Consider the following 62,500-nt stretch of genomic DNA (forward strand, 5'->3'; position numbering starts at 1 on the left):
TGGCCATCCTACAGCAACATTATCTCTTCTTCCAACCAGCAGCACCCTCTGTTTGAGCAGCCATAGAGGAGCACGGTGGAGTCTCAGTGATATATTGCTGTTCATTTGCGAGGATGGGGTGAGGATTGGAGCGAGGGACTGAGGAAGGTAGAGAGTCGGTACATGTGACCCAGCAGTCATAACAGTCCAGCAGTATCTCTGTTAGTTTTGTAGTTGGCAGGAGGGGGTGGGGCTCCACCTCAAGGCGTTTTACTCCATATCTCCTCTGAAAGGTGTGTCCAGATGTCTTATCCAGATGCTCTGCTACAGGGCTGATGGAGGTGAGTGGGGCGTCAGTAGGTTAGGCAGGTTGGCACACCTCCAGGCCTAAGCCTGCTTTCCAGGAAGTCTTCTTGTCTTTAATCTGACAGATTGGGAGGAGGCTGAGGTAAAATACTTGGAAAGCGCCGTGGGGGGGGGGGGGGGGGGGGGGGGGGGGGGTCATGTCTCTGTAGCACTGCGATGTGTGTGTGTTTGCGCCGGCATGTGTGTGTTCTCACTGTGAGGGTTCATTTGGCCTCACTGTTAAGCCGAGAGATTAGCCAGATGAGCTCCGAGCTGGACTCTGGCTGGCGGGGATAGAGGGAGAGAAAGAGAGATGGATGAGGACCTGCCCACAGTGGAGTTCAGCGCCAGGGCAGGGGAGGTAGCCCCGACACAGGAACATGGGGGCAGAGAGGTTAGGGGAGCTGGCCAGGTCACAGTGAGAGGAGAGACACAGAGAGGATTGGGGAGCTGGCTAGGTCACAGTGAGAGGAGAGACACAGAGAGGTTAGGGGAGCTGGCCAGGTCACAGTGAGAGGAGAGACACAGAGAGGTTAGGGGAGCTGGCCAGGTCACAGTGAGAGGAGAGACACAGAGAGGATAGGAGGGCATGTTGTGGGTAGGGGGAAAGAGAGCCCAGATGGGCAGAGAGGAGTAAGAAGAGGAGTAGGAAGAGGAGTAAGAAGAGGAGTAAGAAGAGGAGTAGGAAGAGGAGTAAGAAGAGGAGTAAGAAGAGGAGTAAGAAGAGGAGTGGGAAGAGGAGTGGGAAGAGGAGTGGGAAGAGGAGTAGGAAGAGGATTGGGAAGAGGAGTGGGAAGAGGAGTAGGAAGAGGAGTGTGAAGAGGAGTGGGAAGAGGAGTGGGAAGAGGAGTAAGAAGAGGAGTAGGATGAGTTTAGGCCAATGGCAGACTTCCACACACTAGTTGGTAAATCCCAACATTACAAACTGCGACATGAGGCTATACTTCCCTGCATGCCAACTCTGAGAGGGACAGGGTCTTGCCAGGCACTACTTGCATCAGTTTACTGTGAGACAGGGAAGGTACTATGCTTACATACACAATTCTGTTGGAGTATCTGGGTATTCAGATGAACTCTGTGGACCCCAGGAAGAGTAGCTGCTGCTTCTGCAAAAGCTAATGGGGATCCCAATAAACAAACAAATCAAGTGCACTTGGACTCCAATATGTTCTGAATACTGTCTAGACTGTTTGCATGCTTACTGCTGTATAATGATATTCCATTGATGGTTGCATGAGGCACATTTTCCCAAAAGGTAGCAAGCACTAACAACTAATGCAGAGCATTACATCATTTTTTGTCTTCAATCACTTCCTTTCATGTTTAATTTGTTCCTAAGAGGTCCAAAACGGCCTCTTAACAATTGCAAATATTCACCAGAAAGCTGTCATGCAAACAACAGTAATCTGAATGTAATGTTTACATGCCAAATACTGACTTAATAAATCCCAAACAAACTGTTTAGGAAAGGAGTATTGTACACTCATTTACTTGAAATGAGCTCATTCAGATTACTGGACTCTTGTCCAATACGGGTGTTTACTTTTTAAATTCAGACTCATTGAATTCCGACTAATTCCAGATTATTAGTGTGCATTTAAACACAGCAGGTGTGACTATGAGGATTGACTGTGACACAAGTGATTAAACCAGACAGATCTATTTCACAAACATCATCTCAACAAGGGAGAACCACCGCAGCCAAACCACTGCATATTGTCTTTTCAAGTAAAACATTTGCTCAGAGGAAAAACAAATCATCAGTAAGCATCAGGGGCCTGAAGTGCAGATTGGGGTTTATGTGTCTGAATAAACAGTAATATCTTAAAATATAATTTAGTCTTTGTGATGTTAGTGGTTAATGTTCCCTGCTGGACCCTGCAGGGCTGTTCAAGTAGCAGTAGAGACAGGCGGTCAGAGAGAGGCAGCAGAGACAGGCGGTCAGAGAGAGGCAGCAGAGACATGCGGTCAGAGAGAGGCAGCAGAGACAGGCGGTCAGAGAGAGGCAGCAGAGACAGGCGGTCAGAGAGAGGCAGCAGAGACATGCGGTCAGAGAGAGGCAGCAGAGACAGGCGGTCAGAGAGAGGCAGCAGAGACAGGTGGTCAGAGAGAGGCAGCAGAGACAGGCGGTCAGAGAGAGGCAGCAGAGAGGCAGTCTAAGAGAGGCAGCAGAGAGACAGTCTAAGAGAGGCAGCAACTGCAGCAGAGAGAGGCAGTCTGAGAGAGGCATCAGAGAGGCAGCAACTGCAGCAGAGAGAGGCAGCCTGAGAGAGGCAGTCTGAGAGAGGCAGCAACTGCAGCAGAGAGAGGCAGTCTGAGAGAGGCATCAGAGAGGCAGCAACTGCAGCAGAGAGAGGCAGCCTGAGAGAGGCAGTCTGAGAGAGGCATCAATGGCAGCAGAGAGAGGCAGTCTGAGAGAGGCAGCAGAGAGGCAGTCTAAGAGAGGCAGCAACTGCAGCAGAGAGAGGCAGCCTGAGAGAGGCAGTCTGAGAGAACCAGCAATGGCAGCAGCCTAACAGAGATGTTGTGGTTATGGCCTCATAAAGACAGGAGCTACCCGCCTCTTTAACAGTAAATTAAAGACACAGACACTTTGATGTTCAGATCTCACTTACAGTACTTCCTATATATAGCCTTGTGAGTGAGCCTTTCTCTCTTTTATTCTGTCTCTCTCTTCTATTCTACCTACAGTCAAATTGCTCCATCTCTACCTGACGTGATGCTCCCGTACCACCCACAGGAGGAGGACTTTATAGTGAGTGGTTCCTGATCCAAGTCACACACTGGCCTCCCAGGCCTCAGTGCTACAGAAACCCCACTAAGCTCTCCAGACCAATCAGAGCACAGCAGTGCCAAAGGCCATGGGGTTCAATCACTTCTGTTACAATGAAGTTTTTCCTTTTTACAAATACATTAGTAATACCATATCTTATGCATTCAGTGTTCAAAGTATGACACCTGCCATTAGAAAATACATAGTCAGGAAATCATCACCTAGTCTATATAGGTGCTATGAGTTCATTTCCAAACAGCCCATATTGTCAGTACAGAATCAGTTGTCCCTAAATTAGATATATACAGTATTTTGTCTAGTGTTGTTGTTTGTGAAATGGACATGAGTTCAGCCAGCCAGTGGCTATTCATCTTGATGAGATAGCAGTTAACTGAGCTGCTGGGCCAGGGAGCCATAACACAACTATCCACTATACCCCTCGCTGTGCTCCTCGCTCGCATCCTAATAATCCTAACTTGATTTCCAGGAATACATTTCGCCCTCTCTCGGTGAAGCCTTAATTAGTTTTATTTGAATGTATTCCAGATAATGATCAGAAGTTAGTGAACACACAGCGTTTGTCAGGAAAGAGAAATCTCCCACACACAGCCGAAGTTATCAAAGCTTGAAATCAGGAATCCTGACTGCAACAAAATGTAATCTTTTTCATACAGAGGGGACAATAGAAGGAGCTGAATTCTCTACATCTCCTTCTCTCTCCTCCACTTTAATTAAAAGAGCTCTCTGAATCTCTCATTTCTCTCCCTCTCCCACTTTTGTACTCTCTCTCTCTCTCTCTCTCTCCCTCCCTCTTTCTTTCTTTCTTTCTTTCTTTCTCATTCTATATTTTCTATGTCATAGAGGTTACATAATTCAGGGAAAGAGAGAGATGATGTTTGATAGAATGTCATACCTTTAGAATAAACATTGGGTGGGATAGCCTATCGGGATGACATAGGGGTGGGGAGAGAGAGGGGTGGGATAGCCTATCGGGATGACATAGGGGTGGGGAGAGAGAGGGATGGGATAGCCTATCGGGATGACATAGGGGTGGGGAGAGAGAGGGGTGGGATAGCCTATCGGGATGACATAGGGGTGGGGAGAGAGAGGGGTGGGATAGCTTATCGGGATGACTTAGGGGTGGGGAGAGAGAGGGGTGGGATAGCCTATCGGGATGACATAGGGGTGGGGAGAGAGAGGGGTGGGATAACCTATCGGGATGACATAGGGGTGGGGAGAGAGAGGGGTGGGATAGCCTATCGGGATGACATAGGGGTGGGGAGAGAGAGGGGTGGGATAGCCTATCGGGATGACATAGGGGTGGGGAGAGAGAGGGGTGGGATAGCCTATCAGGATGACATAGGGGTGGGGAGAGAGAGGGGTGGGATAACCTATCGGGATGACATAGGGGTGGGGAGAGAGAGGGGTGGGATAGCCTATCGGGATGACATAGGGGTGGGAGAGAGAGGGGTGGGATAGCCTATCGGGATGACATAGGGGTGGGGAGAGAGAGAGGTGGGATGTGGGAGCATTGGGAAAGATTGGGACAAGGGTCCATACAGAAACAAATGGAAGATGCCCTTTTGAAAGTAGAGTGCTACCTCGCCTGAATGACAGTGTGCAGTAGTTCACGAAAACATTCATAGATGTTTGTAGGTGTTTTCTGTATTTAGCAAAGTAGGTAGCGAAATTAGAGGTTTGAGTTGAGGTAAACGTGTGTGATGATGTTGGGCGTGCTAGTTACTACTGTTCCTGTCGATGAATGCTTCATTACAGCACTCTAAATATCAATGCCTCACTGTGCATACTGTATGTTTTGCATATATACGTTTTTACAGGGTACAGTAGTCTGGCTACAGCGAGGGGTTGTCTGGTGAGGCGTTGCAGCAAATGACATAAAACGTTGAATCCAGCTCAATCTGGTGGCCCCTCACCCTACAGAGTCACTCCTCCCTCGTCCCTCCTCTCCCCCTCCTGTGTGTCCCCCTCTAGCCCGAGGGCAGGTAGGGCATCTCGTTGTGGTAGTTGTAGTCCGGGCAGACCTTCTGGACCAGGCGGTAGTCTGTACTGTAGAAGGAGATGTAGATACAGATGACCTTGAAGGGCTTGGAACAGATCCAGGAGACATGGCTCTGTGTCTGCTCCTGGAAGCAGGTCTTGGACGGGTCGTAGTTGCACAGCGACGTGCGCTTGCTGCGGTCCACCTTCTCATAGTCCACGCGGCAGTTGAAGATCTTAGAGTCCTTGGGGTAGACCACGCTCTGGCGCTCCAGGTCAAACTCCACCGCCTTGACCGGCGGCACCAGGCTGACTGAGATGTTGCCCTGGCCCGTGGAGTTGTGGCGGAAGTAGACGCTGAACGTTCCGTTGCCATGGTCTACGATCTTGCCGGTAATCAGCAGGTTGAGGCGCACCGTCTTGATATTAGAGTAAAAGTCTCCCCAGCCAAACATCTTCTTGAACTTGCCCGTCTTGACGATGGGCCGGCGTTTGACGCGGGAGGAAGAGGAGGTGTCTGGCTTCATCAGGTCACTACCCAGCATCTCCCAGAACTCCTGCTTGGAGAAGGGTATGGGTGAGCGGTAGGGCAGCTCCAGGGAGGTGGCATTGGCTGCCCGACTTTTACTCTGGAGCATCCAGCGACTCAGGGGGGAAAGGGGAGTCTGACTTCCCAGGAGACCCACCGTCTTAGAGGACGACCCGTCTGCTGAGGAGCTCTTGGGGCTTGGAGAGTCATCTTCTTGACCCAGGGCCAGCTGGAGATAAAGAGGGATAGGGAGAGAGGGTGTGAGAGAGAGAAAAAGGGTGAAAGGGAAGTGAGAAAGAGAGAGAGAGAGGGGAGAGGGTGTGAGAGAGAGAAAAAGGGTGAAAATAAAGTGAGAAAGAGAGAGAGAGAGAGGGGGAGAGGGTGTGTGAGAGAGAAAAAGGGTGAAAGGAAAGTGAGAAAGAGAGAGAGAGAGGGGGAGAAGGTGTGTGAGAGAGAAAAAGCGTGAAAGGGAAGTGAGAAAGAGAGAGAGAGAGAAAAGAGATGAAAAAAGGGGAAAGAGGAGTTATTATCAAGGGAGTAAAGAAACAAGGACAGAAAAGGAATGAAAGATGTAATCGATACTTAATTTAGCTCCTGGTGCTATAGATATCAACTGTGACATTCTATCAATGTTGTACTCTTATAAATGAATGTTTGAGTATGCAGGTATATATGTTGCTGCTGTTACATTCTGGTGTCTATTCAGGTTGAGAACAGATATACCTTAACGTCTGGTTTTCAGAGAAGCTATATTGCTCCCCAAGCAGCAGATGAAATAGAAATCGACTCCTATACCTTCAGCTACTTGAGAGGCCTGGGGGGATGAAGGTACAGATTTAAGCCCCATAGTGCAGGCCTGAGTGGAGAAACAATTATTGCTTTGGTGCCTTCGGTGTGGGGTTGGAGGAGGGGCAGGCGAATAAACCTTGATGTGCAATTAAGGTTTTTTATGTTTTAATTAAAAAATCTGTTTTGGCACACACACAAAACTGTCAGATGTTAACAGTGAGTGAGGAGAAAGGAGAGAGAGAGATAAGACAGTCGTGCTCAGCTCAGCCGTGGCTTTGTGGAGTGTCTGAGTGTGTGTGAGAGCAGGCTGTAATGAGTAATTATTAGATGGTAATGATCTATTAACAGGTAGGCACTGTCGGCTGTGGGAGCCCGGAGTGCTCTTCTGTCCTTTTGATCTAACCGTGGAGAGGATAGGAGTCTGTTTGTGTCGCCGTTCCTCTGTTTGTGTTAGTGTCATTATGCAATGGATGGTTGCCGGAATGTGTGTGGACAGTACCCTATTAGCGAGGCATAAGTGTGTGTGTGGGGGGGGGGGGTATTTGTGTGCATGCTCTCTCTCTCTCTCTCTCTTTCTCTCTGTCTCTCTGTCTCTCTCTCTCTCTCTCTCTCTCTCTCTCTCTCTCTCTCTCTCCCTGCCAGATAGAGCAGGGTTTTTCTCAGTGATCCCACTGTTATACAGTGATTCATAATGCATGCTGCTCTGTCTGTGCTCTGATCCATCCACTGTTTAGAGTGTCAGGGCTTCCTTATACCGGCTTAGTCAGGATTATTAAGTTTTACTCATTCTTACTCCATTTTATACAGATTTCTACAGGCTCACTCAGATTTGTTCTCTTGCATTTCAGACAGTTTTGTAATATTGATTTTCTGTCGCTCTAAAACATGTATTTCCTTTCATAAACAACTTGCATTGCAGCATCTGTAGAGGATCCCTACTGATGTTGTTGTGTTATGGTCTAGCTAGGGACTCTGGAGGAGATGAGGAGTCCCCAGACCTCAGCCTTTCTGTCTGGTCCCTCTACGGCTGTTTGAGTTACCTGGGCTGGGCCACAGTCAACACTACACACCCCTGGTCTGGGTACCTGGGCTGGGTACAGTCAACACTACACACCCCTGGTCTGGGTACCTGGGCTGGGCCACAGTCAACACTACACACCCCTGGTCTGGGTACCTGGGCTGGGTACAGTCAACACTACACACCCCTGGTCTGGGTACCTGGGCTGGGTCACAGTGAACACTGTCTCCCATGTTTCCCACAGAGAGCTGACCCTCATTCAGACACAAACACATCAGCCTGACAAGGAACCCTATTGGCTAAAATGTGATATTATTTAACATTTCTGATAGCCTCCCTGAGAATCTCTCCTTGGCTTCTTTAATAATGAATAAAAAACATGGAGCAGAAGATATTGATTTGAATCTATTCAGAAGCCTTCTCTTGCCTGAAAGTGTGTGCCAGGCGCTATGACTGTGATTGCAAATACACTATTCCCCCTTGTCCCTGAATGATGTGCCACTTGGGTTTGACTCCTCTTCCGTCATGGGCCGGTGTATGGTGGGCAAAGAGCAGCACGCTGCCTTGATGCCAGTCTCCCCAGTGGTGGCCATCACAGTGCCCTCCAGGGTTGTGTGGAATGTGCCACTATAGGAATCTTTATGACACTCTTGTGTTTACATTGAGCTCATTTCCCAGACACACAGTGATTCAGTGACTCAGACAGGCAGTGCCGGCAAGGAGAAGAGCTGAACAACAAACACGTTGTCCCCTCTATAATACAATCTCACTGAGCCATAACTTGCATGAGATGTGTTCGTTTAAGGAGCTGAATATGTAAACAGAGCATTCGGGGTGAGACAGGACGTGTGTGTTAGAGGTTAGGAAACAGATAGTGCTGCTGTAGAACAAACGATTGAAGTGCACAGCGTCAGTGTGGGAGACACGTTAGAACGGGCTTCATGGATGATTACTGGGGTAATAAAACAATGAGGATGAGATCCCCCTCGCTTTAGAGCAGATGGTTAACGGCTTGAAGGAGCGCTTGTGTAGAGTGAGTCACCGTGCTGAAGGTTATACACTGGCCTGCTTATGTTGACGGATGTCTGAAGTGAAAGATGGAAACACATGCTATGAGGCTGAATAGTGCTGTATAAGACTGACATAGCATGGCACAGCAGTTGGAAGAAGATGAATAGACCTGTTTAACAGCAGCTGAGTTGTAATCCGAGGAACAATGTTGGTGTTAGGTTTCAAAGTACTTATGAAGCTTTATAAAGAGTGCTTATCAGCCGATCTGAGCTACACAAAGCTGAAATGAGGGCGAAGGTGCAATCAGGTCAGAGTCTAGGGTTGTTTGCGGGGGGTGATTTTGTTGCCTGTCTGTCATGTGTGAGTCAGTGAAATGGTTGGAGGGAATGTGGGGGGTCTGCAGGCTCCATCACTGTGGTAATTGTGACGCATTAAGCGTTAGTGAGTACAGGCCTGGGGCCTCTCTCGCGGCAGGGGGTAGAGGAACGGGAGAGGATGAGAGGGAGGAAATGATCAACAAGAGCCCACCAGCTCCACAGGAAATGTTCAGACTATTAAAGTGACAGTTACACCATTTTACCCTCCCGTTCCCCTGGCGTCACGGCACACAGTTGCTAAAAGCCAGAACAGAGATTATGGAGAAAGTTAGCTCAAATCTCTGTTCTGTCACAGTGCTCAGGTGGTGATGAGAGGCCATGGTGTCAACTAGAGAAATACTGCTACTGAAAATAGAGAGTTTTACCTATTCAGATGTGTCTTCTCATCAATATCCACATGTATAGAGACGGTGTATATGGTATTCGATCATATAGAGACACACAGCAGGTGTTCTTGCAGCACATCCTTCTCCTGGGCAGCAGATGGCTTCAATAAGCTCTCAATTTTCCTCTGGCTGTTGAGTTGAAATCTTCATCTCTAATATGACATACATTTTTAATTACAGGCTCAAGCGCCTGCTCATATTTCCAGAGTGTTCACTGACGCTTTGTGGGGTTTTTCCCTCCCACCAAACTCCAGAACTAATGCGTTCACTGTAGGAATATTCTCCTTCTGTTACATGATTAAAATCGGAGAGCGGCTGTGCCCTTATAACTAATTATTCCACTGGCTAGCGTGGACGGGAGGGCCGGGGGAGGGAAAGGTAATTTCACAAGAAACAAGGCGTTTGACTCTTAATTAATAATTTACGTCAGCTTCAAGGGGATCACCGGAGCTTAGCTCTGCGCTGGGTGGATGAACTCACTAAATTCAGCTCTGCGCTGGGTTGATGAACTCACTACATTCAGCTCTATGCTGGGTGGATGAACTCACTACATTCAGCTCTATGCTGGGTGGATGAACTCACTACATTCAGCTCTATGCTGGGTGGATGAACTCACTAAATTCAGCTCTATGCTGGGTGGATGAACTCACTACATTCAGCTCTATGCTGGGTGGATGAACTCACTACATTCAGCTCTATGCTGGGTGGATGAACTCACTACATTCAGCCACTTTCTCTCTGTTTTGAGCTCTTTACTCATTTTGGACAAGTTCAGTTCTACCATCCCACTGGACCTGCAGCTTCATTTAGTATGCTGAGGGAGAGACCTTGCTCTGAATTGGCTATCAAATTTGTACATTATAAGATATCGACAAGGCGGCTGAGTGGAGTGCGGTGCTGGAGCAGGATAGCAGGAGGAGAGCGAGAGCAGGGGTTGATGGGATAGAACTGATTAAAGCAGAGTTCTACTACTGTATATGCCCACCTGTCTGAGAGGACCTGAGTGGGGACTGGACTCTCTCTCCCTCTACCTCCCTCTCTCTATCTCTCCCTCTAACTCTCTCTAACACACTCTCTCTGTGGTGATGCACTGTGGAATACTGGGCTTAACTTTCATTTGAGGTCATATCAGTGGACATAGTTAGTATTAACTGTCTTTTCTGTCTGGTTATAGTACAAACATCAACAGTGTGTGGACATCTCCATCGACATTGTCACGGCTCCAACCGACATCATTCATCTCCTTTAAGCTACAGTACAAACTCAGTCTGTTCTAGAACAGTAAACAGAAAACCCATCCAGAGCAGAGCACTACCCTTGGAGACATATAGTACTCTAGTCCTTCAGATCACTTCAACATCTCGGGACTATACCCTGGAGGTCCCTAAGTCAGCTGGTTGTTGGAGTGGGTAGATACTTGTGTGTCTTTTCTCCCTCCCTACTGTAACCAAACAGCCAGTCACAGACTGGTGAGGTCAGCAGAATCCCCATCACCCCCTGATGATGTCACCAGGAGCCCCCGTCACAGACTGGTGAGGTCAGCAGAATCCCCATCACCCCCTGATGATGTCACCAGGAGCCCCCGTCACAGACTGGTGAGGTCGGCAGAAGCCCCATCACCCCCTGATGATGTCACCAGGAGCCCCCGTCACATCCTCGTGAGGTCAGTTTGGGACCCATAGCCCACTGCATCATCAGGAGGACATCACTAGTGGTCTCTTTGTAGTAGCAGACGGTGACAGATGTCCCCTCTTCTAATAAACCTGCTTCTATTTCCAGTAAAAAGGAGTTCCGCCACCGTCCTCTCTCTAAAGCTGTTTGTTCTTGAGATAACTTTTTATTTACATAAATAAAAGTATATTCAGCACAAATAGGAAGCTCTCAAGTGGCTAGCATTCTCAGAGGAATAAAATAGTGTGACGCTGCCTTCCTAATAATCAAAGGTGAAATGACTTCTAATTCTATTGAATTAGAGCCAATTTATGACTTAAAGCCAATTTATGCTTGATCTGAAAATGAGGTCGGAGGCTTCGTATGGAGGGTGTGACGCAATTGCAGAGTCTCCAGAGGCATGCAGACACCAAATCAAGCTCTGTACGGCATTGCCGCGTGCTCTCAATTTTTTTAACAATGCAGAGGGCTCTGTATAACTCCGCATTGACATGATTGGTTGACAGCAGAGCAGTTGTGAAGGAAGTTGTCAAGGAAGTGAGTTTGTGTTTATACAGGACCTCCCGCCCCAACCTACTGTCAACCAATCAACCAAGAACAATTCATCCAATGCCCTTTTTTCTATGTGCCCCAGTGTTTCAGAGGAGAATGCCACAACTGGTTGGGCAGGAGAAAGGCGCATCTCTAGGGTCATCCATGCCACACAATGGAGCCGGAGGGGATGGCTGCTGTTTCACGGGCTCCTAAACAATTGTGCTCTTTTGTGTGTTTTTTCACGTTGCTTGTAACTTATTTTTGTACGTAATATTTCTGCTACCATCTCTTATGACTGAAAAGAACTTCTGGATATCAGAACAGCGATTATGCAAAGGATATACTGCTGCTCCCGGACCAGGCCCAAATCCCTGTCATTCGCATGAAGAGGAGATGGAGATACAGGGGCCGCAGATCCGGGTGCTTTGTGAGAATTAGTTGGCGAGTGGATAACCCAGCTCTACCATCCGTCCTATTGGCCAAGGTGCAATCACTGGAGAATAAACTGGATGAGCTCTGTTCGAGACTATCCTACCAAAGGGACATTAAAAACTGTAATATCTTATGTTTCACCGAGTTGGCTAAACGACAACATGGATAATATAGAGTTGGCTGGGTTTTCCATGCATCGGCAAGACAGTTACCTCCGGTAAGACGAGGGGTGGTGGTCTGTGTCAATTTGTCAAAAACAGCTGGTGCGTGGTCTCTAATATTGAGGAAGTCTCTAGGTTTTGCTCACCTGAGGTAGAGTACATAATGATAAGCTGTAGACCACACAATCTACTACGAGAGTTTTCATCTATATTTTTCGTAACTGTCCATTTACCATCAAAAACCAATGCTGGCACTAAGACTGCACTCAACGAGCTGTATAAGGCCATAAGCAAACAAGAAGATGCTCATCCAGAAGCGGTGCTCCTAGTGGCCGGGGACTTTAATGCAGGAAATCTTAAATCCGTTTTACCTCATTTCTAGCAGCATGTCACATGTGCAACCAGTGGAAAAACAACTCTAGACCACCTTCACTCCACGCACAGAGACCCGTACAAAGCTCTCCCTCGCCATCCATTTGGCAAATCTGACCATAATTCTATCCTACTGACTCCTGCGTACTAGCAAAAACTAAAGGAGAAAGTACCAATGAATCGCTCAATACGGAAGTGGTCAGATGATGCGGAAGCTTAGCTACAGGACTGCTAGCACAAACTGGAATATGTTGGCTCCCGAGTGGTGCAGCGGTCTAAGGCACTGCATATCAGTGCTAGAGGCATCACTACAGATATTGGTTCGATTCCAGATTGTATCACATCCGGCCGTGATTGGGAGTCCCATAGGGCGGCACACAATTGGCCCAGTTATGTTTGGGTAGGCCGTCATTGTAAATACGAATTTGTTTTTAACTGACTTGCTTAGTTAAAAAAAATACAAATTCTGGGATTCATCCGATGGCATTGAGGAGTATATACCACCTCACTCACCGGCTTCATCAATAAGTGCATTGATCATGTCGTCCCCACAATGACCGTACGTACATATCCCAACCAGAAGCCATGGATTACAGGCAATATTCACACCAAGCAGAAAGGCTAGAGCTGCCGCTTTCAAGCAGCAGGACACTTATAAGAAATTCCGCTACGCCCTCCGACGAACCATAAAACAGGCAAAGCGTCAACACAGGCCTAAGATTGAATCCTACGACACCGGCTCTGTGAACGTTGGATGTGGCAGGGCTTGCATACTATTACTGACTACAATGGGAAACCCAGCCGCGAGCGGCCCAGTGACACAAGCCTATCAGACAGGCTATATGCAATTTATGCTCGCTTTAAGGCAAATAACACTGAATCATGCATGAGAGCACCAGCTGTTTCAGACGACTGTGTGATTACACTCTCCATAGCCGATGTGAGTAAGACCTTTAAACAAATCAACATTCACAAGACCGCGGGCCAGACTGATTACCAGGACATGTACTCAGAGCATGTGTCTTCACAGACATTTTCAACCTCTTTCTGACCGAGTCTGTAATACCTATGTGTTTCAAACAGACCACTATAGTCCCTGTGCCCAAGAACACTAAGGTAACCTGCCTAAATGACTACCGCCCCATAGCACTCACGTATGTAGGCATGACGTGCTTGAAAGGCTGGTCATGACTCACATCAACACCATCATCCCGGATACCCTAGACCCAATACAATTCGCATTCCGCCCCAACAGATCCACAGATGGCGCAATCTCAATTGCACTCCACACTGCCCTTTTCCACCTGGACAAAAGGAACACCTACGTGAGAATGCTGTTAATTGACTACAGCTCAGCATTCAACACCATAGCACCCACAAAGCTCATCACTAATTTAAGGACGCTGGGACTAAACAGCTCCCGCCACAACTAGATCCTGGACTTCCTGATGGGCCACCCCCAGGTGGTAAGGATAGGCAACAACGCATGTGCTACGCTGATCCTCAACACGTGGGCCCCTTAGGGGTGCATTCTTAGTCCCCTCCTGTACTCCCTGTTCACCCACGGCTGCGTGGCCAAGCACGACTCCATCATTAAGTTAGCTGACAACACAACGGTGGTAGGCCTGATCACCGACAACGATGAGACAGCCTATAGGAGGAGGGCAGAGACCTGGCTGGGTGGTGCCAGGACAACAACCTCTCCCTTAACATGAGCAACACAAAGAAGCTGATCGTGGACTACAGGAAAAGGAGGGCTGAACACTCCCCCATTTACATCAATGGGGCTGTAGTAGAGCGGATCGAGAGCTTCAAGTTCATCACCAACAAACGATTATTTTCCAAACACAGTGAAGAGGGCACGACAATGCCTATTCCCCCTCAGCAGACTGAAAAGATTTGGCATGGGTCCTCAGATCCTCAAAAAGTTCTACAGCTGCGCAATCGAGAGCAGGTTGCATCAGCCTGATATGGTAACTGCTCGGCATCTGACCATAAGGCGCTACAGAGGGTAGTGCCTATGGCCCAGTACATCACAGGGGCCAAGCTTCCTGCCATCCACGACCTATATACTAGGCAGTGTCAGAGGAAGGCCCAAAAGATTGTCAAAGACTCCAGTCAGCCTAGTCATAGACTGTTCTCTCTGCTACAGCACTGCAAGCGGTACCAGAACGCCAAGTCTTGATCCAAAAGGCTCCTTAACCGCTTCTACCCCCAAACCATAAGACTGTTTAATAATTAATCAAGCGGCTACCCAGACTATTTGCATTGACCTCACCCTCCTCCCTTTCTTTATATTGCTGCTACTCGCTGCTCATTATCTATGCATAGTTACGTTAGCCCTACCTGCATGTACATATTACTTCAACTACCTCGACTAAACTGTACCCCTGCACATTGACTTGGTACCGGTACCCCCTGTATATAGCCTTTGTTATTTTATTGTGTTCCTTTTTTAACTTTTGTTTATTTGGTAAATATTTTCTTAGCTCTTATTTTCTTCAAACTGCATTGTTGGTTAAGGGCTTGTAAGTAAGAATTTCATGGCAAGATCTACATCTGTATAATTTGATTTGACAATTGCGCTTCTTCAGAAAAGTGTTTTCTGTCTGTGGACAGGCAGCTTTGTGCCTGTCTGGTGATGTGTCACAGAGCACAATCTCCCTCTACCCATCATGCCTCTCTCTACTGCTGTATGTCAGTCAATCAGGCAGCAGGGGATGCTGAGGGCCTGGGGGGCTGAGGGCGGCCTGAGGGACAGCACTGGGGTACTCGCTGGGTGGGCAGGAGAATGGTGCACCTCTAGGGTCGTCCATGCCATGCCTGCGCATAACTCAAGCTGTTTTATAACCCGAGCAGGAAGTGACAGCCTGTCCATAATAACACCACTGGACCTTTTCTCTGCCTCTTCTCTAAAGCTCCTCTCATTCACTGTAGTGTGTCTGTCTAGCTCTAGTCTGTTGGAGGAATTATTGAAGTACAATAAGAATCCATTGTCCACAGGGAGGTGTTTTAATGTCTGTAACCTCTTGTTACACCGTGACCCTTCCTGCTCTTGTCTTGGACCTGGTCCATCTTGTGAAAGACTTTTGATCTCAATGAAACCTGGATAGATAAAGGTTAAACAAAACAATCAACAGAGAAAATGAGAGACAGAGATATGGCTATAGCTTATCTGTGTTTGTGAGGCCATAGTATAACTGTACTGTTTGTGACTGATTGATACTGTTTGAGGCTGTGATTGAACCTGGAGACAGCAAGACAGAGAGGCAGGACTATAATGCACAGCTTTGCATCGGCAGTCATCTAATGTGTTTGTGTTGATACAGCATTGCTGTATTGTACAATATTTGTGTGGCCATGTGCAGTATGTGTCTCTCTGTCTCAGTTTGGAATGGTTTGGATGTATTGTTGTTTTACAGGGGGAGCATGGCCGGTGTTGTCCTGCTTAGTGAGGGATGAATCTGGGTGGACAAGGTCACTGACTGTGAAGGGAGGGCTGGGTATCTAAGACAGATGACTCAAAGACTTCTGACAAGACAAGAGGGGAAAAGAGGTGCATGTGGTTAAAATGACCTTCAGCCAATCTCTTAACCTTAAATAACACAACACGCTGTGGAAAGATGCTCTGTTTAATATCTTTCTTCAATATGAAGAGTTGAAAATACGAACACCTAAAATTGCACTGGCAACTAGATGTCAGATATGTAATGATCCTATAGACTTCATAGTGGACAGGGGTAGAAAGGCTGGAGTGAAAACAGATCAGTGAGAACAGACCCTGATGCTCAACATATACATAAAGCTCATACAACACACAGCTGTATAAACATAGATCAGTCATGTAGCTGCAGATGCCCGGCCTATAACCAGAAAACATAGAGCTGTATAGATCAGAGTGCTGTCTGCAGCGTAACTTCATTGAGAGAAGCCCCAGGTAATACTTAAGACGTCACACTGATGTTTCAGCACCATGGACAGGAATCGCAACTAACACGGGAACATAGAAGACGTTTTCAGCACCATGGAAAGGGAGCACAACTAATGTTAAAACCCACGAAAGTCCAGAGCCACTTCAGATCCTTGGACAGCACCTCAGATCTCTTACTGGGCGAATATTCCACACACCTCTATTGGCCTATGGCTACTCTCTGTTGTTCCCATTCCATTTCCCCTTAAACTTAGAATTGTAAAACTATAGTTAATACATTGGAAATCCTGATCTCTGACAACTACTGTATGTATAGTGGTTGACATTCTGTGGAGTGTGGAGGACAACTTCTCAAGGTCTCTGAGTACCTGAGGCTTCTAGCCTAGAGAAGTCCTTGTTCAATACGTGCCTGCCTCTCCAAAACTGGGTAGAGTGTGAGATCACTGAATGAGTGTGTGTGAGAGCAGAGCTCCTTCATCCCTGGTGATCCCTGCTGTTTGAAGGTTACAATGCACATTTCAGACCAGTGCTCCATGGCAAATAACCCCTCACGCGTCCCTGTGGTGTGTGTGTGTGGTGTGTGTGTGTGTGTGCGCGTGCGTGCATGCGTGAGTGAGAAAGCGAGATTGTGAATGTGTAATATACAGTATTGTCTTAGTTTTACCAGTACAATTAACTTCTTATCACTTGCATACTACTGCACCGAAACCCTCATCCATGCCTTCATCACCTCCCGACTGGACTACTGCAGCCCTCTCCTCCCTGGTATCCTCACCAAACTCACCAACAGATTCCAGCTGGTCCAGAACTATGCTGCCAGAATCCTCACCCACACCAGATCGACTGAACACATCACACCAATCCTCATCAATCTACACTGTCTCCCTGTGCAATCCTGTACTGACTTTAAGACACTCCTCTTCACCTACAAAGCCTCCACAACCTGGCATCCACCGACCTCTCTGAACTTTTCATAGTCTATGCCCCCTCTCGCTCCATCCGCTCCTCCACTGCTGGTCTCCTTGTCACCCCCCCATTTTGCCTCTCCACCATGGGTGCCTGGGCCTTCAGCTGCTCGGCACCCAGGCTCTGGAATTCACTACGCCCACACATACAACATGAAGCCACAGTCCTCTTATTCAAAAACCTCCTCTTCATAGGAAGCCTATAACCTGTAGCCTATGATTGACTCTGTCCTTACACACCTTCTCAGTATCCAAGTGTCCCCCCCAAACCCAAACCCTTATCCTAAACCCTTCCCTTTTTCTATTCCCAAACCTACCCCCTAAACCCAAACCCTTACCCTAAACCCGTCCCTTTGCCTATTCCCAACCCTACCCCCTAAACCCAAACCCAAACCCTTACCCTAAACCCGTCCCTTTGCCTATTCCCAACCCTACCCTCTAAACCCTTCCCTTTGCCTATTCCCAAACCTAAACCCAAACCCTTACCCTAAACCCGTCCCTTTGCCTATTCCAAACCCTACCCCCTAAACCCTTCCCTTTGCCTATTCCCAACCCGATCCCCTAAACCCAAACCCTTCCCTTTGCCTATTCCCAACCAGACCCCTAAACCCAAACCCTTCCCTTTGCCTATTCCCAACCCTACCCCCCAAACCCAAACCCTTCTCCTAAACCCTTCCCTTTGCATATTCCCAACCCTACCCCCAAAACCCAAACCCAAACCCTAAACCCTTCCATTTGCCTATTCCCAACCCGACCCCCTAAACCAAAACCCTTATCAAACCCTTCCCTTTGCCTATTCCCAACCCTACCCCCTAAACCCAAACCCTTCCCTTTGCCTATTCCCAACCCTAACCCCTAAACCCAAACCCTTCCCCTAAACCCTTCCATTTGCCTATTCCCAACCCGACCCCCTAAACCAAAACCCTTATCAAACCCTTCCCTTTGCCTATTCCCAACCCGACCCCCTAAACCCAAACCCTTCCCCTAAACCCTCTCATTTGCCTATTCCCAATCCGACCCCCTAAACCCAAACCCTTACCCTACACTGGGTTTATATCCTCTACCCAAGCCCTCCCTCCTCATTTTATTTGTCCTGTTTTGTCTGGTCCTTTGATTTATAATTGCACATGGATTGTTACACTTGATTTGATGTAGACGTACTGTTAATGGAAAATGTCCTTGAGTGTCCTGAAAGGCGTCCACCAAATAAAATGTATTATTATTATTACTACTACTGTTACTCCTCCATCTATTCTACGCTCTATCCATTTCAATCCCTCTCCTTCCCTCCGTCTTTCTCTCCCCCAACTCTTTCATTTCATTCTGTCTCTCTCCATACTCTCTGTTCTCGTTGTATGCTGTTCTACACATTTCTCTCCTTGTCTTTTTCTATCCTATCCACACTAGGCTGTCCCTCGCCCTGTATTTGACTGCTAACTCTCCCTTTCTGCACTCTCTTCCTTATTCATCCCTTTTGTAACCCCAGTCATTATGAGCATGGGCACAAGGCACACAGTGGATATGCTAGGAGCCAGACTCCCCTTACCTGTCTCTCGCTCGGTCTTTCTCTTTCTCTCTCGATCTGTGTGTGTGTGGTGTGTGTGTGTGCGTGTGAACCTGGAGAAAGCACAATAACCCCTGATATTGCCTGTCATACTGTAAGGATCTAATGGTATTGCTATGAGACTAGTGCTGAGTTAATAGCCCTAATATAAACATTTAACCAACACATTAGTTGTAATAGGCTCTTGACTGTATAACACTGAATGCTCGAGCCATTTGGTCCATTAAAAACAAATGAATCCCATCTCTGAGCTGCATGTCATAGAATGAAACATTGCTAAACCCTCGCCAAAAACGTACTATAATTTCTCAGCATAGCAGTCAATTTCAAAGCACTCTGACTAAGACTGTTTATATTATTCATATCAACCAATGCTTGGCATAGTAATTAACATTTGAGACGCTAAATCCATCACATCATTGTTGCTTTCTTCGTGTTGATAGAGTATTAATAACCTTATTTCCATCCAGACAGAGTGGGTTTATACACCCTAGAGACAAAGGCTACACACTGATATTGAGTGGGGCGGTACAATAGGGAATCTCCTGAATTTGAATATAAATGCATGGTCTATCATGATTAATCTGAGCTCTATTGTGTAATAAGTTGTATAATTTATTAATTGCTCTATAATTTATCAATGTCATGCTGCTAATGAATTACCCAAGATTCCCTGCTGAGAGATGTGGTGCGCCACGGTTTTTAGATAGGCAACATGGTAGAATATTGATAGAAACTGCACTCCAATGAATTACATCATTAGTGCAAAGCTGCTGCATTTGAGAGTATGTGGCAAGCATGTGTGAACATACACCTTGAGGCGTAAACATGCTCTCCGGCTCCTAACAACTCTCTCTTAGATGGGAGGAAATGGAAGGGGAACATTTATTCAATTTGTCAAGTAATAGGGCCAATGTCATCTATTAATAATATGTCTTACGACACAAATTCTTTACAAATGTTCAATCAATGAAGAAAAATTATTTTGAGACGGTGGTAGATTTGGCCTGATGATGACTTTTATTTTGAAAGATTCATAATCTCATTTTAATTTCACGTAGACTAAACAGTGGCCTATGTCTTTATTTAAAATAGGTTACCTACTTTAAGATGCACTCTCAAACTTTTGTATCATTTCAGCCAGTAGTTTTGAAAGTGGTGCTCAAGAGCCAAAGGTTGTCCCCGTTTTTTGTGTACTACCTCATCAAATTGTGTACCATGTCATCCATTTCTTATGTTACATCAAAGACAGCACAGTATGTTGGCAGAAACTGCTTCTCCAATAGAAATCCCTAATCACACTCATAGGCAATGTCATGGTGATGTTGGCTAGTGGGCTGAAACAAGTCACTGAGTCTAAAGGGAACTGCAATGTCAAATCAAACACGGCCGTCAAATCAAAGACAGTGCTTCGATATAATGTTGGTTTTGAGGAAAATGAGAAGGTGTCAGTTTGTCACTTTCACGAGGTTGGAGTAAAAATATGTTAAACTACTTAATTAAGACGTTGGCTCGAATCTAGGTTGTGCCTTTAGATTTCAAGAAAATTAACAACTAAGGAAATTATGTCACTTCTCTCACTGACTTCTCAAACCCCAGCCTGCTCTGCTTGGTTTGTTTCGCAAGTGTTCCCAGGAAGTCTTGCGATGTTGCACCTCTGGGTTTAGAAACTCTGTGGTTACATGCCGCAATTTTTTTTTAAATATTTTTTTGCATTTCTGAAGTTGAAGTTATTTCCAATTCTTACTATATTTTACGAATTTGTTGTGCTCAAAATCCTGGATTAGGCAACTACCCAGTGGGCAAAAACTGGTTTAATCAACTTGTTTCCACGCTATTTCAATCAAATAAATCAATGTGATAACATTGAATCAATGTGGAAAACTGATTTGATTTGAAAAAAATAATCAACATAAGGGGATTTCGTATTTTTTCACCCAACTTTTATAACCTAAATCCAACGACATGGTGACATGTTTTGTTGATTTCACCTTGACTTTACATTAGTTGCCAACTCAACGATAACTAGACGTTGAACTGACATCTGTGCCCAATGGGTAATAACTCTTTGAATAGTTTATTATTAGCCTACATTCACCTGTAGACTACAGTCTTTGTTCAGTCAGAAGCGCCCAAGGTTATTCAGTGTGTGTGCCTTTACAAAGCCACAAGGTCGGCCGCTCTGACACAAAGGTGTCACAACAGAACACAACACAACACAACACACCAAAGAAGCAACCTTGCGACAACGCTTGAATTTAGCCTCCGTCATTCAGTTTTTGTTCTTGATGCTACAATTTGCCTCTAAATTGGCCAAATTACATTGTTGCTCTATATATAGATATACATGTAAAGCATGATCACGTAAATTTGTTTAGAAAATGTAAGTCTAGGCTAAAATTCTGCACACAACATGGTCAATAAACATGCCCCATAAGGCACTTAGTTTCATCTTGATGATGTTAGTTATGTTTATCTCATTAAAATCGTTACATTTACCAGGACTCTAAATCCTGTGGTAATTGCAGATCATTAATCATAACATCATTTTGATTTGAGTATACACCAGGTTGCACAGTGTGATACCTTGAAATGGCAACGGCTACAGTGCACTAACGTCGAATTGTGTTGCCTGCAATAAACAGCTAGTGGTCAATATACAATTCTAGAAATTCCTTTTACATTTTTTTTTTACTCAACCTTGCACAATAAAACATTAAAATATTGACCAGGCATTACCTGTATGGGGGACACGTTGCACTGTGTCTCATGCCAGGTAGCCTATTCGTCTCGCCTTTGTACCATTATTAAGTTATCTTTCAATTTTTATTTAATAACATATAGTAATGATCGGTCAAAGAGAGTCAGTCCTCTTTCGTTGTCCATCAATAAATAACTTCAGCAACGGATAGAATAGGCTTCAACCGAGGAACTCCAATATGGAGTTACAAGGCACACTTAATGTACGGGACTGTTGTCCGTGGCGCAGCATGCTATCCATGGCAACCGCTCACAGCGTACTCACTGACGCGGGTCTCTGCCCTGGGAGAGGGAACCTTGTCGGGTCCAGTAGCTCGTGCGACACCGTATGCACGGTTAATTCCCTTCACTTTTCGCCAAACAAATGAGTGGCACATGTCTGAAGGAAGAGGTAGCCTATTAACGACGGGGGTGAATGAACATGGAACTATGGACACAGACACACATATGACTGGTGTAACTTTTTTTTTTACACTGCTGGGCACCGCCGCCCCTCTTGCTTACCAAGCACGCTGTTCCGTTAAGGAGAAGCAAGATAAAGCCGTGGTTGGAACGCATTTTTCTGCCGCGCGCAGTGCCTCAGATTCCCGCTTCAGCCCGAAGTCAGCTTTCCTTCACGAAGACGCTATTCCTCCCGCACTGTATTCCCCAAAGCTAAGATAGGGTCCCATGTCCAACGCAGGCTCAGCTGCTACACCTGGGCTCCTTCAACACGCACCTGTCCTTTTACTTTTCCCGGGTTTGAGTCCAATCACTAGAACATTGGAAATCCATGAGAATGTACCGCATTACCATCCACGAAAAATAGTGTATGCAATTCCTGCTCAACCTGCAACCGTGTGAGTGAGAATGAAGTAGATGCTATCTGTTCGGCTGTATCAGTGTATATCCACCGGGGTGAAGCCGAGTTGATTAATGGAATCCTTGGCGTTGCTCATATCCGCGTGTGTGGACTGACAAGGAATCGTACACTGGCATTGACGTTTAAACAGTCTCTCTCTCTCTCTCTCTCTCTCTCTCTCTCTCTCTCTCTCTCTCTCTCTCTCTCTGCCCCTCATGCCTGTGCCCCCAACTATCTCTCTCTCTCTCTACCCCTCATGCCTGTGCCCCCAACTATCTCTCTCTCTCTACCCCTCATGCCTGTGCCCCCAACTATATCTCTCTCTACCCCTCATGCCTGTGCCCCCAACTATCTCTCTCTCTACCCCTCATGCCTGTGCCCCCAACTATCTCTCTCTCTCTCTCTCTCTACCCCTCATGCCTGTGCCCCCAACTATCTCTCTCTCTCTCTCTACCCCTCATGCCTGTGCCCCCAACTATCTCTCTCTCTCTCTACCCCTCATGCCTGTGCCCCAACTCTCTCTCACTCACTCTCTCTCTCTCTCTCTCTCTCTCTACCCCTCATGCCTGTGCCCCCAACTATCTCTCTCTCATGCCCTCACACTATTTCTCATCAGCAGTCAAGCAGAATATAGTCAAATCCACTGTGGTTCTACTAAACTAATTGACTGGTTTGCACTTTTGCACACATTATGTCAGTGGAACCAAGCATGTCATTATGTATGATGGCTGCTGTTTGGAAACCCATTTAATCCATTTAGGGAATGAAGATATTGATGCAAATGATTGGAATAAACTTTTCTATGACCTTCTGGAGACTAACAGACTGTCTCTGACCATTGTGGTTCACCTGCTGTGTGCAACAGGTGGTGATCATGACCATGTCACAGTCACATTTCAGTGTTAACCAATGCCAACACACATGGGGCATACATAACGTTTTCCTCAATGACATCTGAAGGACAGGAACTTCCCTTGTTGGTTAGGGCCGGTTCTGACTTTGTTATGTCAGTCCCGAAGCTGAATGGATCCCTTTTCATTCTGATGGACACATGAACGCTGTGAGCAGCTTGCTTGGCCCTGATGTAGTTTCCTGCAGGGTGTCTAGTCAATCTACAGCCTCGTTGAAGCTTATTGATGTACACAGTGAGCCTGGAGAGCACACGTGTGTCACCGGGTGCTGTGTGATTAATAAAAACATTTCCTATAACACAGTTCATTAGGAGCAGGTTAATGGGCCGGACTACTGGATATCTGGCCACTTCAGCATATTACTGCTGCTCACTGCTCGGCTCTACTTCCACTTCATTAGATAGAAACATAAAGTTCTGTCTGTCTGGTTCAGTCCGGTTCTGTCTGTCTGTCTGGTTGAGTCGGTCCGGTTGAGTCGGTCCGGTTCTGTCTGTCTGTCTGTCTGGTTCAGTCAGTCCGTCCGGTTCTGTCTGTCTGGTTTTGTCTGACTGGTTCAGTCAGTCCGTCCGGTTCTGTCTGTCTGGTTCGTCTGTCTGGTTCTGTCTGTCTGTCTGTCTAGTTCAGTCAGTCCGTCCGGTTCTGTCTGTCTGGTTCTTTCTGTCTGTCTGTCTGGTTCAGTCAGTCCGTCCGGGTCTGTCTGTCTGTCTGTCTGTCTGGTTCAGTCAGTCCGGTTCTGTCTGTCTGTCTGGTTCAGTCAGTCCGGTTCTGTCTGTCTGTCTGTCTGTCTGTCTGTCTGTCTGTCTGTCTGTCTGTCTGTCTGTCTGTGGTTCAGTCAGTCCGGTTCTGTCTGTCTGTCTGTCTGTCTGTCTGTGGTTCAGTCAGTCCGGTTCTGTCTGTCTGTCTGTCTGTCTGTCTGTCTGTCTGTCTGTCTGTCTGTCTGTCTGTCTGTCTGTCTGTCTGTCTGTCTGTCTGGTTCAGTCAGTCTGTCTGTCTGTCTGTCTGTCTGTCTGTCTGTCTGTCTGTCTGTCTGTCTGTCTGTCTGTCTGGTTCAGTGAGTCTGGTTCTGTCTGTCTGTCTGTCTGTGGTTCAGTCAGTCCGGTTCTGTCTGTCTGTCTGTCTGTCAGGTTCAGTCAGTCCGGTTCTGTCTGTCTGTCTGTCTGTCTGTCTGTCTGTCTGTCTGTCTGTCTGTCTGTCTGGTTCAGTCAGTCCGGGTCTGTCTGTCTGTCTGTCTGTCTGTCTGTCTGTCTGTCTGTCTGTCTGTCTGTCTGTCTGGTTCAGTCAGTTCGGTTCTGTCTGTCTGTCTGTCTGTCTGGTTCAGTCAGTCCGGTTCTGTCTGTCTGTCTGTCTGGTTCAGTCAGTCCGGTTCTGTCTGTCTGTCTGTCTGTCTGTCTGTCTGTCTGTCTGTCTGTCTGTCTGTCTGTCTGTCTGTCTGTCTGTCTGTCTGTCTGGTTCAGACAGTCCGGTTCTGTCTGTCTATCAGTGTACCTTTTTTTCTATCTGATAGATGATATCTTTTCCTCAGCTTCCTGCTTTCCTCTGGATCTCTAATGTTACTTTACCCTTTGACCATTGTGAACTTTGGAGTTGTCTTTATCTGTTAATCCAGCTTGTTTGGCTATCTATTAAGGTGATGTTACAGGGTTAATTGATCTCAGTTCAGGGGTTAATTAGCTATAAATGTGTGATGGCCAGAGACTCTACCCTCATACAAGACTGAGGTCAGAGGTGAGAGGTCACTGGAGGATAAGGTCTCTGTGGAGTGTGTCAATCAGCCATATGACTGAGACATCAAAGAGAAGGAGGTCTCTGACGTGCTCTCCTCTATCCATCTGACACACACACACACACACACACATTCAATAGTCCCCCTTTCTATTCTCATTACGCACCACTAAATGCTGATGAAGGTTAAGAATGAGTACCCAGGCTCAGGAGGGCTCTAGATGTCTGTTAGATTATTTTAGACTCTATAAACTTCTCTCTTTTTAATTGTATTCTGCCTCAGAGGCGTCCCTGTGTACCAGAGAGGGTCATGGAAGAAGCAGCAAGCCGTCTATAAAGGGATATCAGCTCCCCAACCCACTATCTAGTGGAACACCAGCCATAATAAAGTGTCTCTAAATCAGCACTGTTTCATTCATACATACGCATTCACCACCACACATTGTTATAGGCCCATAACTCAGTTTCTTTACTCACTCAAGATAAGCAGAGGCTGAATGCTAAAATAAGTCGTCATGCTACACCAGGGAATAGCATGTGTAACAATATATTCTCCCAGTCTAGTTTTATTCAAGACGTGAATCAGAATGGGGCGGCAGCGAAGCCTAGTGGTTAGAGCGTTGGACTAGCAACCGAAAGGTTGTACGATCCCTGACCTGTCAAGGTACAAATGTGTCGTTCTTCCCCTGAACAAGGCAGTTAACCAACTGTTCCTAGGCTGTCATTGTTCTTAACTGACTTACCTAGTTAAATAAGACATGCCAGACAGGAATGTGTGTTTGTGTTAATATGTACTGAGTCTACTTTTCTTCCAGACTCCAACAATAGTTCTCTAACATGTAATCCTATTTCACTGTGTAATTCAATTTGAATGAGGCGCTGCAGGCGACAGCCAGGCAGAGGGAGCATGGTGAGAGCTGGTCTGGGGAATACTGGTGTGATCAGTGAGGTGTGGGTGCCCTCTAGTGTCCTAGGTTTGGACACACCCTGCTGGCATAGTGGCTTAATTAAGGGTCAAACTCAAGCTGCCAGATCCAATGTTTTGGTTAATACTATATACTGAAATATTTATCATTTTAATTGAATGTTGGCATTACTCAGTACATTTGTGTCTTAGTTAAGTCCAGTCAACAATCTTTAGAAAACAGTAGCCATTTAAACAGTTAACACTAGGGGGAGCTATTGTAGCATGTGAATCTGTCAGGCATTTACCGGCAGTGAGGCTGATGTAGGTACAGGTAACTGCCAAAATAATGAAAACACTTGAGTAAATGAGGGATACAAAGTATAATGAAAGAAGCTGCTTCCACACAGGTGTGGTTCCTGAGTTATTTAAGCAAATAAAATCCCATTATTCTTTGAGTCATGTTTAAAAATGTTGGGCAGGCCATTATTTTGGCTACCATGGCTATGCCCCCATAGGATGACAATGCCCCCATCCCCAGTCCACGAGTGCTCAAATCAAATCAAATTGTATTTGTCACAGGTGCCGAATACAACCTTACAGTGAAATAATTACTTTACAAGCCAACATTTACCAACATTACAGCAAGAAAATCCCCCACAAAAGTAAGAGATAAGAATAACAAATAATTCAAGAGCAGCAGAAAATAACAATACCGGGGCTATATACAGGGGGTACTCACTGAATGATTTGATGAGCATGAAAACCACATGCCATGGCCATCTGTCACCAGATCTCAACCCAATTGAACACTTATGGGAGATTCTGGAACGGTACCTGAGACAGTGTTTTCCAACACCATCAATAGAACAGCAAATGATCGAATTGCTTGTGGAAGAATAATGTTGCATCCCTACATTAGAGTTCCAGACACTTGTAGAATCTATGTCAAGGCACATTGAAGCTGTTCTGGTGGCTCATTGTGGCCCAACACCTTATTAAGACACTTTATGTTGGTGTTCCCTTTATTATGGCAGTTACTTGTATGTATGTAGGTGCATCTGACATGGGATCATTTAATATGTTACAAGGTAACATTTTTATTTAACTTGGCAAGTCAGTTAAGTACAAATTCTTATTTTCAATGATGGCCTAGGAACAGTGGGTTAACTGCTTTGTTCAGAGCGACAGAGTTTCACCTTGTCGGCTTGGGGATTCGATCTTGCAACCTTTACGGTTACTAGTCCGACACTCTAACCACTAGGCTACCTGCCGCCCCAACATGTCTGTGTATATTCTGTCTAATAGTATCTCCTGCTGTTAGAAACACATCATCTGAAATAATAGGGGAGTTTTTATTTTTGGCTGGGCCTTGGGTGGTTGGTTGGGATGAATCAAACTTCAACAGTCTCTGCCAAGTCTTCCAGCTAAGTGCTTCCCTCATCAGAGAGTCTGTTTCACCTGTAATCTACAAGTAAAAAATTTTGTGAAAGGAAAATGCTGAGGAGAAACAAAATATAATGTCAGTAGAGGGGAAGGTGGTCTGGTTGTCATCAGCAGCAGTAGAGGGGAAGGTGGTCTGGTTGTCATCAGCAGCAGTAGAGGGGAAGGTGGTCGGGTTGTCATCAGCAGCAGTAGAGGGGAAGGTGGTCAGGTTGTCATCAACAGCAGTAGAGGGGAAGGTGGTCTGGTTGTCATCAGCAGCAGTAGAGGGGAAGGTGGTCTGGTTGTCATCAGCAGCAGTAGAGGGGAAGGTGGTCTGGTTGTCATCAGCAGCAGTAGAGGGGAAGGTGGTCTGGTTGTCATCAGCAGCAGTAGAGGGGAAGGTGGTCTGGTTGTCATCAGCAGCAGTAGAGGGGAAGGTGGTCTGGTTGTCATCAGCAGCAGTAGAGGGGAAGGTGGTCTGGTTGTCATCAGCAGCAGTAGAGGGGAAGGTGGTCTGGTTGTCATCAGCAGCAGTAGAGGGGAAGGTGGTCTGGTTGTCATCAGCAGCAGTAGAGGGGAAGGTGGTCTGGTTGTCATCAGCAGCAGTAGAGGGGAAGGTGGTCTGGTTGTCATCAGCAGCAGTAGAGGGGAAGGTGGTCTGGTTGTCATCAGCAGCAGTAGAGGGGAAGGTGGTCTGGTTGTCATCAGCAGCAGTAGAGGGGAAGGTGGTCTGGTTGTCATCAGCAGCAGTAGAGGGGAAGGTGGTCTGGTTGTCATCAGCAGCAGTAGAGGGGAAGGTGGTCTGGTTGTCATCAGCAGCAGTAGAGGGGAAGGTGGTCTGGTTGTCATCAGCAGCAGTAGAGAGGAAGGTGGTTTGGTTGTCATCAGCAGCAGTAGCAGAGTTACACCTGAATCTCTCTCTCTCTCCCTATCTCTCTCTCTCTCTCTCTCTCTCTCTCCCTATCTCTCTCTCTCTCTCTCTCTCTCTCTCTCTTTCTCTCTCTCTCTCTCTCTCTCTCTCTCTCTCTCACTTCAAGTCTCTGACAATCTCCTGGGATTTCACAACTATAGGATCCACTTTTCACTGACATTGCGTTGTTCTGTTATAACTCAATAGTTCATCCTGCCCCGTGGTATTCCACGTGTGGCTGACTTGAAAGTCAACAAGGGCAAGGGGGGCAGGTAGCCTAGCGGTTAGGAGCGTTGGGTCAGTTACCAAAAGGTTGCTGGATCAATTCCTTGAGCCTAGATGAAAAATCTGTCAATGTAATCTTGAGCAAGGCATTTTACCCTAGTTGTTCTGGATAAGAGTGTAAAAGTACTTTAAACTACTACTTAAGACATTTTTTGGGGGGTAACTTTACTATTTATTTTTGACAACTTTTACTTTTACTTCACTACATTCCTGAAGAAAATAATGTACTTTTTACTCCATACATTTTCCCTGACACCCAAAAGTACTTTACAGGAAAATGGTCCACTTATCAAGAGAACATCCCTGGTCATCCCTACTGCCGCTGATCTGGCGGACTCACTAAACACAAATGCTTTGTTTGCAAATTAATTTCAGAGTGTTGTAGTGTGCCCCTGGCTATCTGTAAATTTAAAAAAAACTAGAATAATATGAGGAATTAGAAATTATAATTCCATTTACTTTTGATACTTAAGTATATTTAAAACCAAGTACTCTTAGACTTTTACTCAAGTCATTTTTACTGGGTGACTTTCACTTTTACTTGAGTCATTTTCAATTAAGGTATCTTTACTTTGACTCAAGTATGACTTTTGAGTTTGTTTTCCACCACTGGTAAAAGGGGGGAAAGAAGAGTGGAGAAGTGGATTTGTAGGGATAAAGGAAAGAGGATGGAAGGAGGTCTAAATCTCCAGCTCTGTTGAGGCTCAGGCTCCATTAATCCTGATAGATCCCTCCTTTATTTATGTTTCATTTCCTCCTCTCTTCCTCTGAGAGAGCAAGGGGAAGAGAACCCACCAGCCGTGGTTCCGCCTCTACTCTCGCTTTCACTTTCCCATAACCACCGTTGGTCCCTGCGCTCACAGCCTTCCGTCTTTCTTTGTGGTTTGTGAAAGATTGTGTCTGTGCATTGAGTGCTTATGTGTGTTTTCTTTGTGTTTCCCCAGAGGTCTATTTTTCCCGAAGCTGTCCCATGTTGAGTATCAGCCCCCTGTCTCCCCCTGGCTCTGCCTGCAAATCTAATAGAAAGTTAATGTTGGGTAAGTGGGCCACAGTGGGTTAATTGAGTCTAATAGAAAGTTAATGTTGGGTAAGTGGGCCACAGTGGGTTAATTGAGTCTAATAGAAAGTTCATGTTGGGTAAGTGGGCCACAGTGGGTTAATTGAGTCTAATAGAAAGTTCATGTTGGGTAAGTGGGCCACAGTGGGTTAATTGAGTCTAATAGAGAGTTAATGTTGGGTAAGTGGGCCACAGTGGGTTAATTGAGTCTAATAGAAAGTTCATGTTGGGTAAGTGGGCCACAGTGGGTTAATTGAGTCTAATAGAAAGTTCATGTTGGGTAAGTGGGCCACAGTGGGTTAATTGAGTCTAATAGAGAGTTAATGTTGGGTAAGTGGGCCACAGTGGGTTAATTGAGTCTAATAGAGAGTTAATGTTGGGTAAGTGGGCCACGGTGGGTTAATTGAGTCTAATAGAGAGTTAATGTTGGGTAAGTGGGCCACAGTGGGTTAATTGAGTCTAATACGGAATTAATGTTGGGTAAGTGGGCCACAGTGGGTTAATTGAGTCTAATAGAGAGTTAATGTTGGGTAAGTGGGCCACAGTGGGTTAATTGAGTCTAATAGAAAGTTAATGTTGGGTAAGTGGGCCACGGTGTGTTAATTGAGTCTAATAGAAAGTTAATGTTGGGTAAGTGGGCCACGGTGGGTTAATTGAGTCTAATAGAAAGTTAATGTTGGGTAAGTGGACCACGGTGGGTTAATTGAGTCTAATAGAAAGTTAATGTTGGGTAAGTGGACCACGGTGGGTTAATTGAGTCTAATAAAAAGTTCATGTTGGGTAAGTGGGCCACAGTGGGTTAATTGAGTCTAATAAAAAGTTCATGTTGGGTAAGTGGACCACGGTGGGTTAATTGAGTCTAATAAAAAGTTCATGTTGGGTAAGTGGGCCACGGTGGGTTAATTGAGTCTAATAAAATGTTCATGTTGGGTAAGTGGACCACGGTGGGTTAATTGAGTCTAATAGAAAGTTAATGTTGGGTAAGTGGGCCACGGTGGGTTAATTGAGTCTCTTAGAAAGTTAATGTTGGGTAAGTGGACCACGGTGGGTTAATTGAGTCTAATAGAAAGTTAATGTTGGGTAAGTGGGCCACGGTGGGTTAATTGAGTCTCATAGAAAGTTAATGTTGGGTAAGTGGACCACGGTGGGTTAATTGAGTCTCATAGAAAGTTAATGTTGGGTAAGTGGGCCACGGTGGGTTAATTGAGTCTCATAGAAAGTTAATGTTGGGTAAGTGGGCCACGGTGGGTTAATTGAGTCTCATAGAAAGTTAATGTTGGGTAAGTGGGCCACGGTGGGTTAATTGAGTCTCATAGAAAGTTAATGTTGGGTAAGTGGGCCACGGTGGGTTAATTGAGTCTCATAGAAAGTTAATGTTGGGTAAGTGGACCACGGTGGGTTAATTGAGTCTAATAGAAAGTTCATGTTGGGTAAGTGGACCACGGTGGGTTAATTGAGTCTCATAGAAAGTTAATGTTGGGTAAGTGGGCCACGGTGGGTTAATTGAGTCTCATAGAAAGTTAATGTTGGGTAAGTGGGCCACGGTGGGTTAATTGAGTCTCATAGAAAGTTAATGTTGGGTAAGTGGGCCACGGTGGGTTAATTGAGTCTCATAGAAAGTTAATGTTGGGTAAGTGGGCCACGGTGGGTTAATTGAGTCTCATAGAAAGTTAATGTTGGGTAAGTGGGCCACGGTGGGTTAATTGAGTCACAACAGGAGGACAGAAGATTTTGAAAGCTTGTCATTTTTTTTCTTCTGTTATTGTCTAGGAGTGGATTACTTCCATTCATACTGACAGTCCAACCCAGTGCTCTGTGGAATTACTCCTTTAATTTCAGACATGTTTAGTTTTTTCTTGTTCTGTGAAATCTATAGTCCAGATAGAGCTGTTACTATGAGCCAGAGGCATATAGAGAGAAAGACAGAGAGACAGGGAAGAAGTGAATGGGAGGCATATAGAGAGAAAGACAGAGAGACAGGGAAGAAGTGAATGGGAGGCATATAGAGAGAAAGACAGAGAGACAGGGAAGAAGTGAATGGGAGGCATATAGAGAGAAAGACAGAGAGACAGGGAAGAAGTGAATGGGAGGCATATAGAGAGAAAGACAGAGAGACAGGGAAGAAGTGAATGGGAGGCATATAGAGAGAACGATGGAGAGACAGGGAAGAAGTGAATGGGAGGCATATAGAGAGAAAGACAGAGAGACAGGGAAGAAGTGAATGGGAGGCATATAGAGAGAAAGACAGAGAGACAGGGAAGAAGTGAATGGGAGGCATATAGAGAGAAAGACAGAGAGACAGAGAAGAAGTGAATGGGAGGCATATAGAGAGAAAGACAGAGAGACAGGGAAGAAGTGAATGGGAGGCATATAGAGAGAACGATGGAGAGACAGGGAAGAAGTGAATGGGAGGCATATAGAGAGAAAGACAGAGAGACAGGGAAGAAGTGAATGGGAGGCATATAGAGAGAACGACAGAGAGACAGGGAAGAAGTGAATGGGAGGCATATAGAGAGAAAGACAGAGAGACAGGGAAGAAGTGAATGGGAGGCATATAGAGAGAACGATGGAGAGACAGGGAAGAAGTGAATGGGAGGCATATAGAGAGAACGACAGAGAGACAGGGAAGAAGTGAATGGGAGGCATATAGAGAGAAAGACAGAGAGACAGGGAAGAAGTGAATGGGAGGCATATAGAGAGAAAGACAGAGAGACAGGGAAGAAGTGAATGGGAGGCATATAGAGAGAAAGACAGAGAGACAGGGAAGAAGTGAATGGGAGGCATATAGAGAGAAAGACAGAGAGACAGGGAAGAAGTGAATGGGAGGCATATAGAGCGAAAGACAGAGAGACAGGGAAGAAGTGAATGGGAGGCATATAGAGAGAACGATGGAGAGACAGGGAAGAAGTGAATGGGAGGCATATAGAGAGAAAGACAGAGAGACAGGGAAGAAGTGAATGGGAGGCATATAGAGAGAAAGACAGAGAGACAGGGAAGAAGTGAATGGGAGGCATATAGAGAGAAAGACAGAGAGACAGAGAAGAAGTGAATGGGAGGCATATAGAGAGAAAGACAGAGAGACAGGGAAGAAGTGAATGGGAGGCATATAGAGAGAACGATGGAGAGACAGGGAAGAAGTGAATGGGAGGCATATAGAGAGAAAGACAGAGAGACAGGGAAGAAGTGAATGGGAGGCATATAGAGAGAACGACAGAGAGACAGGGAAGAAGTGAATGGGAGGCATATAGAGAGAAAGACAGAGAGACAGGGAAGAAGTGAATGGGAGGCATATAGAGAGAACGATGGAGAGACAGGGAAGAAGTGAATGGGAGGCATATAGAGAGAACGACAGAGAGACAGGGAAGAAGTGAATGGGAGGCATATAGAGAGAAAGACAGAGAGACAGGGAAGAAGTGAATGGGAGGCATATAGAGAGAAAGACAGAGAGACAGGGAAGAAGTGAATGGGAGGCATATAGAGAGAAAGACAGAGAGACAGGGAAGAAGTGAATGGGAGGCATATAGAGAGAAAGACAGAGAGACAGGGAAGAAGTGAATGGGAGGCATATAGAGAGAAAGACAGAGAGACAGGGAAGAAGTGAATGGGAGGCATATAGAGAGAACGACAGAGAGACAGGGAAGAAGTGAATGGGAGGCATATAGAGAGAAAGACAGAGAGACAGGGAAGAAGTGAATGGGAGGCATATAGAGAGAACGATGGAGAGACAGGGAAGAAGTGAATGGGAGGCATATAGAGAGAAAGACAGAGAGACAGGGAAGAAGTGAATGGGAGGCATATAGAGAGAACGACAGAGAGACAGGGAAGAAGTGAATGGGAGGCATATAGAGAGAAAGACAGAGAGACAGGGAAGAAGTGAATGGGAGGCATATAGAGAGAACGATGGAGAGACAGGGAAGAAGTGAATGGGAGGCATATAGAGAGAACGACAGAGAGACAGGGAAGAAGTGAATGGGAGGCATATAGAGAGAAAGACAGAGAGACAGGGAAGAAGTGAATGGGAGGCATATAGAGAGAAAGACAGAGAGACAGGGAAGAAGTGAATGGGAGGCATATAGAGAGAAAGACAGAGAGACAGGGAAGAAGTGAATGGGAGGCATATAGAGAGAAAGACAGAGAGACAGGGAAGAAGTGAATGGGAGGCATATAGAGAGAAAGACAGAGAGACAGGGAAGAAGTGAATGGGAGGCATATAGAGAGAAAGACAGAGAGACAGGGAAGAAGTGAATGGGAGGCATATAGAGAGAAAGACAGAGAGACAGGGAAGAAGTGAATGGGAGGCATATAGAGAGAAAGACAGAGAGACAGGGAAGAAGTGAATGGGAGGCATATAGAGAGAAAGACAGAGGGACAGGGAAGAAGTGAATGGGAGGCATATAGAGAGAAAGACGGAGAGACAGGGAAGAAGTGAATGGGAGGCATATAGAGAGAACGACGGAGAGACAGGGAAGAAGTGAATGGGAGGCATATAGAGAGAAAGACAGAGAGACAGGGAAGAAGTGAATGGGAGGCATATAGAGAGAACGACAGAGAGACAGGGAAGAAGTGAATGGGAGGCATATAGAGAGAAAGACGGAGAGACAGGGAAGAAGTGAATGGGAGGCATATAGAGAGAACGATGGAGAGACAGGGAAGAAGTGAATGGGAGGCATATAGAGAGAACGACAGAGAGACAGGGAAGAAGTGAATGGGAGGCATATAGAGAGAAAGACAGAGAGACAGGGAAGAAGTGAATGGGAGGCATATAGAGAGAAAGACAGAGAGACAGGGAAGAAGTGAATGGGAGGCATATAGAGAGAAAGACAGAGAGACAGGGAAGAAGTGAATGGGAGGAATATAGAGAGAAAGACAGAGAGACAGGGAAGAAGTGAATGGGAGGCATATAGAGAGAAAGACAGAGAGACAGGGAAGAAGTGAATGGGAGGCATATAGAGAGAAAGACAGAGAGACAGGGAAGAAGTGAATGGGAGGCATATAGAGAGAAAGACAGAGAGACAGGGAAGAAGTGAATGGGAGGCATATAGAGAGAAAGACAGAGAGACAGGGAAGAAGTGAATGGGAGGCATATAGAGAGAAAGACAGAGAGACAGGGAAGAAGTGAATGGGAGGCATATAGAGAGAAAGACAGAGGGACAGGGAAGAAGTGAATGGGAGGCATATAGAGAGAAAGACAGAGAGACAGGGAAGAAGTGAATGGGAGGCATATAGAGAGAACGATGGAGAGACAGGGAAGAAGTGAATGGGAGGCATATAGAGAGAAAGACAGAGAGACAGGGAAGAAGTGAATGGGAGGCATATAGAGAGAAAGACAGAGACAGGGAAGAAGTGAATGGGAGGCATATAGAGAGAAAGACAGAGAGACAGGGAAGAAGTGAATGGGAGGCATATAGAGAGAAAGACAGAGAGACAGGGAAGAAGTGAATGGGAGGCATATAGAGAGAAAGATGGAGAGACAGGGAAGAAGTGAATGGGAGGCATATAGAGAGAAAGACAGAGAGACAGGGAAGAAGTGAATGGGAGACATCTAGAGAGAAAGACAGAGAGACAGGGAAGAAGTGAATGGGAGGCATATAGAGAGAAAGACAGAGAGACAGGGAAGAAGTGAATGGGAGGCATATAGAGAGAAAGACAGAGAGACAGGGAAGAAGTGAATGGGAGGCATATAGAGAGAAAGACAGAGAGACAGGGAAGAAGTGAATGGGAGGCGTATAGAGAGAAAGACAGAGAGACAGGGAAGAAGTGAATGGGAGGCATATAGAGAGAAAGACAGAGAGACAGGGAAGAAGTGAATGGGAGGGCATATAGAGAGAAAGACAGAGAGACAGGGAAGAAGTGAATGGGAGGCATATAGAGAGAAAGACAGAGAGACAGGGAAGAAGTGAATGGGAGGCATATAGAGAGAAAGACAGAGAGACAGAAGAAGTGAATGGGAGGCATATAGAGAGAAAGACAGAGAGACAGGGAAGAAGTGAATGGGAGGCATATAGAGAGAAAGACAGAGAGACAGGGAAGAAGTGAATGGGAGGCATATAGAGAGAAAGACAGAGAGACAGGGAAGAAGTGAATGGGAGGCATATAGAGAGAAAGATGGAAAGACAGAGAAGAAGTGAATGGGAGGCATATAGAGAGAAAGATGGAGAGACAGAGAAGAAGTGAATGGGAGGCATATAGAGAGAAAGATGGAGAGACAGAGAAGAAGTGAATGGGAGGCATATAGAGAGAAAGACAGAGAGACAGGGAAGAAGTGAATGGGAGGCATATAGAGAGAAAGACAGAGAGACAGAGAAGAAGTGAATGGGAGGCATATAGAGAGAACGATGGAGAGACAGAGAAGAAGTGAATGGGAGGCATATAGAGAGAAAGATGGAGAGACAGGGAAGAAGTGAATGGGAGGCATATAGAGAGAAAGACAGAGAGACAGGGAAGAAGTGAATGGGAGGCATATAGAGAGAACGACAGAGAGACAGGGAAGAAGTGAATGGGAGGCATATAGAGAGAAAGACAGAGAGACAGGGAAGAAGTGAATGGGAGGCATATAGAGAGAACGATGGAGAGACAGGGAAGAAGTGAATGGGAGGCATATAGAGAGAACGACAGAGAGACGGAAGAAGTGAATGGGAGGCATATAGAGAGAAAGACAGAGAGACAGGGAAGAAGTGAATGGGAGGCATATAGAGAGAAAGACAGAGAGACAGGGAAGAAGTGAATGGGAGGCATATAGAGAGAAAGACAGAGAGACAGGGAAGAAGTGAATGGGAGGCATATAGAGAGAAAGACAGAGAGACAGGGAAGAAGTGAATGGGAGGCATATAGAGAGAAAGACAGAGAGACAGGGAAGAAGTGAATGGGAGGCATATAGAGAGAAAGACAGAGAGACAGGGAAGAAGTGAATGGGAGGCATATAGAGAGAAAGACAGAGAGACAGGGAAGAAGTGAATGGGAGGCATATAGAGAGAAAGACAGAGAGACAGGGAAGAAGTGAATGGGAGGCATATAGAGAGAAAGACAGAGAGACAGGGAAGAAGTGAATGGGAGGCATATAGAGAGAAAGACAGAGAGACAGGGAAGAAGTGAATGGGAGGCATATAGAGAGAAAGACAGAGGGACAGGGAAGAAGTGAATGGGAGGCATATAGAGAGAAAGACAGAGAGACAGGGAAGAAGTGAATGGGAGGCATATAGAGAGAACGATGGAGAGACAGGGAAGAAGTGAATGGGAGGCATATAGAGAGAAAGACAGAGAGACAGGGAAGAAGTGAATGGGAGGCATATAGAGAGAACGACAGAGAGACAGGGAAGAAGTGAATGGGAGGCATATAGAGAGAAAGACAGAGAGACAGGGAAGAAGTGAATGGGAGGCATATAGAGAGAACGATGGAGAGACAGGGAAGAAGTGAATGGGAGGCATATAGAGAGAACGACAGAGAGACAGGGAAGAAGTGAATGGGAGGCATATAGAGAGAAAGACAGAGAGACAGGGAAGAAGTGAATGGGAGGCATATAGAGAGAAAGACAGAGAGACAGGGAAGAAGTGAATGGGAGGCATATAGAGAGAAAGACAGAGAGACAGGGAAGAAGTGAATGGGAGGAATATAGAGAGAAAGACAGAGAGACAGGGAAGAAGTGAATGGGAGGCATATAGAGAGAAAGACAGAGAGACAGGGAAGAAGTGAATGGGAGGCATATAGAGAGAAAGACAGAGAGACAGGGAAGAAGTGAATGGGAGGCATATAGAGAGAAAGACAGAGAGACAGGGAAGAAGTGAATGGGAGGCATATAGAGAGAAAGACAGAGAGACAGGGAAGAAGTGAATGGGAGGCATATAGAGAGAAAGACAGAGAGACAGGGAAGAAGTGAATGGGAGGCATATAGAGAGAAAGACAGAGGGACAGGGAAGAAGTGAATGGGAGGCATATAGAGAGAAAGACAGAGAGACAGGGAAGAAGTGAATGGGAGGCATATAGAGAGAACGATGGAGAGACAGGGAAGAAGTGAATGGGAGGCATATAGAGAGAAAGACAGAGAGACAGGGAAGAAGTGAATGGGAGGCATATAGAGAGAAAGACAGAGACAGGGAAGAAGTGAATGGGAGGCATATAGAGAGAAAGACAGAGAGACAGGGAAGAGTGAATGGGAGGCATATAGAGAGAAAGACAGAGAGACAGGGAAGAAGTGAATGGGAGGCATATAGAGAGAAAGATGGAGAGACAGGGAAGAACTGAATGGGAGGCATATAGAGAGAAAGACAGAGAGACAGGGAAGAAGTGAATGGGAGGCATCTAGAGAGAAAGACAGAGAGACAGGGAAGAAGTGAATGGGAGGCATATAGAGAGAAAGACAGAGAGACAGGGAAGAAGTGAATGGGAGGCATATAGAGAGAAGACAGAGAGACAGGGAAGAAGTGAATGGGAGGCATATAGAGAGAAAGACAGAGAGACAGGGAAGAAGTGAATGGGAGGCGTATAGAGAGAAAGACAGAGAGACAGGGAAGAAGTGAATGGGAGGCATATAGAGAGAAAGACAGAGAGACAGGGAAGAAGTGAATGGGAGGCATATAGAGAGAAAGACAGAGAGACAGGGAAGAGAAGTGAATGGGAGGCATATAGAGAGAAAGACAGAGGACAGGGAAGAAGTGAATGGGACGGCCATCATAGAGAGAAGACAGAGAGACGGGAAGAAGTGAATGGGAGGCATATAGAGAGAAAGACAGAGAGACAGAAGAAGTGAATGGGAGGCATATAGAGAGAAAGACAGAGAGACAGGGAAGAAGTGAATGGGAGGCATATAGAGAGAAAGACAGAGAGACAGGGAAGAAGTGAATGGGAGGCATATAGAGAGAAAGACAGAGAGACAGGGAAGAAGTGAATGGGAGGCATTTAGAGAGAAAGATGGAAAGACAGAGAAGAAGTGAATGGGAGGCATATAGAGAGAAGGATGGAGAGACAGAGAAGAAGTGAATGGGAGGCATATAGAGAGAAAGATGGAGAGACAGAGAAGAAGTGAATGGGAGGCATATAGAGAGAAAGACAGAGAGACAGGGAAGAAGTGAATGGGAGGCATATAGAGAGAAAGACAGAGAGACAGAGAAGAAGTGAATGGGAGGCATATAGAGAGAACGATGGAGAGACAGAGAAGAAGTGAATGGGAGGCATATAGAGAGAAAGATGGAGAGACAGGGAAGAAGTGAATGGGAGGCATATAGAGAGAAAGACAGAGAGACAGGGAAGAAGTGAATGGGAGGCATATAGAGAGAACGACAGAGAGACAGGGAAGAAGTGAATGGGAGGCATATAGAGAGAAAGACGGAGAGACAGGGAAGAAGTGAATGGGAGGCATATAGAGAGAACGATGGAGAGACAGGGAAGAAGTGAATGGGAGGCATATAGAGAGAACGACAGAGAGACGGAAGAAGTGAATGGGAGGCATATAGAGAGAAAGACAGAGAGACAGGGAAGAAGTGAATGGGAGGCATATAGAGAGAAAGACAGAGAGACAGGGAAGAAATGAATGGGAGGCATATAGAGAGAAAGACAGAGAGACAGGGAAGAAGTGAATGGGAGGCATATAGAGAGAAAGACAGAGAGACAGGGAAGAAGTGAATGGGAGGCATATAGAGAGAAAGACAGAGAAGGACAGGGAAGAAGTGAATGGGAGGCATATAGAGAGAAAGACAGAGAGACAGGGAAGAAGTGAATGGGAGGCATATAGAGAGAAAGACAGAGAGACAGGGAAGAAGTGAATGGGAGGCATATAGAGAGAAAGACAGAGAGACAGGGAAGAAGTGAATGGGAGGCATATAGAGAGAAAGACAGAGGGACAGGGAAGAAGTGAATGGGAGGCATATAGAGAGAAAGACAGAGAGACAGGGAAGAAGTGAATGGGAGGCATATAGAGAGAACGATGGAGAGACAGGGAAGAAGTGAATGGGAGGCATATAGAGAGAAAGACAGAGAGACAGGGAAGAAGTGAATGGGAGGCATATAGAGAGAAAGACAGAGACAGGGAAGAAGGTGAATGGGAGGCATATAGAGAGAAAGACAGAGAGACAGGGAAGAAGTGAATGGGAGGCATATAGAGAGAAAGACAGAGAGACAGGGAAGAAGTGAATGGGAGGCATATAGAGAGAAAGATGGAGAGACAGGGAAGAACTGAATGGGAGGCATATAGAGAGAACGACAGAGAGACAGGAAGAAGTGAATGGGAGGCATCTAGAGAGAAAGACAGAGAGACAGGGAAGAAGTGAATGGGAGGCATATAGAGAGAAAGACAGAGAGACAGGGAAGAAGTGAATGGGAGGCATATAGAGAGAAAGACAGAGAGACAGGGAAGAAGTGAATGGGAGGCATATAGAGAGAAAGACAGAGAGACAGGGAAGAAGTGAATGGGAGGCGTATAGAGAGAAAGACAGAGAGACAGGGAAGAAGTGAATGGGAGGCATATAGAGAGAACGACAGAGAGACAGGGAAGAAGTGAATGGGAGGCATATAGAGAGAAAGACAGAGAGACAGGGAAGAAGTGAATGGGAGGCATATAGAGAGAAAGATGGAAAGACAGAGAAGAAGTGAATGGGAGGCATATAGAGAGAAAGATGGAGAGACAGAGAAGAAGTGAATGGGAGGCATATAGAGAGGAAAGATGGAGAGACAGAGAAGAAGTGAATGGGGAGGCATATAGAGAGAAAGACAGAGAGACAGGGAAGAAGTGAATGGGAGGCCATATAGAGAGAAAGACGGAGAGACAGAGAAGAAGTGAATGGGAGGGCATAGTAGAGAGAACGATGGAGAGACAGAGAAGAAGTGAATGGGAGGCATATAGAGAGAAAGATGGAGAGACAGGGAAGAACGTGAATGGGAGGCATATAGAGAGAAAGACAGAGAGACAGGGAAGAAGTGAATGGGAGGCATATAGAGAGAACGACAGAGAGACAGGGAAGAAGTGAATGGGAGGCATATAGAGAGAAAGACAGAGAGACAGGGAAGAAGTGAATGGGAGGCATATAGAGAGAACGATGGAGAGACAGGGAAGGAAGTGAATGGGAGGCATATAGAGAGAACGACAGAGAGATTGGAAGAAGTGAATGGGAGGCATATAGAGAGAAAGACAGAGAGACAGGGAAGAAGTGAATGGGAGGCATATAGAGAGAAAGACAGAGAGACAGGGAAGAAGTGAATGGAGGCTATAGAGAGAAAGACAGAGAGACAGGAAGAAGTGAATGGGAGGCATATAGAGAGAAAGACAGAGAGACAGGGAAGAAGTGAATGGGAGGCATATAGAGAGAAAAGACAGAGGGACAGGGAAGAAGTGAATGGGAGGCATATAGAGAGAAAGACAGAGAGACGGGAAGAAGTGAATGGGAGGCATATAGAGAGAAGACAGAGAGACAGGGAAGAAGTGAGGGGAGGCATATAGAGGAGAAAGACAGAGGGACAGGGATGAAGTGAATGGGAGGCATATAGAGAGAAAGACAGAGAGACAGGGAAGAAGTGAATGGGAGGCATATAGAGAGAACGATGGAGAGACAGGGAAGAAGTGAATGGGAGGCATATAGGGAGAAAGACAGAGAGACAGGGAAGAAGTGAATGGGAGGCATATAGAGAGAAAGACAGATCACTGGACGAAGTGAATGGGAGGCATATAGAGAGAAGACAGAGAGACAGGGAAGAAGTGAATGGGAGCATATAGAGAGAACGATGGAGAGACAGAGAAGAAGTGAATGGGAGGCATATAGAGAGAAAGATGGAGAGACAGGGAAGAAGTGAATGGGAGGCATATAGAGAGAAAGACAGAGAGACAGGGAAGAAGTGAATGGGAGGCATATAGAGAGAACGACCAGAGAGACAGGGAAGAAGTGAATGGGAGGCATATAGAGAGAAAGACAGAGAGACAGGGAAGAAGTGAATGGGAGCATATAGAGAGATACGATGGAGAGACAGGGAAGAAGTGAATGGGAGGCATATAGAGAGAACGACAGAGAGAGCGGAGAAGTGAATGGGAGGCATATAGAGAGAAAGACAGAGAGACAGGGAAGAAGTGAATGGGAGGCATATAGAGAGAAAGACGAGAGACAGGAAGAAGTGAATGGGAGGCATATAGAGAGAAAGACAGAGAGACAGGGGAAGGAAGTGAATGGGAGGCATATAGAGAGAAAGACAGAGAGACAGGGAAGAAGTGATGGGAGCATATAGAGAGAAGAAAGACAGAGAGACAGGGAGGAAGTGAATGGGAGGCATATAGAGAGAAAGACAGAGAGACAGGGAAGAAGTGAATGGGAGGCATATAGAGAGAAAGAAACAGAGAGGACAGGGAAGAAGTGAATGGGAGTCATATAGAGAGAAAGACAGAGAGACAGGGAAGAGTGAATGGGAGGCATATAGAGAGAAAGGACAGACGAGACAGGGAAGAAGTGAATGGGAAGGCCAATTATATGAGAAGAAAGACAGAGAGAAGCGGGAAAGAAGTGAATGGGAGGCATAGTAGAGACGAAAGACAGGAGGACAGGGAAGAAGTGAATGGGAGGCATATAGAGAGAAAAGACAGAGAGTACAGGGAAGAAAGTGAATGGGAGGCATATAGAGAGAAGACCAGAGGATCAGGGAAGAAGTGAATGGGAGGCATATAGAGAGAAAGGGACAGAGAGACAGGGAGAAGTGAATGGGAGGCATATAGAGAGAACGATGAGAGAGACAGGGAAGAAGTGAATGGGAGGCATATAGAGAGAAAGACAGAGAGACAGGGAAGAAGTGAATGGGAGGCATATAGAGAGAACGACAGAGAGACAGGGAAGAAGTGAATGGGAGGCATATAGAGAGAAAGACAGAGAGACAGGGAAGAAGTGAATGGGAGGCATATAGAGCCAGAGAGACAAGGGAAGAAGTGAATGGGATGGACATATAGAGAGAGACAGAGAGACAGGGAAGATGAATGGGAGGCATATAGAGAGAAAGACAGAGAGACAGGGAAGAAGTGAATGGGAGGCATATAGAGAGAAAGACAGAGAGACAGGGAAGAAGTGAATGGGAGGCATATAGAGAGAAAGACAGAGAGACAGGGAAGAAGTGAATGGGAGGCTATAGAGAGAAAGACGAGAGACAGGGAAGAAGTGAATGGGAGGCATATAGAGAGAAAGACAAGAGAGACAGGGAAGAAGTGAATGGGAGGCATATAGAGAGAAAGACTGGAGAGGACAGGGAAGAAGTGAATGGGAGGCATATAGAGAGAAAGACAGAGAGACAGGGAAGACTTGAATGGGAGGCATATAGAGAGAAGACAGAGAGACAGGGAGAGAAGTGAATGGGAGGCATATAGAGAGAAGACAGAGAGACAGGAAGAGAAGAATTGAATGGGAGGCATATAGAGAGAAAGACAGAGCGACAGGGAAGAAGTGAATGGGAGGCATATAGATGAGAAAGACAGAGAGGACCGGGAAGAAGTGAATGGGAGGCACTATAGAGAGAAAGACAGAGAGACAGGGGAAGAAGTGAATGGGAGGCATATAGAGAGAAGACAGAGAGACAGGGAAGAAGTGAATGGGAGGCATATATAGAGAGAAGACAGAGAGACAGGGAGAAGTGAATGGGAGGGCATATAGCGAGAAAGACAGAGAGCCAGGGAAGAAGTGAATGGGAGGCATATAGAGAGAAGACAGAGGAGACAGGGAAGAAGTGAATGGGAGGCATATAGAGAGAAAGACAGAGCGCACGGGAAGAAGTGAATGGAGGCATATAGAGAGGAAAGACAGAGACAGGAGAAGTGAATGCGGAGGCCATATAGAGAGTAAGACAGAGAGACAGGAAGAAGTGAATGGGATGGCATATAGAGGAGAGAAGACAGAAGAGACAGGGAAGAAGAGAGTGAATGGGAGGCATATAGAGAGAAAGATGGAGAGACAGGAAAGAGAACTGAATGGAGGGCATATAGAGAGAAAGACAGAGAACAGGGAAGAAGTGAATGGAGGGCAATCTTCCCTAGAGAGAAATACAGAAGAGACAGGGAAGAAGTGAATGGGAGGCATATAGAGAGAAAGACAGAGAGACAGGAAGGACCAGGAAGAGTGAATGGCGAGGCATATAGAGGAGCAAGACAGAGAGACAGGAAGAAGGTTGAATAGATGGGAGGATCATATAGAGAGAAAGACCGAGAGACAGGGAAGAAGTGAATGGGAGGCGTATAGAGAGAAAGACAGAGAGACAGGGACAGAAGTGAATGGGAGGCATATAGAGAGAAAGACAGAGAGACGGCGAGAAGGGAAGAAGTGAATGGGAGGATATAGCAGAGAAAGACGAGAGCCAGGAGAATGTGAATGGAAGGGCGTTTTTATTTATAGAGAGAAAGACAGAGAGACAGGAGAAGTGAATGGAACCTTTGGCCTATAGAGAGAAACGCAGAGAGACAGGGAAGAAAGTGAATGGGAGGAATAGAGAGAAAGAAGAGAGACAAGGGAAGTTGAAGTCTTTATAGGAAGAATTGAATGGGGGCATATAGAGAGAAAGACAGAGAGCCAGGGAACGAAGTGGAATGGGAGGCATATAGAGAGAAAGATCTAGAGAGACAGGGAAGAAGGAATGGGAGGCATAGTAGAGAGAAAGACAGAGAGACAGGAAGAAGTGAATGGGAGGGCATATAGAGAGAAAGACAGAGAGACGGGAAGAAGTGAATGGGAGGCATATAGAGAGAAAGACAGAGAGACAGGGAAGAAGTGAATGGGAGGCATATAGAGAGAAAGATGGAAGACAGAGAAGAAGTGAATGGGAGGCATATAGAGAGAAGATGGAGAGACAGAGAAGAAGTGAATGGGAGGGCATATAGAGAGAAAGATGGAGAGACAGAGAAGAAGTGAATGGGAGGCCTATAGAGAGAAGACAGAGAGACAGGGAAGAAGTGAATGGGAGGCATATAGAGAGAAAGACAGAGAGACAGAGAAGAAGTGAATGGGAGGCATATAGAGAGAAAGATGGAGAGACAGAGAAGAAGAGTGAATGGGAGGCATATAGAGAGAAAGATGGAGAGACAGAGAAGAAGTGAATGGGAGGCATATAGAGAGAAAGATGGAGAGACAGAGAAGAAGTGAATGGGAGGCATATAGAGAGAAAGATGGAGAGACAGAAGAAGAAGTGAATAGGAGGCATATAGAGAGAAAAATGGAGAAGACAGAGAAGAAGTGAATACGCTCACCCCCATGTGCTTCTGATCAACATCTTGTCCTTGTTCATAATACCTCAGTCTATAACTAGTTTAAGTGTCTGGTGTTAGTATCTCATAGCGTCTCGGCATCGCGTTGATGTTTGTTTGGGTTTACACACAGAGAGAAGTGCTCAGTCTTAACACTAGAGGTTTATTCTTATTCCACCTCTGCTCAGCTTAAACCGTTTAACCTCCCTCTAATACCAAAAACAAACATCTATTGGAGGGGAGCTAGCTTTCCATCCCCCCTTGAGGGTTTGCTGCTGAGGTTCATTCAAACTCCGTTATGTCTCTATTGAGTGACATGGCTTAAACCAATCTGCCATTTTCACGACCTTTAACCCTAAACATGGGAGCTACTCAGCTCACAAGCATTTCCTGGTTGGTTACTAAGACCATGCATCACCGTGGTGTCACCCAGGGCATATACTCAATCCATTTGGATTTTTGTCACAGGCTCTTCTATGGGAAATCCATTTAACCAAGTAGCATGCTAATCAACGTGACTGATTTTCCTCGTAGATAATTGAGGATAATTCAGTCCCATGCCCTTATCTCAGATAACAACTATGTGTGACAAGGTTACAATGCTAGTTTCCTAGTGCCTGTGGTGATTTGGAGAGGTAATAACCTCTGTTGATTTGAAAGAGATGGAATTACAGTCTGTTCATAATAAAGGTCTGTCAGCATCACCTCTCTCCCTGTGGAGTATCATCATCACTCAGCCCCTTCCCTCACCACATCCTCCTGACATGCACAATCACAAACCACAGGTGAGCCCTTGTTCTAATGGCCTCGTCGTTGTTCTTCGGGCTCTGGTCAACACCTGATATCCATTAAAAAGCAGTGGTCTCCAAAATGTCTTCTGTTCAGTCCATGATCCATATGCTGATCTTATCTAAGTTAGTGCTCAGGTCTATGGTGTCAATGAAGTTTCCATAGTTCCCATCTGATCAAGTATGGCCCTGCTCAGCTGGGATGCTCTGTGGCTCACAGACAGAGAAGGTCACCGGGTGGGGCTTAGGGACCGTTGGTGTGAAGGTGTCAGACTTCAAGGTTGTCTGAGCACCCTGTGTCACCTGGCATTGAGGTCCAGACTGGGGGGATGGAGGGTGATGCAGCAGGGTGCCTTCAGGGGGTGGACTGGCACCCTTTGAAGCGGGTTGGTTTGAGATGCTGTAGCTGTATGGCCTCCATAGAAATGCTACCCTGCTTCCAAGCCCCATTTGATCCCAGAGTAACATGAGAGGTTCTGTAGCAGCCAGTCAACGACGGACAGACTCGTCTGATTGGTCGGAACAGGAAGCAACCGTGAACCAGGGGTCAGAAACAGAACACTTTCTCAGAGCGGTGACTATTGGATTAGTGTTTTATGCAGACCAGAAAGCCAGAGGAGCATAGATAAACAAACACACAGTCACCACGCGCACACACACGCACACACACACACTACATTTTCTCCCCCTGCCGTGCCTGTGAAGTTTACTCTGTTTTCTCTCATACAGTCACAGGTTAATGCACCTTAATGCAACACAAAATATGGCAGTGACGTTTTGATTTTGATTTCATGGTCGGGGCAGATGTGTATAAATGAAAATGGATATGTGAAGTACACTAATAGCTGTTCAGTAGTTGAGTCACACTGTCCACCACATTGATCTTTCTATATTTACATTCACTTCTTTCTTTTTTGTTCTCAGTCTGCCAAAGCTAGACGTCTCCACTTTTTTATTTATTTTATTTATTTTACCTTTATTTAACCAGGTAGGCAAGTTGAGAACAAGTTCTCATTTACAATTGCGACCTGGCCAAGATAAAGCAAAGCAGTTCGACAGATAAACGACACAGAGTTACACATGGAGTAAAAACAAACATACAGTCAATAATGCAGTATAAACAAGTCTATATACAATGTGAGCAAATGAGGTGAGAAGGGAGGTAAAGGCAAAAAAGGCCAAGATGGCAAAGTAAATACAATATAGCAAGTAAAATACTGGAATAGTGGTTTTGCAATGGAAGAATGTGCAAAGTAGAAATAAAAAAATAATGGGGTGCAAAGGAGCTAAATAAATAAATAAATTAAAATTAAATACAGTTGGGAAAGAGGTAGTTGTTTGGGCTAAATTATAGGTGGGCTATGTACAGGTGCAGTAATCTGTGAGCTGCTCTGACAGTTGGTGCTTAAAGCTAGTGAGGGAGATAAGTGTTTCCAGTTTCAGAGATTTTTGTAGTTCGTTCCAGTCATTGGCAGCAGAGAACTGGAAGGAGAGGCGGCCAAAGAAAGAATTGGTTTTGGGGGTGACTAGAGAGATATACCTGCTGGAGCGTGTGCTACAGGTGGGAGATGCTATGGTGACCAGCGAGCTGAGATAAGGGGGGACTTTACCTAGCAGGGTCTTGTAGATGACATGGAGCCAGTGGGTTTGGCGACGAGTATGAAGCGAGGGCCAGCCAACGAGAGCGTACAGGTCGCAATGGTGGGTAGTATATGGGGCTTTGGTGATAAAACGGATTGCACTGTGATAGACTGCATCCAATTTGTTGAGTAGGGTATTGGAGGCTATTTTGTAAATGACATCGCCAAAGTCGAGGATTGGTAGGATGGTCAGTTTTACAAGGGTATGTTTGGCAGCATGAGTGAAGGATGCTTTGTTGCGAAATAGGAAGCCAATTCTAGATTTAACTTTGGATTGGAGATGTTTGATATGGGTCTGGAAGGAGAGTTTACAATCTAACCAGACACCTAAGTATTTGTAGTTGTCCACGTATTCTAAGTCAGAGCCGTCCAGAGTAGTGATGTTGGACAGGCGGGTAGGTGCAGGCAGCGATCGGTTGAAGAGCATGCATTTAGTTTTACTTGCATTCAAGAGCAATTGGAGGCCACGGAAGGAGAGTTGTATGGCATTGAAGCTTGCCTGGAGGGTTGTTAACACAGTGTCCAGAGAAGGGCCGGAAGTATACAGAATGGTGTCGTCTGCGTAGAGGTGGATCAGGGACTCACCAGCAGCAAGAGCGACCTCATTGATGTATACAGAGAAGAGAGTCGGACCAAGAATTGAACCCTGTGGCACCCCCATAGAGACTGCCAGAGGTCCGGACAGCAGACCCTCCGATTTGACACACTGAACTCTATCAGAGAAGTAGTTGGTGAACCAGGCGAGGCAATCATTTGAGAAACCAAGGCTGTCGAGTCTGCCGATGAGGATATGGTGATTGACAGAGTCGAAAGCCTTGGCCAGATCAATGAATACGGCTGCACAGTAATGTTTCTTATCGATGGCGGTTAAGATATCGTTTAGGACCTTGAGCGTGGCTGAGGTGCACCCATGACCAGCTCTGAAACCAGATTGCATAGCAGAGAAGGTATGGTGAGATTCGAAATGGTCGGTAATCTGTTTGTTGACTTGGCTTTCGAAGACCTTAGAAAGGCACGGTAGGATAGATATAGGTCTGTAGCAGTTTGGGTCAAGAGTGTCCCCCCCTTTGAAGAGGGGGATGACCGCAGCTGCTTTCCAATCTTTGGGAATCTCAGACGACACGAAAGAGAGGTTGAACAGGCTAGTAATAGGGGTGGCAACAATTTCGGCAGATAATTTTAGAAAGAAAGGGTCCAGATTGTCTAGCCCGGCTGATTTGTAGGGGTCCAGATTTTGCAGCTCTTTCAGAACATCAGCTGAATGGATTTGGGAGAAGGAGAAATGGGGAAGGCTTGGGCGAGTTGCTGTTGGGGGTGCAGTGCTGTTGTCCGGGGTAGGAGCAGCCAGGTGGAAAGCATGGCCAGCCGTAGAAAAATGCTTATTGAAATTCTCAATTATGGTGGATTTATCAGTGGTGACAGTGTTTCCTATCTTCAGTGCAGTGGGCAGCTGGGAGGAGGTGTTCTTATTCTCCATGGACTTTACAGTGTCCCAGAACTTTTTTGAGTTAGTGTTGCAGGAAGCAAATTTCTGCTTGAAAAAGCTAGCCTTGGCTTTTCTAACTGCCTGTGTATAATGATTTCTAGCTTCCCTGAACAGCTGCATATCACGGGGGCTGTTCGATGCTAATGCAGAACGCCATAGGATGTTTTTGTGTTGGTTAAGGGCAGTCAGGTCTGGGGAGAACCAAGGGCTATATCTGTTCCTGGTTCTAATTTCTTGAATGGGGCATGTTTATTTAGGATGGTTAGGAAGGCATTTAAAAAAAATATCCAGGCATCCTCTACTGACGGGATGAGATCAATATCCTTCCAGGATACCCCGGCCAGGTCGATTAGAAAGGCCTGCTCGCAGAAGTGTTTCAGGGAGCGTTTTACAGTGATGAGTGGCGGTCGTTTGACCGCTGACCCATTACGGATGCAGGCAATGAGGCAGTGATCGCTGAGATCTTGGTTGAAGACAGCAGAGGTGTATTTAGAGGGGAAGTTGGTTAGGATGATATCTATGAGGGTGCCCGTGTTTAAGGTTTTGGGGAGGTACCTGGTAGGTTCATTGATAATTTGTGTGAGATTGAGGGCATCAAGTTTAGATTGTAGGATGGCTGGGGTGTTAAGCATGTTCCAGTTTAGGTCGCCTAGCAGCACGAACTCTGAAGATAGATGGGGGGAAATCAGTTCACATATGGTGTCCAGAGCACAGCTGGGGGCAGAGGGTGGTCTATAGCAGGCGGCAACGGTGAGAGACTTGTTTTTAGAGAGGTGGATTTTTAAAAGTAGAAGTTCAAATTGTTTGGGTACAGACCTGGATAGTAGGACAGAACTCTGCAGGCTATCTTTGCAGTAGATTGCAACACCGCCCCCTTTGGCAGTTCTATCTTGTCTGAAATGTTGTAGTTTGGAATTAAAATGTCTGAGTTTTTGGTGGTCTTCCTAAGCCAGGATTCAGACACAGCTAGAACATCCGGGTTGGCAGAGTGTGCTAAAGCAGTGAATAGAACAAACTTAGGGAGGAGGCTTCTAATGTTAACATGCATGAAACCAAGGCTATTACGGTTACAGAAGTCATCAAAAGAGAGCGCCTGGGGAATAGGAGTGGAGCTAGGCACTGCAGGGCCTGGATTCACCTCTACATCGCCAGAGGAACATAGGAGGAGTAGAATAAGGGTACGGCTAAAAGCTATGAGAATTGGTCGTCTAGAACGTCTGGAACATAGAGTAAAAGGAGGTTTCTGGGGGCGATAAAATAGCATCAAGGTATAATGTACAGACAAATGTATGGTAGGATGTGAATACAGTGGAGGTAAACCTAGGTATTGAGTGATGAAGAGGGAGATATTGTCTCTAGAAACATCGTTGAAACCAGGAGATGTCATTGCATGTGTGGGTGGTGGAACTAATAGGTTGGATAAGGTATAGTGAGCAGGACTAGAGGCTCTACAGTGAAATAAGCCAATAAACACTAACCAGAACAGAAATGGACAAGACATATTGACATTAAGGAGAGGCATGCTTAGTCGAGTGATCAAAAGGGTCCGGTGAGTGGAGAGGTTGGTTGGTGATTTAGACAGCTAGCCAGGGCATCGGTAGCAAGCTAGCATAGGATGGAGGTCTGTTGTTAGCCACCTCTTGCGTTCCGTCAGTAGATTAGTGGGGTTCCGTGTGGTAGAGGGGATTAATCCAAATCACACAACAACAACAAAAATAAAAACAATAGATATAGTTATAGAGGCCCAAGAAGAAAACATAATAATAATAATAAAAAATAAAAAATATATATATAAAAAAAATTTTTTGTCCGATTGTCTATTCAGATAGCAGCCGGTAAGACAGCTAACGGTTAGCAGGCCGCAGATGGGCGTTCAGGTAACGTCGCGACGGAGGAGCCAGCCGAATAACTCCTTCGGGTAGATAACGTCGGCAGTCCAGTTGTGAAGGCCCGGTGGGGCTCCGCGAAAGCAGTAAAACGGGTCCGGATAGGTGACTGCAGCCCAGGTGTGATTGATGGAACTCAGGAGTGATTGACGGAGCTTGCTAGCTCCGGAATAATTGATGTTTGCTCCGGAATCGACAAAGGCCGATAGTCACACGGATAGCAGCTAGCTAGCTGTGAGATCCGGGTATGAATGTCCAGAGAGCAGTCGAAATCCAGGGACATGGAGAGAAAAATTGGTCCGGTATGTTCCGTTCCGAGCCGCGCTGCGCCGTACAGAACTGGCGATAGATTTTCGAGCTAAAGGATAGCTGATGACCACAAACCGTGGTTAGCTGAATACTAACGATTTGCCAGTAAAGGAGCTAACTAGCTTCTGAACTAGCTTCTGGATTAGCTTCTGGCTAGTTTCAGGCTAGCTTCTTGGAGTTTCTGGCTAGCTTCTTGGAGGATTACAGATCTGAGGTAAATAATACTTTTTTATAAATATACATTGGTGAGGCGGGTTGCAGGAGAGTGTTTTGAAGATGAGTTGATGGAAAATAAAAATAAAATGTATGTGAAAAAGTTGTAAATATATATATATACAGGACACGACAAGACGAGGACAAAAGACGTCTGAACTGCTATGCCACCTTGGTTTTGTGAGATGAATAGAAACATCCAGGTTTATTGCACTTTGTATCTTTACCTCTCTCCCCACCCACTCGGTCTCTTTACCTCTCTCCCCCTCACTCGGTCTCTTTACCTCTCTCCCCCTCACTCTGTATCTTTACCTCTCTCCCCCTCACTCTGTCTCTTTACCTCTCTCACTCTGTCTCTTTACCTCTCCTGCTCACTCTGTATCTTTACCTCTCCCCATCACTTTGTATCTTTACCTCTCTCCCCCACCCACTCGGTCTCTTTACCTCTCTCCCCCTCACTCGGTCTCTTTACCTCTCTCCCCACCCACTCTGTCTCTTTACCTCTCTCACCCTCACTCTGTCTCTTTACCTCTCTCCCCCTCACTCGGTCTCTTTACCTCTCTCCCCCTCACTCTGTCTCTTTACCTCTCCTGCTCACTCTGTATCTTTACCTCTCTCCCCCTCACTCTGTATCTTTACCTCTCCCCCCTCACTCTGTCTCTTTACCTCTCTCCCCCTCACTCTGTCTCTTTACCTCTCCTGCTCACTCTGTATCTTTACCTCTCTCCCCCCACTCTGTATCTTTACCTCTCTCACTCTGTCTCTTTACCTCTCCTGCTCACTCTGTATCTTTACCTCTCTCCCCCTCCCTCTATATCTTTACCTCTCTCCACCTCACTCTGTATCTTTACCTCTCCACCTCACTCTGTATCTTTACCTCTCTCACTCTGTCTCTTTACCTCTCTCCCCCTCACTCTGTATCTTTACCTCTCTCACTCTGTATCTTTACCCTCTCTCCCCACCCACTCTGTCTCTTTACCTCTCCCCCTCATTCTGTATCGTTACCGTCTTTCCCCCTCACTCTGTATCTTTACCTCTCTCCCCCTCACTCTGTCTCTTTAACCTCTCCACCTCACTCTGTATCTTTACCTCTCTCACTCTGTCTCTTTACCTCTCTCCCCCTCACTCTGTATCTTTACCTCTCCCCCTCATTCTGTATCGTTACCCTCTTTCCCCCTCACTCTGTCTCTTTACCTCTCTCCCCCTCACTCTGTATCTTTACCTCTCTCACTCTGTATCTTTACCTCTCTCCCCACCCACTCTGTCTCTTTACCTCTCTCACTCTGTCTCTTTACCTCTCTCCCCCTCACTCTGTATCTTTACCTCTCCCCCTCATTCTGTATCGTTACCTCTTTCCCCCCTCACTCTGTATCTTTACCTCTCTCCCCTCACTCTGTCTCTTTACTCTCTCACTCTGTCTCTTTACCTCTCCTGCTCACTCTGTATCTTTACCTCTCTCCCCCCCACTCTGTCTCTTTACCTCTCTCCCCCCTCACTCTGTCTCTTTACCTCTCTCACTCTGTCTCTTTACCTCTCTCCCCCCCACTCCTGTCTCTTTACCTCTCACTCTGTCTCTCTACCTTCCTCCCCCACTCTGTCTCTTTAACCTCTCTCCCCCCCACTCTGTATCTTTACCTCTCCCCTCACTCTGTCTCTCTACCTCTCTCCCCTCACTCTGTCTCTCTACCTCTTCTCCCCTCAACTCTGTCTCTTTACCTCTATCCCCCCACTCTGTCTCTTTACCTCTCTCCACCTCACTCTGTCTCTTTACCTCTCTCCGCCTCACTCTGTCTCTCTACCTCTCTCCCCCTCACTCTGTATCTTTACCTCTCTCACTCTGTCTCTCTACCTCTCTCCCCCCACTCTGTCTCTTTACCTCTCTCCCCCCCACTCTGTATCTTTACCTTTCCCCTCACTCTGTCTCTCTACCTCTCTCCCCCTCACTCTGTCTCTCTACCTCTCTCCCCCTCACACTCTGTCTCTTTACCTCTATCCCCCCACTCTGTCTCTTACCTCTCTCCACCTCACTCTGTCTCTTTACCTCTCTCCGCCTCACTCTGTCTCTCTACCTCTCTCCGCCTCACTCTGTATCTTTACCTCTCTCACTCTGTCTCTTTACCTCTCTCCCCCTCACTCTGTATCTTTACCTCTCTCCCCTTCACTCTGTCTCTTTACCTCTCTCACTCTGTCTCTTTACCTCTCCTGCTCACTCTGTATCTTTACCTCTCCCCCCCACTCTGTCTCTTTACCTCTCTCCCCCTCACTCTGTCTCTTTACCTCTCTCCCCCTCACTCGGTCTCTTTACCTCTCTCCCCCTCACTCTGTATCTTTACCTCACTCACTCTCTCTCTTTACCTCTCTCCCCCTCACTCTGTATCTTTACCTCTCCCCCTCACTCTGTCTCTCTACTTCTCTCCCCCTCACTCTGTATCTTTACCTCTCTCACTCTGTCTCTTTACCTCTCTCCCCTCACTCTGTATCTTTACCTCTCTCCCCCCACCCTGTATCTTTACCTCTCTCACTCTGTCTCTTTACCTCTCTCCCCCTCACTCTGTCTCTTTACCTCTCTCCCCCCACCCTGTATCTTTACCTCTCTCACTCTGTCTCTTTACCTCTCTCCCCCTCACTCTGTATCTTTACCTCTCTCCCCCCACCCTGTATCTTTACCTCTCTCACTCTGTATCTTTATCTCTCTCCCCCCACCCTGTATCTTTACCTCTCTCACTCTGTATCTTTACCTCTCTCCCCCCACTCTGTATCTTTACCTCTCTCCCCCTCCCTCTATATCTTTACCTCTCTCCCCCTCCCTCTATATCTTTACCTCTCTCCCCCTCACTCTGTATCTTTACCTCTCTCCCCCTCACTCTGTATCTTTACCTCTCTCCCCCCCTCTGTCTCTTTACCTCTCTCCCCCCCTCTGTCTCTTTACCTCTCTCCCCCCTCTGTCTCTTTACCTCTCTCCCCCCACTCTGTCTCTTTACCTCTCTCCCCCTCACTCTGTCTCTTTACCTCTCTCCCTCTCACTCTGTCTCTTTACCTCTCTCCGCCTCACTCGGTCTCTTTACCTCTCTCCGCCTCACTCGGTCTCTTTACCTCTCTCCCGCCTCACTCTATTTTTCCACCGATGAGCGTCCAGCTCACATCCCTTCTCTGTTCATAAGTGAGATGAGAGACACATGGAGCAGGTCAATGTCATTGCAGGTTTTTTGTCATGGGCGCCATAATTAAAAAAGCTTTTAGAACAGGGTGTGCCTCTGGGAAAGGAGGCAGGGTCCGGGGGTGGGGGGGCACATGAGTGATCAGAGCAGGACAATTTCAGATTAAAAACACAGACTCATCTATGGACAGGAAGGGAGGGGTTGAGGAGAGCTAGAGGATGGCTTCAGACATGGTCTAAGTGGCTCGATTTGTTTTTACACAGATATTGGTGTGGGGTCACAGTGATGTCTCTAATGTCCACCACTAGATGGAGTTTAAGACTCTGCACCATGAGAACACTGCAGCTGCTTCATTCCATAACATACAGTATCAATCCCATGACGTAATTACCAGTATGTTGATTATAGGCCCAGGTCCATAGCCACAGTGCCCCCAATCAAACTCTTCGTGTTTGCATGTCCAGAAAATGTTTATTTTGCTTGCCAACCACTGTAAATATTGTGTGAAGAGCATAGACATGGTTCCTCAGCCTTTGAAGCTGCTTCCAGCCAATGATAACGGCACAAACATGGTCAACATAAATATTTATCAGGACCAGAAGAGAAACGACGTGTTAGATAGTGTGGAAATAGATTTCTGAATGAGGTCCAGTATGCATGTATGAGGTTGGTAGCTATGACTACTGGACTGCAAGACTGTAGTGCATATACACACAGGTACATGAATGTATGATCATATTGGCACTGGACGGGAATGTGCATTTGAATGAATCCAATTACATTTTTTTTCTCTTTTGCCTTGTGAACTTGATCAGAATGGTTTTACAATGATGTGATCTGTTTCATTGTAGTTTGAGATAGTGAGTGTCTCTGCGTTAGTGTGTGAAATTAGTGTGTCAGGTTAGACTTGGCCTTGTGGTTCTGATTAGTGGGTTATGAACTCTAAATCTCACAGGCTGGGAAAACATTTCAAAACCATTTGAATTTCCTCAGGTTGAAAGGAAAGCATCTCTCTCTCTCTCTCTCTCTCTCTCTCCCTCTCTCTCTCTCTCTCTCCCTCTCTCTCTAGGGTCACACTTGAGGTCATATGGCTAAACATGATTGAGTTGGTGTATACAGTATCCAATCGTCTCTCCAGTGGACCTCCTCTATCCAATATCACCATAGCCAAACATTTCCCTCTGTTCAGCATGGGAACCCGAAGGTAAAGACTGACTGGGCGGCTGGTGTGAGTTTTAGGTCTGGGTTTGGGGTGAGCTTAGGGTCAGGGACTATAGGTTTCTCTATACTTCCTCTGCTCCGTAGTATCAGCTCCAGGTCGATGAAACTGACTCAACTCTATTTGACATATTGAGGTTTTGATGCATACTCCATGGGATGGATGAGGCAGGAGACCCCCTGCCTGGATCTAGAAACAGGAGAGGATTGTGCTACAGGGAGAGGTGTTCAATCCAGGCTCTCCTTTCCTCCGGCACGGGGTGTGGTGACCCCACTCCATGGCTGGTCCTCATGCAGGATCTGAGCAGGTCCTCATGCAGGATCTGAGCTGGTCCTCATGCAGGATCTGAGCTGGTCCTCATGCAGGATCTGAGCAGGTCCTCATGCAGGATCTGAGCTGGTCCTCATGCAGGATCTGAGAAGGTCCTCATGCAGGATCTGAGCTGCTCCTCATGCAGGATCTGAGCTGGTCCTCATGCAGGATCTGAGCTGGTCCTCATGCAGGATCTGAGCTGGTCCTCATGCAGGATCTGAGCTGGTCCTCATGCAGGATCTGAGCTGGTCCTCATGCAGGATCTGAGCTGGTCCTCATGCAGGATCTGAGCAATTAGACTATTTGGGTTCCAGGGGAGCTATTTATTTGTGTGGTTTGACATGTTTCTGTCGTCTGGGGGGGTCAGAGCAGCACAGAAAACCGATATCACTGAAGTGTATTTATTTGTGTGCTTTGACATGTTTCTGTCATCTGGGGGGGTCAGAGCAGCACAGAAAACCGATATCACTGAAGTGTATTTATTTGTGTGGTTTGACATGTGTCACGTTTCTTCAAAATCGAACCCAGAAGCAGACCAGGACAAGGAGAGTAGGAAGAAGGTGAGTATTTATTTACAAGTGAATGTGAGTGGGTAGATACATCCAGGTGGCGTAGCGGGCAGCGGTGGTGAGTTGATGGGAGTAAATAGGTGGATCCAATGGGGAAGCGGAATCCTCCGATGACCAGGCGGGAATGGGGTAAATGATCCGGGTGAGTAACTGAAGACAGAACAAACGGAGGTAAGTTGAAGGCAAGCAAGACGTACAAAACAACAAAACAAATTCTATCCAACTTGAGGCTGATACTATGGCACAACATACTGTTCATGGCTAACGATCCGGCAGGGAATGGATGTCAGGTCAGAGCTTTTGAAGGGGAGAGGTGATGATCAGGACAGGTGTGCAGATTACTGATGGGATACAGGTGCGGGTGAACATCGATCTCCCAACAAGCTAATCTGCCCGGCAACCAGACAGGGTGCGTTCCAGGACACCGGAAACACACTACAGGACAGAAACACAGGCAAACACAGACTCAGGAAGCGGGGTTCGTGACAACATGTTTCTGTCGTCTGGGGGGGTCAGAGCAGCACAGAAAACCGATATCACTGAAGTGTATTTATTTGTGTGGTTTGACATGTTTCTGTCGTCTGGGGGGGGTCAGAGCAGCACAGGAAACCGATATCACTGAAGTGTATTTATTTGTGTGGTTTGACATGTTTCTGTCGTCTGGGGGGGTCAGAGCAGCACAGAAAACCGATATCACTGAAGTGTATTTATTTGTGTGGTTTGACATGTTTCTGTCGTCTGGGGGAGGGGTCAGAGCAGCACAGAAAACCGATATCACTGAAGTGTATTTATTTGTGTGGTTTGACATGTTTCTGTCGTCTGGGGGGGGTCAGAGCAGCACAGAAAACCGATATCACTGAAGTGTATTTATTTGTGTGGTTTGACATGTTTCTGTCGTCTGGGGGGGTCAGAGCAGCACAGAAAACCGATATCACTGAAGTGTATTTATTTGCACTGGAGGCAAGGCAACCACATAGAACAAGCTTAGGGAGAGGAGGTGGAAGTGAGAGAGAGGGTGAGAGAAAGAGAGGGGAGAGAGAGAGAGACAGACACAGAGAGAAACAGAATCAGATAGGAAGGGAGAGGGCGCGAAAGAAGCAGATAGCAAGGTATTGCGAGAGAAGCAGATAGGAAGTCAGAGACAGAGAGAGAGAAGCAGATGCGAAGGGAGAGGGAGGGTATGAGAGATAGTGAAAGTGTCTGAAAGGTATATTGTATCCTTAATGTTGCTCCTGTAAATAGATGTGATCCTCCTCCTCTAACTGATTTTGTCCCAGCATGCAGTGCTCCTGTGGTGGTGCTGATGGGAGTGATGACCGATCTGTCCATCTGTCTGTCTATCAGCTATGACCCTCAGAGACAGGCTGGGTATTAGACCTGGCCCCAGACCAAAGGACAGGAAGGGCACCACTGACTCATGGGCCAGCACACATGTGGGACAGTATCACTCTTAATCATCTGTCCAACTATCATTTTCTACACTCCTCCCGTCTCTGTTCCTACTCCCTCTCTCTGTTTCCCCCCTCTCTGCCTCTCTGATAGTGCTAATGTTGTCCATGTGTATCCATCCACCAGTTATTTTAAACCTCAAACCTTTGCTCTTGAACAGTTCTTAGACCAGACCTTTATAAACACAGCTAATCCAATACAGCAATGAATACACACACTGAGGAGGAGAGGGGGGAACTGTGACTAGTGCTGGCACTGAACCGTTTCAACATTGCCTGCACTACAGATGTAGGATCTTAATTTGAGTCAGTTTGCTACAGCAGGAAAATAATCCTGCAGCAACAGGAAATGTGAATTATTATGTGGATTATAATTAATGGACATTTTTGTAGGGGTTGATACACTTTCCATTAGGGAAATCAAGTCAGAAATGTCAATGTGGAAATTACAAACTTCAGAAACCTTTTTAAACCTAAAATACCCTACATGTTTTACATTTCCTGGAACGTTCTCCTGCAACGGGATGATCAAATGAAGATCCTACATCTGAAGTATTTGAAAATAATGCATTAACAGACTGACAAAAAGCCCAGAGCACGTTTTCTTATGAGAACGAGTTATTTCTCATTGGAGCAGTGGTCTGGCTTTAGTGTTCATACCGCAGTATGAGAGGCATTAAACTGGTTTGAAGGATAAACCAGACCATGATGGTCGACCACATGAAGGTCCCAGTTATCCTGTCAGAGAAGGCCTGAAGATGCCTCCCAGAGCTGGATTACCTGTAGATTACCTGTAGATTACCTGCAGATTATGTGCAGATTATAGGTGGATTACTGCACCGCACAACCAAAAAAACAGGATATGAAATAATATACTCACACACACCATACATACACTCATTCATTCCAGGAATAGTTTCCATTTACAGTGGGGCAAAAAAGTATTTAGTCAGCCACCAATTGTGCAAATTCTCCCACTTAAAAAGATGAGAGAGGCCTGTAATTTTCCTCATAGGTACACTTCAACTATGACAGACGACAAAATGAGAAAAGAAAATCCAGAAAATCACATTGTAGGATTTATTATGAATTTATTTGCAAATGATGGTGGACAGTGCAGTTAGATAGACACGCTATGGGGGCGATGAAACATCGGAAACTGTTCTTTTGCGAGGGAGGGAAGTAAAGTGGCAGGGGAAATGTTGGGCGATGCGAGCATGGGCGAACAAAGCATGACCAAAGTAAAGCTGAATATTATGCAAATAATCTGCGACATTGTGGTGCTATTGACTAATCGAAGCTCACTACAGCTTCCAGACCCTACTGGATTGGCTGTTGATACCTAGCACTACCTAGTATGCTTGCTACTGTAGCATCCACATGAGGGCGAAGCTATCGTGGTGTAATGCTGGGAACTAGATCAGCTCGCGCTCATCTAGAAAGCCTGGACCTAGTACAGGCTAGTGATACCAAACAACAATACTTAACATTAATGGTAACCAAATGCTGCCGTTTTCTGTTCACAATATATGTAAAGCACAATGTTTAATTTGACTAGCGATAGCATAGTTAATTTAGCAAGCAATGTTTGTACCAAACAATCAGGAGGCCTACATTGGTGTGGGGAGAAAGGGAGGTAAATGTCCCACTTCATGTGACACATCGGCAGGGTTGTACATGTAATCAGTTACGTTACCAGCAAAAATATTGTAATCAGATTACATATACTTTTGAAAACTAGATTACTTTTAAAATCAGAAAGGATGTTTGCGAGGAGGAAGATACGTTTGTTCCATCTGAGCGAGTCTAACCACAAATCAGAGACTACTATAATAACACACCAAAAGTGTTTTATGGATCCCTTTTGTCTTTTTCTAATGCCTCTTAAGGGGAAAGTAAACCAGACCAGCCATAACAGTGTTAACCTTATTTCCTAGTGAACACAGACCAGTACAAATAACAGAAAGTAATCAGATAATGTTACTGAGTTTGGGTAATCCAAAAATTACTTTACAGATTACAATTTTGTACAGGTAACTAGTAACTGCAACGGATTACATTTAGAAAATAATCTACCCAACCCTGCACATCGACACAAAGAGGGATGTATAGAAACTGTTGAAGAGCGTAGTTGAGGCATTGGAAGGTCAAAAGGCCTTAGTTCAGACCTCAGCCCAAGTGATCATTCAGCTCTGATTGTATATGGATCAGATGTCCCTGATTACACCAGCCTTCTGTCAACACCCCTCCAGAGATGACTCCCTCACACCCACTCTGTGCCCCCCCCTCCCCGCACCCAGACTCACCCATTCGGACTCATCTCTTATGGGGTGACAGCCTAGGGCTATGAAGGAACCCTGGCTCTGAGGCCCACACTGACAGACAGGTCAGACTCACGCTGCCGCTGCTTACAATAACCAACCTGAGGAGCTGGTGACACCATTAACCCAGTCAGCTAGTTGGCCAGGCAGCCACTGACTGATGGGCTGAGTGACTGACTGAGTAGGTGAGCGAACATTAGGGTGATGGAGGTTTATTTCCAGAGTGGAGCGAGCAGCTCCTTTTGTTTTACCCTGTTATAGTTGAGCAGATTCATCACTGTGATAAATACTCCTTCAGAGAGGGAGAGGAGGGGGTCAGAGTCTCTCCACCTGGTCTTTGAACTCACCCCTGGACCTGTGGTCATGGAGGGCCAGGGAAGGCTAGAGCCTCTGCTCTGCTCCACCAGCCTCTGTCCTGTCCAATGATGGATAGTGGTGGTGCTCTGCTTTGTAATGCAGTACCATGCAGCCTGATCCCGTCTCTACCTGGGAAGAGAGAAAGCTCCTGTTCCTCTGGCGCCAGCGGTTCTTTCCGTTGTGGTGCTATAGTACTGTACATTAGTCCTGCTCTTTGATATCCACAGGCAAGGTGTAATGTGAACTGGTATTACTCACAAGACTTTAATTGTTTCATGTTTAAACCTAGAATGAGGAATGGCTGTGAGCGTTGAGGGTTTCATGACGAAGCCTGAAAGTCTGTCAGAACAGCAAGCAAACACATCGAATCAGTGTTCTGACACGGCAAGTAATGTCTCCTCCAGTCGTTTATTTACACACCCCCAAACATTGTCGGCCATTTTGAAACCTGTTTGTTTTTCCATCACTTCAAATGGCCTTGACTGGACCATGTTAGCCCAATCACTGGCCATGTAGCTGACAGAATGAGAGAGAGAGAGAGAGAGAGAGAGGGAGAGGGAGAGAGAGGGAGAGAGAGAGAGAGAGAGAGAGAGAGAGAGAGAGAGAGAGAGAGAGAGAGAGAGAGAGAGAGAGAGAGAGAGAGATCTGTGCATGAGGGAACCCGGGTGGCCTGGAAGGTAGGCGAGGAGAAAGATTAAGAACATGAGGACTCTGTGTTTACAGAGGGGGAGAGAGTTAATGTTGCCATAGTGAAGCACAGAGGCTAATTTGTCTGGTTAATGCTCTAATCTTGCTCTGGTGATGGTCTGGGATGTGTCTCCTCCTGCCTCCTGTAATGCCTTCCAGGCAGCTGTCAGAATGAGGGGGAATTATTTTTATAAATGTGTTTTTAAAGGCAGAGGAGGCTCTGCTAGAAAAGAGAGCAATATGAGTGAATGATGATCAGTGAGAGACAGTGTGGTTTGGAACATCATCCTTCACACACACACACACACACACACACACACACACACACACACACACACACACACACACACACACACACACACACACACACACACACACACACACACACACACACACACACACACACACACTCTCTCTCTCTCTCTTTCTTTCTTTCTTTCTTTCTTTTCTTCATTTCCCCCCCCCCCCCCCCCCTACGGTATCTCATGGATGCAGACACACACACATGCAAATGTATTCCAGATGTCAACACTCGATCAGCACTCGATCAGAAAAAACTTGGATTAGTTGCATGTCATCCCATTGTTTAGGAAAAACACGCAGCTTGTGTTATGATCGCCTGTTTCTATTTAAGTATAGTTGTGAACGCGCTCCAAGACCCAGCAGATCAAATGGCATACAAGCTGGCAGCTCCATTTGTATTTATTTGTATCCCTCATGTTATAAACCTATATTAGACAATGTTATAACTTCACACCTGCTGTTAAGCTATTCTAAGAGTTCCTCTTTTTGAGCCCCATCTCAGGGTTGAGCTTGTTAAAGTACTGGTCTGTGGTCAGTTGGAAATAAGGTTAACACTGTTATGGCTGGGTTGGTTTATTGACAGGGCCAGAAAAAGAGACTGGGCTGGAATAACTGTCAGGATTGTTGCTATATGCTTGGTGTGTTATGGTGTCTGACTGTGAGGACGATCACACTTGTCTGACTGTGATGATGATGACACTTCTACTGAGTCTGTCAGTCTTTTGGACTAGTGTAATAGTGAAGGAACTGTGTTTCAGTCTGTGGTAAACCTAAGTTTTCTCCCATGTGTACACTGAAATGATTAGAATATGTATCTCATTTGCTCTGCGATCTCCCTCCTCCCCCTCCTTCCTTCACTCTGCTATAACTCTTGCTCACAGGATGTGGTTTACTGCCAAACATATTCCAACAGCCCTCCCTGAATACAGACTAATCTATCCCAATAGTCTATACTTGTATCTCTCTCCC

At 46.1% G+C, this 62,500-nt stretch overlaps 1 protein-coding gene across 1 annotated transcript; it reads right to left on the reverse strand.

Moving 5' to 3' along the window:
• Positions 1-4,308: 4,308 nt before the first annotated feature.
• Positions 4,309-22,588, reverse strand: LOC109878691 (neurexophilin-1-like). Its single transcript, XM_031834833.1, has 2 exons — positions 22,100-22,588; positions 4,309-5,853 (listed from the first exon to the last, which is right to left on the reverse strand). The coding sequence occupies exons 1-2, from the start codon at positions 22,151-22,153 to the stop codon at positions 5,086-5,088; spliced, it is 822 nt and encodes a 273-aa protein (XP_031690693.1). The 5' UTR covers positions 22,154-22,588; the 3' UTR covers positions 4,309-5,085.
• Between the last annotated feature and the right edge of the window lie 39,912 nt (positions 22,589-62,500).

Source organism: Oncorhynchus kisutch, linkage group LG10, assembly GCF_002021735.2.
Source record: "Oncorhynchus kisutch isolate 150728-3 linkage group LG10, Okis_V2, whole genome shotgun sequence".
NCBI lineage: Eukaryota > Metazoa > Chordata > Actinopteri > Salmoniformes > Salmonidae > Oncorhynchus > Oncorhynchus kisutch.

Coding starts and splice junctions, on each gene's coding strand:
- LOC109878691 (XM_031834833.1), bottom strand. CDS start 22,153: ATGCGTTCCAACCACGGCTTTATCTTGCTTCTCCTTAACGGAACAGCG. Junction 5,854..22,099: donor TTAACGGAACAGCGTGCTTG/GTAAGCAAGAGG, acceptor CTTTATCTCCAG/CTGGCCCTGGGTCAAGAAGA.